This window comes from Molossus molossus, unplaced genomic scaffold (genome assembly GCF_014108415.1).
Source record: "Molossus molossus isolate mMolMol1 unplaced genomic scaffold, mMolMol1.p scaffold_m16_p_20, whole genome shotgun sequence".
In the NCBI taxonomy this organism is placed as follows: Eukaryota; Metazoa; Chordata; class Mammalia; order Chiroptera; family Molossidae; genus Molossus; species Molossus molossus.
The window spans coordinates 33727571-33799659 of NW_023425356.1; the positions used below are offsets into that span (position 1 = coordinate 33727571).

Here is a 72089-nt window from a genome sequence, read left to right on the forward strand (position 1 = left end):
GCATAACAAAGTACCCCCAAGTTTAGCAGCTTGTAACAGTACTGATTACCACATAGATTCTTAGGGCCAGGTCTTTGGGAGCAGTTCAGTTGGGCGGAGTTTGGGCTGGGTTTTCCTGCTCTGACTCTCATGAGATTGCGGTCGTATTCATCCATTCATTTATGAAGGTCTCCATCCAAGTGCTTTCAAGCTCCCTACATGGCTGTTGGCAGTAGGTTTCAGTGCCTCCCCACATGGACCTCTCCACAGGGCTGCTCAGGACATGACAGGTGGCTTCTCCCAAAGTGAGTGACCCAAGAAAAATGATGTATGTGGCCATGATGAAAGCCAGAGTGTCTTGTATAATCTAGTCTCAGGAGTGGCATTGTATCCCGTCTGCTCTTGTCACACAGACCAATGCCGATACGGTGTGGGAGAGGACTGCACAGGGTGTGAACACAGGGGCAGTACCGGGGCCATCCTGGAGGCCATCTACACGGCATCCCGTACCGGGGCCATCCTGGAGGCCATCTACACGGCATCCCGTACTGGGCCCATCCCGGAGGTTGTCTACACAACATCCCGTATGGGGTCATCCTGGAGGTTGTCTACACAGCATCCCGTATGGGGTCATCCTGGAGGTTGTCTACACAGCATCCCGTACCGGGGCCATCCCGGAGGCCATCTCCACGGCATCCCGTACTGGGGCCATCCCGGAGGTTGTCTACACAACATCCCGTATGGGGTCATCCTGGAGGTTGTCTACACAGCATCCCGTACTGGGGCCATCCCGGAGGTTGTCTACACAACATCCCGTATGGGGTCATCCTGGAGGTTGTCTACACAGCATCCCGTACTGGGCCATCCCGGAGGTTGTCTACACAGCATCCCGTATGGGGTCATCCTGGAGGTTGTCTACACAGCATCCCGTACTGGGGCCATCCCGGAGGCTGTCTACACAGCATCCCGTACGGGGCCATCCCGGAGGCTGTCTACACAGCATCCCGTACTGGGGCCATCCCGGAGGTTGTCTACACAGCATCCCATACGGGGCCATCCCGGAGGCTGTCTACACAGCATCCCGTACCGGGGCCATCCGGAGGCTGTCTACACAGCATCCCGTACCGGGGCCATCCCGGAGGCTGTCTACACTGCATCCAGTATGGGGCCATCCCGGAGGCTATCTACACTGCATCCCGTACCGGGGCCATCCCGGAGGCCGTCTACACAGCATCCCGTACTGGGGCCATCCCGGAGGTTGTCTACACAGCATCCCGTATGGGCCCATCCCGGAGGTTGTCTACACAGCATCCCGTACCGGGGCCATCCCGGAGGCTGTCTACACTGCACCCTTCTTTGCCTCCTCTCTTCTCATTTTCCACACACACCCTCAGCACCACAGCTCTCCAGGACCTTCCATTCCAATTACTAGATGCTAAAGGCACCCAACCTGCATCTCAAGCACAGTTCCCTATCGGAAGCTTCAGCTTGTACGCTGCCTACTGTATCCGGAAGACACCTCAAAGCCCACCTGTCCACGCGGAACTTATCCTCCGCCTCACGATCCTGTTTCTCCTCTGTGTTTCTGTCTCACCAAGAACAACACTGCTCACTCTGTTGTCGAGCAAGAGACCAGAAGACCATTCTTCCCTGCCCTTTCTTCTTTCTCTCCTAGCCAATCAGCGTGTTGAGGTTCTTTGTTTGCTCACTATTTTTCCCATCTTTGCTTCTGAAAAACTTGAAACGGAAAGGTTAAAAGAAGACTAAAAAGACCCCCTGTTTCCTAGACTACTTCACGTAGATTCACAAGTGCTGATTTTGTATGTCCCATTTGCTCTCTCTCCCCTCCTCTCTCCACATACGTATTGTTCTCATAACAATACAAAGACTATTTGTCTTTTTACTCTCCCTTTCTCACGTCTGGACACATGTGTGTAGAAAGTCTCTGTGTGAATATGCTGCATCTCAGTGGAAGTTGTGGATTTTATGACTCCATTCCTGACTATTTCACCTGCGTCTCCTATACAACCACAATGTTGCACCTAGTTGATGACAAAGCCACTGATTGTGTCTTCCCACTGGGTCCCGATTCAGCCCCTTTTCTTCAGGCCACAGGTTTCCCTTCTTGTCCACAGTGCAGCCGACTTGGAACTGGGTCCCTTTCATCCCACGCACCTCTGATCATGTCACTTCCTTGCTTCAGACTTTACGGTGGCTCCCCAGGACCATTTACTTCCTTCAAAGTAAAACACATACTTCACATGGTCTCTGAAGCTTTCCTCATTAGACCCACCTAGAGCAGCGCTGCCCAGGAGAAAAGCACTATGAGTTACACATGTAACTTGAAATTGGTAGTAGCCACATTTTACAAAGTAGCCCCCAAATAAAGGTGAAATCCATTTTATTTATTTATTTATTTTTATCCTCACCCGAGGACATTTTTCCATTTTTTGTTCAGGTAGAGTGGGAGGGAGAGAGAGGGACAGAGAGAGAGAGAGAAACATCTATGTGAAAGGGACACATCGAGTGGTTGTCATCCACACGACCCTGCGGGGACAAACTGCAACCGAGGTACGCGCCCTTAGCGGGAACCGAACCCGGGTCTCTCAGGACCGCAGGCCGACGCTCTAACTGCTGAGCCAAACCGGCCAGGGCTGAAATCCATTTTAAAAATACATTTTATTTAACCCAGTATATTTAAAATATTATCATAGCAACAGAAACCCAATAGAAAAATTACTAATTACATTCTTTTTTCTAAGTCCTCAAATTCTCGTCTGTAGTTACCACATACAGCACATATCAATTCAGCTGATGCATTTTTAAGGGCGAAAGTGAAATGTATGTTGACCAAAATGGCAAGGTTGTATTTAACAAAAACGTTGTTATACTGTTCCAGTTTTAAATTGGGAATTAATTAAAACAAAACCAAATGGGCCCAGCCGGTGTGGCTCAGTGGTTGAACATTGACCCATCCACCAAGAGGTGGCCAGTTCAATTCCTAATCAGGGCACATGTCCAGGTTGTGGTGGGCATGCAGGAGGCGGACAATCGATGTTCTCTCTCATCCATGTTTCCATCTCTCTCTCCCTTTCCCTTCTTCTCTCTCTAAAATCAATGAAGAAAACAAGTCAAACAGGAAGTTCTGTTTCTCATGCACACCGGCTACATTTCCTGTGCTCAGCAGTGACCTGTGACCCATGGCCCCTGCAACAGTGCAGTTCCAGAGCAGTGCTCCTCCGAGTGTGATCCGGGGTCTTCCGGGGGTCCTGGAAATGTTTCACAGAGTCTGTCAGGTCAAAACTACCTTCACAATAATCTGAAAGTGCCATTTGCTTTTTCCACTGTCATTCTCTTGCAAGAGGCTACATGACAGGTATTATGACAACCCATGGAACACAAAAACACGTAAGAGAATCCGCAGTCTTCTATTAAGCCAGATAGTATAGAGATTTGCCAAGACGTAAAACAATGCCACGCTTCCCCTCTCATTGATTTTGCTCTGGAAAATACCATTTTTAATTAAATAGGTGTTACTTATCTACTCACACAATGAGATAATATTATGTTTCGTGAATATTAGTTTTAATGAATAATTTAAATGTTTCTTTGTTTTAATTTCTGAGACAGTAATTATTAATAGATGTAACTCTCCAAATCAAAAGCTCCCCGAAGTCCTCAGTAAGTGTTCACAGTGTAAGAGGGCTTTGCGATCAGCTGGTCTAGAGCCTGCCTAACTCAGCCTCGGGGCTGGTATTCCCTCCCCCACCACGTATTTTTTGCACATACTTCCAGTTTCAGACAAGATGAAGTGGATGAATTTCTCCCTATTGCTCTGCCTGAGTACTTCTAAAAACCCTGGACATTACATATACGACAAATATAAGAAGTCACTGCAAGGTAAACAGAAGGCAGTTAGGGACCTCAGGACTCAGGGAATGACATGTCACTGGGGTGGTATCAGCAGAGACCTAGTGGGGAGCCTGAACTTCCACTCTGACCCAGAAATTATGAGGCACCCACCCCCAAACTGGTGTCAAGAGCTGAATGAGAAGCCTGGACTTCTACCCTAACCTGGTGGTAACCAGTGGCAACCCCCCAATGCAGTCTCAAGGAGGGGCTGCTAGAACAGAAGACCGAAATAAGCTCCAGAGTCTCATAACACGATGCCCCCAATGTCCCAGATACAATTTGAAACCACTCATAATACCAAGAATCATTTTGAATGAGAGAAGATCATTAACAGACACCAACACTGAGATGACAGAGATTTTGAAATGACCTGACAAGGATTTTAAAACAGCTATCAGAAAAATGCTTCAATGAGCAAGTAAAACATGCTTGAAATAAAAGAACGAATAGAAACTCTCAGCACAGAAATAGAAGCTATAAAGAAGAATCATGTGCTTTGCTTGTTTCACTCACATTTCTGGAATGACCATCCTCACTCTGCACCTGGGCCAAGGCTCCTTTCTCTCCCTGGAACACCCATCTCTATCCTCTTCTCCCTTTTAAACCCTGCTGGTCCCTCAGGGTAAGCCAAGATGTCACCTCTTCCGGGAAGGCTTCCATGGCTTCCATGCCCCTCCCACTTAAGGCTTCCTAAACCACAGTACTTACACTCAATGCTAATTGTTCTGTCATCTGTCCCTCCCACCACCAGCGTAAAGACTTGACAGAAGGGACTCTGTCTCATCCCAGGTGCCTGGCTTCTAATAAGCACTCAAAAATATTTGTTGAATAAATCCAGTGCATGAATGGAAACTCTTCAGTGGCTCTTTCTTTCCTGTTGAATAAAAGTAAACTCTGTAGTCTTCCACTAAATGCCCTACACAAACGGACACACATCTTTTTGGTACTCAGCTTTCCTTCACAAATTCTTCTCTGCCATACTGAAAACACACTGTTTTTCAAAAGTACCTTATCCTTCCCATCTCAACAGACCACGTGTGCTCTGCGATCAGCCTCAAATGTCCTCACCCATTTTTATCCCCCAAATCTGACCCATTGTTACAGCCCTACTTGGACACTTCTCCACGACCCAGCCCCCGTGAGGTCTTCCCCACGAGGAGTCCTGCCTGCCTCTGCCGGCACAGCAATTTCATCTTTTCTTGTGTTGTTTCTCACTTTCTGCCTCGCATTCTGCTTTTGTGGTTGGTTTTGTTTGTTCGTATTAATGCCCTTGTAGTATTCTGTGTTCAAATAAACCCCCACCTTTCTCATCTCTGCCTCTGCCACGGAGCCTCTAGCCCAGCCTCTTATTACTCTGAGTTTCAATTTCTTATTCTGAGAGAACAGTGCCTACTTCATAAGGTTTCTGTGAATATTAAATAAAACACACTCTTTAAATGTTAGTGTAGCATCTCAATGTTGATACAGTAAGTACTCAATAAATGTTAGCTATTATTATGGTTATGATGATGATTATCTGAAGAAGTAAATGGACAGAGCAAGTCCCTTTAAGCTCTACCTTCAAAACATCTTTTCAATTCTGCTTCATCTCACCGCTTCCATTATTATCACTCTGCCCCCAGCCATGCACATTGCTCTTGATATTATCACTGTGGTTTACCTGCTCGCCTTCCTTTCGCTCTCTTGCCTCTCAGCCTCTATTCTCCACTCAGCAGTCAGCATGATCTCTTAAAAACAATAAAGCAGATCATATTACTTCCCCGCTCAAAACCCTCCAATGGTTTCTTAATCTACTAATAAAACCCAAACTCCTCACCGAGGGCTGAAAGGTCTAATGTATCTGGCCGGTGACATGTTCACCCTCATTGCTGTTATGCAGCCACAACGGCTTTCTGGTCTACCGTCATCGGCTCTAGTTCTTGCACTTGCCAGACTTTGCATCACAGGGCTTTGAACGTGCTGTTTTCTCTGCGTAGTACAATGATCTCTTCCTCACTTCCTTCAAGTGATCTGTGCTCTCAATTCTTACCTCCTTGAGAGTAACCACTATGTGTAAAATGCTAACCATTGTTCTCAATCTATTTTATATTTCTCCTAGCTCTGAAAACTTATATGAATATTTTAAAAAATGCGTTGGTTTATTGTCTTTCTCTTCCACTAGAACTGTAAGCTCCATGAGAAGTTGTCCACTGCTCTGTCCCCAGCCTCTAGAAGTGTCTGGCACATAGCAGGTGTTCTCTAAGACCTGCTAAAGCTAGCTGTGAACTCCTCAGAGGGGGACTTTAGGAGCAGAAGCAGCAACCTGTTGCACACAACTGCTTACCAGCTCTGGGTCTCTGTGAAGAGGAAATGGGGTTGATCTACCTAAAGGGTAAGGGATAGAGAAGACCCATTTATCCAGACTTAGAAGACATTCCTCTTTATCCACTTAGATGAAAATCTGGCAGAAGATACTTCCAGGTATGCATAATGAACTGTGTAGCACTATAGAGTTAATTCGCAGGGGCTGGCGACAGGCACAGCAGGGGTAGCAGAGCCTCCCAACTTCCTCAGGTTCTCCTTTGTCCAAGGCCTTGGGTCCTGCTTGGCTGGCCAGGCCTCCAAGAGCACATGTTGATGAAATACTCCAGAGGTGCAGCCCCCAAAGTTTCTTAACACTGCCTTCACTAGCTTCATGACATCCACCTGGAGGAACCCTGAGGCCCCCGCAGAAGAGTGGGGTGAGATGATAAAGAGGAGAGCTTTGGATTCAGGAACGCTGTATTCTGGGGGATTTGGGGAAGCCACACGCCCTCTCGGGGCCTTACTTTGTCTTCACCACAAGGCAGTTGAGTTGACTGTATCTTTGAAGTCCTCTCCAGCAGTGACTTTCTGAAGGTATATGAGCTTCACATACACGATCAACTGGACTAGGTTGTTCAAGGGTGAGGCAGTGGGGAAGAGAGACCCAACATGGAGGCAACGGAACTGAAGCTGAGAGTTAGGAGCCAAGCAAGACCAGCAGGTGGAGCCATTGCTGCACTAGGATGCTTAGGCCAAAGGGGAAGCCTTGTCTAGAAAGCTGAGACTCTTCCGTGCAAGTAGTCCTGCCATCAGAGAGAACTGGTTGCCACCGCACCCCTTCAACACACACACACACACACACACACACACACACACACACGCATGCACGCATGCACGCACGCACTCCTTCCTCCCAAAGCTTGAGCACTCTGACAAACTCAGGGTAAAATACTATTTAGGTTGCTGGGGTTGAGGCTGGAGGCCTTTCAAAGACTCAGTTGCCTTTTCTCCTCCTCCTCCCATGGTTCCTGGGAGTTTGTACCCTGTACCCACCCCTTCTCCCTGCCACTCTAACTGGCCAGACCCTCATCTGGTCACTTTCAGGGCAGGGTGTGTGACTAGACAGATGAAGGCCCACCGGACTTGTCTTTTTCAGATTCCCCTCCTTCCCTTCTCCAACCCCCACAACCAGCCGTCCCCTTCTGGGGAAGTCTCCAGATCTCCCGCTCCATCTCGTGGGGAGGGACCTCTGGTTGAGCAGTTGGAGAAGCGAGGGGGATGTGGGGTGGGTAGTGCTGAAGGGAAAGGTCTGGCTTTCGTTAGATAAGAATGGAAGGATCCTTTGTTTGGCCCCAACTGCCTTTGCCGCTGTTGACACACTCGGGAGCGTTTCCTGAAGCTACTCAGTTGTGTCCGGCAGCTCGGCTTCCCCCACTTCCTATGGTCTGAGGTGGGGGCGGGGGTGCTCACAGAAGGTTTTGCAGTTAGGCTGCTGTCTCCATGCTGAGGGTGGGGGCCCCCCTCTCCTGGATCCGGCAGCCAGATCTTTAAAGCAAATGCTCCCCACTGTTCTGCTCCCGGCCAGGGGCAGGGGATGGTGTGATAATCGAGGGTGCACAGGCCATGTCTCCTCCCCTGCGTGTGGCGTATTTTGTATACAGTTACCAAAAGGCTTCTCTTACCTGAAAGGTATTCATGCAGGGCATGGCTCCTAAGTCCCCATCCTGAAGGCCCCAGCTGCACCCCCTCTGCCTTTTTTTCTATCACTAGAGGTATCCAGCTTCCCTGTGAGCCTTCCCTGTCTCCCCCCAGAGAGGGCAGTAGTTGGTAGACTTGTCCCAAGGGGCAGCATCCTGATGGGTACCCATGTCCCCCGAGATGGTCCTCCCTACCACATCACTGCAGAGTCCAGCCACATCCAATGGAGAGATCGCCCACTCTGGCATTCAGACACACTCAGCTGGGTCAGAACCACAGAAAAATGGGTTTCACTATCACTTTAATTACAGTATTTACACACCATTTTTTATTCAGAGAGAAAAAAAAAATCTACCCAATCATCCTATCTCTGGAAAGTTCTATTTCCAACCGTCATTGAAATCAGGATCCCTGCTCACCCCTCTGGAAAAATAGAAACAAGGACCTGGGTCACCCACAGAGGAGGTGGCTTGTGGTGAGGGTGCTTTGAAGATGTTCCTGGCCCTGGCCACAAGTGGTTGCAGAGCAGTGAAGGGGGTCAGGGTGGAGGAGGCAGGGACAGAAGGGAGTCTGCTGGGGAGTGAGGACATGGCTCACCCCAGGAATCAGGGGAGGAGGGGGAGGAAGCCACTGAGATCACAGGGTAAGGCCAGGACCTAGCCTAAGGGCGAGAGGCTTCCTGAGATGCGTATAGGGCAAGGGGTTTGGCTCAGTGATGTGGCCCTGTGTTCCTGTCCCCGCTGACCACTGAAAGGGGAGAGGAGCCCACGCAGAGGCTCTGCGAGCTTCCAGGACGACCAGGACTGAGCTATCTGCGCGCCTCCATCTGTCCCCATGAGCAGGAACATGTGTGCCCCTGCACCTCCACCCTGTCTCCCAAACACAGAGACATTGTTCTGAAACCCAGAGCCCCGTTCAGGCTCAGCCAGAAAGCGGCTTCTGCACACAGATGCAGGGGAATCTGGGGACTGGGGGCAACTTGGACAGCAGCGGGGAAGCTGGCAATGAATCCACAGTGACTTGGAGGGGCCTAAGGTACACGGTGTGAGATGAGTTTTTCTGGCTCTATCATTACAAAGGAGCAAGTGTAGCGGGTTGCTTTGGTTTCCCTTGAGTGGAAGAAAATATACGGAAGGAACAGTGAAAGGCAAAGACTCCTGGGAGGAAACTGTAGCTCAGAAAAGCCCCGGCTTTCTCCTGGGAGTTCCTACATGAGGCAGAGGAGGGAGACGAAAGGGGCCGTGTGTGAATGCTGAAGACCATCAACCCCAACTGGACGTTTCTCTGACTTCGGCTTTCCCCATCACATCCGTACTCGAAGACGACCAGAGGCTGGGTTCAGGGAGCTGAATGTATAAAGGGCAGGTTACCTGCCTCTCCCCAAGGTGGAGAGAACCCCTCTAGGGTGCAGCGCAGGGCCCCAGGAATGGCCTTGGAGGGTGTGTGCAGGGGCGAAGGCCAGAAGGCAAGGATGGCGCCTCCGGCGGGGGGCAGCGGGTGGCCAGACGCGGGGAAGGCCCGGTGCCCCAGACATCGCCCAGCCTTGCCCCACCCAGCCGAGTCACAATTCGGTATCAGCCACCACGTGTTGTCTCGCTGAATGGCCGTTTCTGGACGTGGCCTGGCCGGTCCCGTTCTCCTGAGCCCCTCGGTTCACACTGGCCTTCCCCTGAGCCTCAGGGGAGGCCCCAGGGCCTGAGCTATAGCCCTGGCCTCCACCGTTCTCCGTGTAATAAGGGTCTTCGCCCTAGACGGTGCATAAATAAAGGAGTATTATCCGGCAGCAGGGGAGCGAGACCCGGTGGGGAGGGGAGGGTGGGGGTTGCAGCTGCGCGTGCAGACTCCTGTCTTCCTGCAGAGCAGTCAGGGTTCCAGCTCCTAGGGAGAGAGGACAGAGGCGAGGCACCACCATGCCACCGAGCTCGCCAGGCCGTCCCCCGGGCGTGAGGACCTCCCCAGGCCCGAGGCCAAGAGCCAGGCCCCAGCCGGGCCTCCCTCCTCCAGAACCCTTCAAAATTAGGTTTTTCCACACAACAAAAAAATTGTTTTGAGTACGTTTTCCCTCCACATGCCCCCTTGTGAGCCAAGGGGTGCCCATGGCCACTGAATGTTTGCAAATAAGCGGCTGATGTAGCAGCCTGTTCTGGTCGTACCCAGATGAACTATCCCAGTGAGAATAACAAGTCGATGGCATGAACCATCTGCTACCACAGTGAGGTGGGCTGGTCCCAGTTCGTGCCCCTCCCCCATCCCCAGTGTGCTATACAGGGAGGGGCAAAAGTAGGTTTACAATTGTGAGTACGTGAAACCCAGAGTTTATTCTTATATTATTATTTATTCATTATTGTAATTATTTTATACACAAACAACTGAAAACCTGCTTTTACCCCACCCTCCCTGTATATGGTTTTGACTCATCCAAGGACACGGTAGGCATAGGCTCGCACATCCCTGCGTAAATGCACAAAAGTGCCTTTTCTGGTATTTCTCCTCCTACAACATGACATTCAGAGACCTCTCCAAAAGACCACTGTCTTCCTCATTTCCTTTGGCCCAGACCCCGGAACTAACCAGCCTTTCTCCTGTGGGGCTCCAGCTGCGGCGGTTCATCAGGAAGTAGCCAGTGGTGCCCAAGACAGCCAGCAGGATCCCTGAGGTGACCAGAGCAATCAGGGTCTTACGGGGGTAGCTCTGGTGTTTCCCAACACTTTCTTCAAAGACGTCTTGGATCCCCAGCTTAAAGAGGAGACACAGCAAAGACAGTCTAGTCACTTGTAGCATGTGGGTTTTAGAAAGGAGTCCAACTCACACTAGACCCCAGTGTGTGACCCAACAGTGAACACATACAAAAGACATCGGCCCCGGGAATTTTCTAAATAGGATTGAAGACTGACATCGCTTAATGAAGCTGCGCTGTGAAATTTTGGTTCAAGCGTAGGAAGATGAAGGCTGGTGCAAAAGGTTGGAGGGGAAGCCGGGGGGATAGGGGGTCTGGGGAGGGTTGTTATTTTCCCTGATCCAGTGAACACCCCTGACTCGTTATCTTACAGAACTTACCTTTTCCAGGTCAGACTGGTGAGATTTCAGAAACTGGATCTTGCTGGGAACGTCTAGAATTAGAAACAGGGTTGCTGAATCTAGAAGCTGAACCAGCGCATCTGCTCTGCCCTCCTAAGCTGTTTTAGAAGATGCTCTGATGGCCAAGATGGTGCATCTCAGGAGGGCCTCTCCAGGTCAGCCCAGCCCTGCTCCCCAGCACCTGCGTTCTCTGAGCTCAGGTGCCTGATTTCTACCCTGCATCCCTTACCCTCAGCCCCACCCCCTTCCTGGCCTCCGTACCTGTTCTGTTGGCCAAGACCAGGAGCAGGCAGAGAGGCTCCACCTCAGACTGGGCAAGGAGCAAGGAGCACACACCGGCCCCAGCCTCGGCCTGATCCTTCGTACACAGGATTCGGGTCAGGTCCTCTCCATTGTCCTTCTTAAAGTCCTCCTGGGAAGACAAACACAAATGATGAGCAGGAGACGAACTCAACAGTGTGCCCTGAACTGGATCCAGAGTCTCTACAGTAATTCTGGTTAAAGCTTCCACAAGAAGAATCCTTCTTTTCTAAAATTCCAACTGGAAAAGAGATACCGTGAACTATATGTGGGCGAGAACACAGTAAGAAAAAGCACTCAAAATTTTCTCAGTACCAAAATGTGTATCTATTAGTGTCTTTGGTGTAAGATGCCAGAGAACAAATTTACAAAATATCTTATCTAAGGATTGCCCGTGCCCATATCTACTATTCAAATTAAGTTAAAAAGGAATGGCCAATAACAAAAAAATATTAATATTGCAATACTGAGGAACATAGCCTTTGTTTCAAGGTTACATAGCCCCAAATGGTTGGAGAAAAGCCAAGAGAGGTGAGGAGGAGACCAAATCTATGACCACACACTCAGCAGGATCCTCAGTCCCGTCCCTCTTACTCCCCAGGGGGTCTCACAAAGATCATGGTGCAAATGGAAATGAACTTTTGGTCAAGTCTCCCACCCCCTTTCCCATTAAAAATATAGAATCCATGCTTTTGAGGTTCATAGGTCTTCCTCCAGGTTGCTGACTGGTCCGTACTAGGAACTGAGTCCTACTCAGCAACTCAGACTCAGAAGATAAACTCTGATGATTCGTCAACAGCGAGTTCCAGGAAAGGGCACTCTCTGTGCCATGCCAACGCCCTGCTCTTGAGCACCCCAGGATTTATTCCAGCAGCCTCCAATCAGAGTGGTCTCCCCGCGCAGGGAAGGAACGGAAACCAAGACTCTCTGCTCCGTCCAGATGGCAGATGGTGGAGGAGGAAATGCCTGAACAGATCTGACAACTTTCCTGTTGGGGGAAAGCTGCTGGGGCGCGTGAGGCCCATCAGCATGGAGCCTACGTGGAGGAGAAAGCTTCCTGTTTGCAGGCAGGCTGCTTCTGTGCAAGGCCAGAGGCCCCCCAGCTTGGACAGCAGCCTGGGTATTTTCCTACTGCTGTGGCCCAAGGCAGGAAACCCCAGGCTCCTTTGCTCTTGCACAAGGCAAGGTCAAGATTGGCCTCGGGCCCCAGCTTTCTTCCCTCAGCTGGAATTTGAGGGAGCTGAGTAAATCTCCCTGGGCTTGGATAAGGCCAGGAGAGCGGGACTAGCTAAGCTCCGAGTCAGAGAGACGAGTCCAGTGGTGGCCTCAGAACCCTCCAGGAGCCGAGGCCTCAGAGAAATGATTTATCGGGCCACTGCTGCGTCACCCCTCCGGAAAAGGGTGAATTCTGCACATCTCCCTTGTTTAGTCTTTGGGCAGAGGTCCTGCTTCTGGAAAAATCTGGCTCTTTAAAACAGCATTTGCTATAGGTAGTGTGGACACCACATTGGGTATAATCAGCAGTCTCCGTGGTCTTCTGAGCGCTGTGCATGGCTTCCCCTGAGCTGCCCGCTGAATGAGAAGGAGGAAGTCCTGCCTGGAGGGCTTCTCACATACCTCTGGCTGAAACGTGCTTCCTTCCCGAGAGGGCAGAGGGACAAGGCTCCTGCACGATAGAAACAAGCTAAACAAAATGGCACCTTCAACCTGCCGAGTCCAAGAAGCTGCTCCTCAACCAGACTCAGCCGTTCTGACCTTTATCAAGTCCTGAGGATAAGACACTGTGTGAAAACCTCTGTGGGTATGAGTGTGTGTCGTGAGTGTGTGTGTGTGTGTGGGGGGGGGGGCGCATGAATTCCACATGTCCAAGCTCTCAGTTTGAGTGCATGGCAATAAAAATAAATGAAGTTTACTAGGTCTTAGGCCCTGTTTTAAGTGTTTTGCACATATAGATTAATTTAGGCCTCACATACCCTATGAAATAGGTTCTATAATTCTCCCCATTTTATAGATGAAGGAACTGAGGCACAAAGAGACCAAGAGGTCACAGAGCTAATTTACGAAAGAAAGGTACAAGTAAGATGCTGTGAGCATTCAAAGGAGGGTGAGCACACATCTGGTGTGGGGTTATCAGAAGCATCTCAATACAGGCCTTGAAGAATGGGTAGAAAGTGTACAGGAGAAGCTGGTGGGGAGAGGCCTTTATTGGGGGGGCACCATGAGAAACCTTGGGGACGTGACAGCCTGTGACTGTCACAACCCTAGTTGCAGGAGAATGAACACTGCCTTCTCCCTTGGATTTCCCATCCTTCCAATTCCCACCTCCTCCCTGAAGCTGGTCCTACCCCCATCAGAATGGGCATCGACCTTTGCTCTGCTACTTACTAGATTCTATGCATGTCATGCGGTTTGTCTGAACGTCAGGTTCCTTAGCTGGAAACTGAGTCATTGAGGTGAGTAAGGGGGTGTTGTATGAAGAGCGCCCACAGGTGTTTGAAACCCCATAAGCACTGGGAAAATGGCAGCTATCACTAGTACTATTAATAATAGCAATGCCTTATATACTGTCATCTAGAATCCACATTTTGATGTTTAATTATATTAGACTCTGTCGTGTGGGGAGCAGGTGTACATTACATAAGCTGGAACCCAGACTGAACTAAGCATAGCACCAAATAAATAAAAGAACTCAGTGCATTGTTGTTCAAGCTAACATCCCAACTGGTTTGGCCTCCACACAGAGTCCCTCCACTCCTTGCTTAGTTTCTTGGACTAAATTCAAGGGAATAACAGCGGCCAGCCTCCCACTCTGGAATCCAACAGCATCAGTGAATTGTGTTTGGGCCTGGAGAGGAGCAGGTGGATCCTGAACAAAGCACAATGCTTCTCCGGATGCTTGAAATAAACATCCTCCCCCAAGAGAGGCTGTGGGCAGACATCATGGGAGCGTGGGCAGGGGGGAGCCACGGCCTCGCCATTTTGCTCATGAGAATCAGATTTGCGAGTCCTTAACCACATCTGCTCGCACACTTCACTTTGCAAAAATAATAACTGCAACAATAAAACCATCCAACCTTTCTAGAGCAGCACCCTCAAACTTTTCAAAGCCTCTTAACATGTTAAAGAAGCATTAAAGTAGGGAGAGAAGGACAGGTATTTTTCTAAACGACCTTTAAGGTATCTCCCAATTAATCTCTCTCTCTCTCTCTCTCTCTCTCTCTCTCTCTCTCTCTCTCTCTCTTTACTCCAATCTCTCTTTTAAAATAATTTTATGCCCTGGCCAGTTTGGCTCAGCGGTTAGAGCGTCGGCCTGCGGTCCGGAGAGACCCAGGTTCGGTTCCCGCTAAGGGCACGTACTTCGGTTGCAGTTTGTCCCCGGCCCTGGTTGGTCGTGCGGGTGGCAGCCACTCGATGTGTCCCTTTCACGTCGATGTTTCTCTCTCTCTCTCCCTTCCTCTCTCTCCCTCCCATTCTATCTGTACAAAAAATGGAAAAGTATCCTTGGGTGAGGATAAAAAAAAATAAAATAAAATAAAATAATTTTATCTACTTGGTGTGAATTTGACAACACAGGCAAAACCTCTATGTTCATATAGGAGCCGTTACAAGGCATACAAGTGGGCAGCTGACCAAGGGCGAGAAGTTAGGCCAGATTCAGGCTCTTTCCAAGGCGCACACTGTCTTCATCAGCCCTCCATCTGTAAGTGATTCTTCTGCATGGAAACTGACCTTTAGTGTTTGGGCATAGGGCAAGGAAGGCGTGGGCTGGGAGATATGATGTGGAGGCTGAAGGCAGTCGGCCTCAGATGGAGTCACTGTGACAGAATAAGGGTAATATGAGCTAGCTGAATACATGAAACCTCTGCATATAAACAGATATGGCTCGAAAGAAAGGTAGTTCTAAAAACAAAATTGATGGGTAAAGGATTTCAATAGAGATTTCTCCAATAAGATATACAAATGGCTAATAAACACATGAAAAGATGCTCAACATGATTAATCATTAAGAAATGCCAACTAAAACCATAATGAGACGCTTCATGCCCATTAGGATGGCTACTGAAAAAAACAAACAAACAAAAAAGAAAATAACAAGTGTTGGCAAGAATGTGGAGAAATCGGACCCCTTTTGCACTGTTAATGGGAATGTGAAATGGTGCAGCTGTGATGGAAAACATAAATTCTATTTAAAAATAGAATTACCATATGATCCAGCAATTCCACTTCTGGGTATATAACCAAAAGAAATGAACTCAGGGCATTGGCGAGAGATTTGTACATCCATGTTCATAACAGTATTATTCACAATAGCCAAAATGTGAAAGCAACGCAAGTGTCCATCAGTGGATGAATGGATAAACAAAATGTAGTATGTACATACAATGGAAAAATATTCAGTCTTAAAAAGTAAGGGAATTCTGACACATGCTACAACATGAATGGAACCTGAGGACACTATGCTAAGTGACATAAGCCAATCATAAAAAGACAAATACTGTATGATTCCACTCATATGACATGCCTAGAATAATCTAATTCATAGCAACAGAAAGTAGAATAGTGGTTGCCAGGGGCCAGGAGGAAGGGGGATGGGAAATTGTTAAATGGGTGTAGAGTTTTAGTTTTGGAAGATGAAAGAGTTCTGAAGATTGGCTACCCAACAGTGTGACTCTGCTTAACATGACTGAACAATACACTTAAAAATGGTTATGTCATGTGTATTTTACTGCCATGAAAAATGTTTTGTTTTTTTTTTTGGTGTGTGTGTGGATTTCCCTGGACAAATGGGTATGACATAAGAGAATAAAGTAATCCCACATTTTGGAAATAATTTGAGAAACCACAACCACAGAAGAGTAATTAACCTGATAAAGCAGCAGAGAAAATGAAAGTCAGACGTGGAGTGACATGTTCTGCTAACGAGGATTGTGAGATGCGGTACCAGGTGCGAGAGGGACCGCCCTTCCTCTCCTTGGATGATATGGGTGATGTGTGCCTACAGAAAAAGGATGGGGAGCAAAGGAGAGCGATTGAGACACAGATGTCTACAGAATGCACGTATGGAAGACAGGCCTGAAGAACCCACACCGCGCTCAGTAATCCCTGGGCAGAATGAGCGTCTGGAGAGCTGGAACCACGCATGTGCATTTCTGTTCTGGGAACATAGATTCAGGAGCTTGCCAACATTACGTAATTACTCAAGGGCGTGATGTTGGGGGAATCCAACCCCTCATGCTTCTCATTAGGCTGTGAGTGGGGCCTAAGTTTCTCATGGTTGGAACCAGTACCTGAAGGCCTTCTAACACCAAAAGTACAAAGCAACCTGAGGAAAACTAACACTGCACCACTCTGGGTTTGGAACAGGCTGATGATCAGACAATCATGGAGGACTCAAGGAAAAGGAATCTGGAACACAATCAGAAGCTGTTATTTTCCTTAGCTATAATTAGCAAAGGAGTTTTGTGTGTGTTTTAAATGAGTAAAGTTGAAAGTCAGCATCAGAAACACACAGAGTATTACTTGCGCATTTTACATCACGTCTAAGTTAACTATTTTGCAAATTGTACTTAGTTATTCCATGGTATGGACTTATGTCTTCACAATTTCTTTTCTTTTTAAAAGTCCTGAGTTAATTCTGTTAGGTATAATTTTAACCAATCAGTGAGTCAGAGCCACCCGATTAATAGTCACAGGTAGATATCAGTAGTTAGAATGAACAAAATGCCCTTTACAGAATAGTCTTTTCCTAGCCCCTTTCCAGTCTATACATGTCACACATCACATATATATGGTTCCCCTAAATAAATTCTCAACTTGTAAGAAAATGTTTTTTTTCTGTACGTAAATACCATTTTCCTATCATCCCATTCTTCACCCAGAGCCTTGTTACTGTCAGAAAATGGAATTTATTGCAACAAAGCAATGAGGTCTGCTATCATCATTAAAAATGAACATCATGCTGTACAATCTTACCAATGCAATAAGACATGAAACTGAAACAAGAAGCATAACTACTAAAAATGAGGAGAAAAACAATGCATTATAGAAGATAACATAGTAACTTACCTTAAAAACAGAAAAGAATAAATTAGAAAGCTCCTGGAATTAATAAGCAAGTTAAACAAAATGGCTAAACTCAAGATAAATATTCAAAATTCAATTAACTTTCTAATACAACAACAATAATTAATTGGAATACATAATGAGAAGTCTATATTATAAATAACCTTAAGAAATCTATAAAACCTATAGAAAAAAAATTTAAAAACTAAAAACAACAACCAAAATGCTGAACAATATAAGAAGAGACCAAAAAAAATGAAAGAATTTGAAGGAATTTTAAAGCAGTCTCAACTAAAATTTTAATTTTTTTTCTTCAAATTTTGACAAGATGTTCCGTAAGTTTTTCTAAAAGAATAAAAAAATACTTTTCATTTATAAAGGTATAATGAGCAAAGGACTGCCTGGCTAGATATTAAAAGTGCTATAATGTAAAAGTATAATAACTTTTAAAAATTTATAGCAGGCAAAAAAAGACAAACAGAATAAAATATCTGTCAAGAATATACCCTGTGACATATGAAAACTTAATGTAAGCTAAAAGAAGCATTCTAATCAGCAAAGAAAGAAATAATGTTAGGAAAATGGTTATATGGAAAATACAGCATTGTAGGTAAAAAAATTCTATATGAATTAAAGTTATATGTAAGTAAATATAATAAAGAAATATTTTAGGTGACTATTTTATATTTCATGAAGGACTTTCTTAATATAAAAACAAGCTGAAATCTGACTATATATATTACATGTACTAGTGAGGAGATAAAAAGTAACAACTAAATTGAAAGAAAATCCTCTTTGCCTTCTTTGTCCACCAGATGGGGCCTCTTCTCCCTAAACCCAAAGCTCAGGATTGGGGTACTAGAAGTAGCCTGACCTTGCTAAGACCCCACCAACATCCATCTAGTCCAAAATGGCCTAAGGAGGTTGAGTGGGGATCGTGGGAGGAGGGGGAGGGGAAGGAGCAGGGGTTGGGGAGTTTGACTTACACAGCTGTAGGTCTTACTGAGCTTCAGGCAGATAGCTTGGGTCAAGTTCACTTCTTTGACTTGGGAACATTTGATTTCTTCCTGTATGAAAACAAAAAGTAAATAAGCCTCTCCTTTCTTCCCCACCTCTTTCCCTGTTTGATTTTTGTGACGTACCCTGTTAGGAGATTTTAGAGAAAAGAAAATGTAAACATTTGTTAGGGGGCTAGAGCTTTATAATAGTCACTCTCTCCGTCCACCTTCCCCCCTCCCCCCAGCAGAGGCGAGCTATTTGCCAACTTGGTGAGCGCTGGCTTGCAGGCCCAGGGATAGAAGAAGGCAGGTCAGGCTGTATTTCCTCCAGTGAATGATTTACTTGCAGAAAGGCCACACAGGGTGGGCAAAAGTAGGTTTACAGTTGTTGTATGGCAAAGAATACGATAAATCATGATAGAAGAATCAACCCTGTGTTTTGAGCACTCACAACTGTAAACCTACTTTTGCCCTGCCCTGACTAGGCAAACAGGTAATGGGATGGCCGGGCAGATCCTGGTGGCACTCATTTTCCTTCTGGCCCCTAGGCCTCTCCAGATTCCTTTTCTCGTGCCATTAAAAACAGAAACCAGGCAGGGCCCCCAGTGCCTGCTTTCAGGTTCCATGGCCTTTCTTTTTTGCATTTATCATCAGATAGAGCGGGAGGGAGAGAGGGGGGAAGAGAGAGAGAGAAAAACATCCATGTGAGAGAGACACATCAAGTGGTTGCCACCCACACGACCCCAACCGGGGCCTGGACAAACTGCAACCGAGGTACGTGCCCTTAGCGGGAACCTAATCCGGGTCTCTCTGGTCTGCAGGCCAACACGCTAACCGCTGAGCCAAACTGGCCAGGGCTATGGCCTCATATTTTCTACCCTTTGTGCTGAAAGCTGTTGACAGCCACAGGGCTGAGAAGGGGACGTTGGGCTCACCAGCCCTGGTCTACTCAGCTCCTTACCGCCTCTCTATGCCTGGCATAACCGCCAAACCCTCTCACACAGAGGACATGGCATTTGTCCTTAGCATTTTGGGAAACACAGCCCCATTAAATGGAAGATGATTTCTAGATATGGCCAAAAGGGAATGGTGGCCTAATCAAAGCCCAGATCAAGAGGTACTAGAAAAATCCACCGAGGATCGGATGGATCTCAGAGAATTCCCTTTATGCTCTACTCCTAGAAATGCAGTTCCCATGGCACAGATCAGTCTTGCCCCCTGACCCCACCCGTGTTCCCCTTTCTACTTCTTCCAGCAATATTTAAGCTGCATATTTTCCGTGCTAATTTTTTTTTAATTGATTTTAGAGAGAGAGGAAAGGAGAGGGAGAGGGAGATAGAAACATCGATGAGAGAGAACATCAATTGGCCATCTCCTGCATGCCCCCCCCCCCCCCGGGGGTTTGGCCCACAACCTGGGCATGTGCCCTGACCGGGAGTTGAATTGGCGACCTGTTGGTGCATGGGTCGACGCTCAACCACTAAGCCACATTGGCCGGGCTATGTGCTAATTCTTAATGACCCAAATCTTATTGGAATGAGGAGAAGTTAAAGGGAGCATAGAGCTTGTGTACATATGAAGCGAGAGGGCACTCTGCCATTTTGACCCAATTCACCCACCTTGATGCTACTTGACGTAGGAGAAAGTGATGTATAAGGTTTAATGGAAAATGTCACAAGGCTGGTGCTATTGTATGGGGGCTCTGTGATATTTCCAAGTGACATGTTGGGCTTCAAGGTCATCTCTGAAGTTGAAAAGTTGGTTAGGGTGGAGGCCATAATGGTGGCTAATGAGGTCTGTGTCTCGACAGAAGAGTTCACAGTTCCAGGAACTGGGGTGATTCCGGAAGTGGATGTAAAGTTGACTGTCGGCTCTGAAAAAGACCAAAACACAAGTATGCATGTGGGCACATTCCCAAACACACACACACACACACACACACACACACACGCGCGCGCACACACACACACACACACAATCTCAGTTCACTGTCTTGAGTGAAGACTTTACAGATAATGACATAGGCATGGACTTCAACCCAGGAAAGGGAATTTGTGGATTTAAGAGTTACTTCATGTCCTAACCCTAACCAAACTCATTTCAAGCCAGCTGTTGGAACCATAGCTGTAATCTAGAATGTATCAGAGATGCCCTCAGGATTCTGAAATTTAACTGAATGCTGGTCTACCCTAGAGAAGTCAAAGACCCCCAACTTGAACCTGTGCACATCTCCCTTCACGTAGAAAAGATCAGAGATCTCTAGGGTGTTCTCATCTAATTCTTATTTTATCACCAAGCTGAACTCAGCATGAGAGCAGAGGGACGAGGAGCATTCCTGATCAGGGTCAGCCGCATGGTACTGGCCTGAGAAAGCTGTCACTACAGGAAGAATGATCAAGCATTTACTTCAGGGTATCCTAAACATGATGTCTAAGCCATTTTCACGAGGGGCTATGTTTCCATTTATGAGAGTCAGCAGGGGCAGGAAGAGTGGTCTGCAAATGTCCGAAGGCTTCACCCAGGCACCAGCAGCATCCGGCTGGGGCCCAAGACAAACACTTCTTACCTGAGATGGCTGCTGTGGTCCCATTGCTGTCCTGAGAGACAGGGGAGAACGTGGTGCTTTCACGAGTCCTTGGTGTTATGGTTTCCGGGCTGGATACATCTATCGGAACAGTTGGAGACATTCCTGTGGTAGATGACTCTGTGGTAACAGTAGTTGAGTTGTCTGTATTTGTGAATCCAGAGGCTGTAGGACAGCAAGGAGGAAAAGTGAGAACTTAAATTGTCCTGGAGGCTCATGACATCACCTAATTCAATTTCTCGACTTCAAGTAGAATCCATCTAGAGTATCTCGTGCTCACTTTGACAGCGCATATACTAACATTGGAATGTTACAGAGATTAGCGTGGCCCCTACAAGCAAATTCATGACACGTTAGAGCGTCTCCTGCCACCCCTGGCAAGGCAGCAGCAACAGCTATGGCTCCTCCTGGACAGGCAACTAATTTGTATGTACCAAGTGTCTAGTATAGTATTATCTACAGGAGGATCATCACAGGAGGGAAAAGTTGCAACTAAATGAATCACAGTAGGGTAAATGGCCTATGTTCCTAATATACTATAGTCATTACAAATAAAAAATTATGAAAAAACTACAGCAACGTGAGTGTATGAGGCTACATGTTCACAACATGTTAAGTACAATAGTAAAACATTGCTGGTGTGGCTCAGTGAATTGAGTGTTGTCCCAGGGACTGAGAGGTCCTGGTTTGATTCCCAGTCAGGGCACATGCCCTGGATGCAGGCTCAATCCCCAGCAGGGGGCGTGCAGGAGCAGCTGAATAATGTTTCTCACATTGATGTTTCTCTCTCTCCCTTCCTTTCTCTCGCTAAAAACAAAACAAAACAAAACAAAACAATAAATAAATAAGAACATATTTTTAAAACATTAAAATATCAAATTATACCTGAATAAATATCGCAAAGCTCTAAAATGTGAGGAGGATGTACCTCTATTCCCTTTTTAATGTATCCTTCTCTTTCCATCACTCTCCATCCACCATATTCATTCTTGAAATAATCACTGTGTTCACACCGTTCTCTATGCACTCCCCTGAAAAATCTTCTATTCTTCCTAGACTTTCCCATTCCCAACTCCCCTCATCCTTTCCCTCATGGCCTCTAAACCTATCCCGCGTTCCTTTGGTTGAAGAACTGCAACCCCAAGGTTTCTTTCAGGAGTCCCTGCCCTAGAGTCTAGCTGATGAACTGGACAACACCGGGCTGATTTCTCATCATGTAATGGCAAGACCCTGCCAGTAACTCTGCAATTTACGGTGTGCCTGTGCATGCCTGTATGTCTCAGTTTAGGAATCTCTTAAAGTGAGGGTTTTTTCTTAGATTTCATAGATTCTTGGGAGAATCAACGAGACAAATGCAAAATTGCTATAGGACAATGTTTCTGGATCTTGTTAGTCTCTGAAGTTCTTCATGAGGGTCCCTGCCCTTCCAGGTTTCCTGGGGTTCCCAGCAGCGGTGTCGTTAGACCCGGGGAGGGGAAGCTTCTTGCCCGGACCCTGAACTTTAGAGCCCACACTCTGTTCCTCCTCCTTCCCTGCCCTTTCGCAAACCATGGGGCCACTCATGAGATTAGCCCCTCTTCCAGATCACACGTCGGGGACCAGAAGTCCTAGAACATCTTGCTCACCTGAGGACCTGCGTGGGCCTTTTCTCCCAGCCCATCCTTCCGCGGATGAGCTGCAGCACCAGTGTGCACTCCAAGGCCCAAGGGCAACTGAGAGGTGGCTCTTTGCAGGGAGAAGGGTTGGAGCACAAGCATGTGGGTAGGGTGTCCCTTACATGAACGCAAGGTCCTCTACAGGGTGGGCCAGAGTTATGGTTAAGAAGAGAAGAGGGGCGGGTGAGGGCCAAGGGCCATCTCTTCTTGCTCAGCCACCCTGTGGAACTGAATTTCAGGACTCTGGGAGTCTGAAATTCAAACCCGGCCTTCCAAGTGGCCATAAAGGTATATTTTTCAAGGTCTGAGAAGAGAAGATATTTTATTTATCAGTCAGTTGGCCTGATTTAAAACTTTGAGGTCTTTGGCCATATAGGCCTCCCCTGTACTCTTGGCTGGGACCCTGTGAATGTTGGAGGTGGACTTGATATCCAGAGCCCACCCCCCACAGAACCATCCTCAAGGCTCCTGAGGGTCCCTAACACGTGTCTCTAAATTGTCCCGATGGAGAGCTAGGTGTGTTTCATCCCCGAGGTTTCCAGGTAAAAAGCAATGTAGAATGACACCCATTCTTTCCCTCAGCAACAAGAGGGAAGTGAGTCTTCAATGTCAGGCCAGTAACCTGGGGTCAAGGACATTTCCCCTAAAGGTGGTGACAAGTCTCACTGTACTGAATTTGCTCCCCGCCCCAACCTGCTTCAAGGAGATTGATGTTAAGGGTGAGGACAACAATCATCGTAATGTCGTGCGCCAGGTGAGCAGAAGGCCAAAGTGATGCTGCTATTTCCAGCGTGGAGATGGGAGCCTGAATCGCCAGGGTTTGGGCAGAGAGAAAGGGGCGTCGTTCATGCAGGGTGAGGCGCAATGGGCCCTGGAGGGGCGGAACTGCTAGGAAACAGCATGCATCCTCCCTACTCTGCAGAGAAAAGACGCTCCTGTCTGGCTTAGGCAGGGGGTGAGTTTAACAAAATAAAATAGACGGGGAAGCAGAGTCAGTCTTCTGGCCTTAAATAGGACCCTCTCAGCAATCTGACCCTAAGGTCTGGATTCACTGTAGGAACTGGAATGAAGGGTCATCCTCTCAAGGTGCCGTTCCAAGCATCCCTGGAACTCCCCCTTGATGTCACTCTTCCTGCCCGCCCTTTCCTCTTTTACCCCGAAACACATCAATTCCTGGGAATCCCATCTGGCCCAGCTTGGACCAGCCCTTTTCTCTTCCCAAAGGAAGCTGGCCCTGGCTGAGGTGATGTCATGCGTTTGAACCCCCTCCCCCGGGGCCTCCTTCACCCAGACAAACAGTTTTGAACTTTTCCAGATGTGTAGAGAGACCTGCTGCTCGTTCGGAGGACAGGGGTGCTGTGCCAGATGAGTGAAGCAACCCTGGGCTGGGGCCAGCTACCAGCCCGAAGGGTCGGGCTCGGGCTGCAGCAGCCTCCGCCCACCCACCACTCAGCCAAGCACGGAGGCACTCACAGCAGTACCCGTCTGTAAACAACAGCAGGACCCCAACCTCCCACCCGTGTTCCTGGGCCTAGGTGAGCAGGGAAGCCTCTGAGACTCGGGAGAAACTGGGCAGAGAGGGAGCGCAGACCGGCAAGGTGAGCGTGGGGTGTGTATAAGCTGGTGTAGGGCTAGGGGACACCTCGGCAGGGCCCTGGGAGACGATCCTCGTCTGGATGCTGTAATACAGGGACCATCAGTGAGGAAGTTTCTTGGTTGCACAGTCTCTAAGGCCCCCTTTGTAGAGTTTGTTCCCATGAAGAGACTGGGGTCTTGAAGAAATGACATTTATAAGAATCAAGACGGGCCACAGACCTCTTTTTAATCCTACCTCTCACACACATTCATAGCATTAAACCGTCACACCTGACTTTTCTTCATCTGTACTTCTGATCCCTTACGCTGCAGGGAGGAAGGGCAGCCTACCAGTCAGGTTCTTAGAAGTGAGGGATGAAAGCGGCTCCTATTCCATTCCAAACCGGAGGCACAACCCTTACCCCCAACCCACAGAAACGTGATAGCACAATTTAAAAACAGAAGAAAAGACTATCTTCTCTTGTCTACCCTCTAAAAAAAATTTTTTTTTCTCTTTTGATTTTAGAGAGAGAGGAAGGGAGAGGGAGAGAGAGATAGAAACATCGATGAGAGAATATTGATGAGAGAGAATATCGACTGGTCATCTCCTGCATGCCCCCCACCAGGGACTGGGCCCACAACCTGGGCATGTGCCCTGACCAGGAATTGAACCGGTGACCTTTTGGTGCTTGGGTCAGTGCTCAACCACTGAGCCACACCGGCCGGGCTCTTGTTTACCTCTCATTCCATCTTATTAACTGTGTCTCCCTAGGACCCCATTTGACCCTAGGTATCCTATTTGATCTCAACTCTTGAACTTGGAGCAAGGGAAGAAGACAAGGTCTCAGGAAGTTAGCAAAATGAGGATTCTAAGAAGCCAAAACAGATGTCACAAAGTTTATGTAGTAAAAGTCATCCATTTAACTTACAGGTACTCAGAAGAAATTATTCTTGTCTTACATGCAACACTATTAAGCTTGGTTATTTGATATTCTAGCTAAAGCTAAAAGTTAGAAAGAGACTTAGAAACAATAAGGAGACGCAGCAGCTAAAAATGAAGAAATAGCCCTGGCCAGTTTGCCTTAGCAGTTAGAGCGTTGGCCCTCGGACCAAGGAGTTGTGGGTTCAGTTCTGGTCAAGGGCAGGTACCTTGGTTGCGGTTCTGTCCCTGGCCCTGGTCGGGGTCATGTGGGAGGTAGCCGGTCGATGTGTCTCTCTCACATCGATATTTCTCCCCCCCCCTCCCTTCCTCCTACTCTATCTGAAAATAAATGGAAAAATGTCCTCGGGTGAGGATTTAAAAATAAATAAATAAATAAATAAATAAATAAATAAATAAATAATAAAATAAAAATGAAGAAACAGAAATAAATGCAGGAAAGACATGAGTATCAAAACCCATACTAGTCTGGCCCTGGCAGGTGTGGCTTTGTGGTTAGAGGGTCAGTCCTTGCACTGAAGGGTCACGGGTTCAATCCATGTGTGTGCGGGTGGCAACCAATCCATGTGTCTCACATTGATGTTTCTCTCTCTTTCTTCCTCCCTCCCTTCCACGCTCTCTAAAAATCAATGGAAAAAATACTCTCGGGTGAGGATTAACAACAACTAAAACACTAGAATCGTTTATGGTAGGAGTGAATAAGTACATACACCTAAGCATTACCATGTCACTGAGTTGCACCATGACCAAACTATTTTCATGATGTATCTGACTCATGCCGGTTAAAGTCCTCTTTTTTTTGATTCACTTAAGGAAGCAAAGGTGTGCCCTGGCCGGTTTTCTCAGTGGTTAGAGCATTGGCCTGGGGCCCAGAGAGACCCAGGTTCAGTTCCCGCTAAGGGCATGTACCTCTGTTGCGGTTTGTCCCCAGCCCTGGTTGGGTCGTGCGAATGGCAACCACTCAATATGTCCCTTTCACGTCGATGTTTCTCTCTCTCTCTCTCTCCCTCCCACTCTATCTGAACAAAATATCGAAAAATGTCCTTGGGTGAGGATAAAAAAAAAAGGAAGCAAAGGTGTAATAAATACCTTCTAATAAGATTTATATCTACAACTAATACATTGAAGATACTATTACTCTTTCAAGGTGGGTGGGGTCACAAATCCTCAACAATCTAGAAAGGTCTTCAACCTAAATAACTCAATTTCCATACTTCCAGAGACTGGGCTTTACTGTACTTGGTCTTGCTTTTCATAGACACTTCGTTTTATTTATTTTTTGCTGGTATTATTTTCTTATCTCCTAGCCAGTCAGCTCCGTTCTGCCCATCCTTTCAAATTCTAGCATCCAGTCCAACAGGACTTCCTTGGAAGAGTGCCTGAGTGTCTTAGCCCATAGAGATACAGTTCTAGGAAGAAGGAGCCCGTGGCCTGCGTTGACAAGAAGATGGCAGAGCTCGGGAACAAACAGCTTGGGCTCTGCTCTCAAACCCTGACAGAAGGGCGGCTTCTTTTTCTTTTTCTCCTTTATTGATTTTAGAGAGAGAGGAAGGGAGAGGGGGAGAGAGAGAGAGAAACATCGATAGGCTGCCTCCTGCATGGCCCTCACTGAGGATCGGGCCCACAACCTGGGCATGTGCCCTGACCCAGAATTGAACCAGCGACCTCTTGGTGCCTGGGTTGACGCTCAACCACCGAGCCACACCGGCTGGACAAGGACGGCTTCTTCACCATGCTCTGGCAGTGCGGCCTTGGGAAGCCTCTTCCCCTCTTTGAACCTCACCTATTAAATGGGGATAAAAACAGTCCCTACTTCCTAGTTGTTTTGAGGAGTAGCAGAGATAAGGGGTGTAAAGCAGTCAGTCCGTCTGGTAAACGCTCAAGAAACAGTGGTTTTCTTTAGTGTTGGCCCCTTTCTGTCTGTCTCTCCAAGACCTTAAGGCGTGTTCTCCATCACTTATCGAGCACAAATCATGCTCGCTGTTTCCCGAGTAGCGGTCTTGTCCCTTCAGTTCCATTATAAGTTTCTCGAGTGCCAGAACCATCGCTGCTACCCCTCTGTTTTGCTCAGGGCGCCTAGCACAGTCCTCTGGGTTCAGATAAACACCTGGACTGAACGGTGACGGCGTCAGGCACATTCACACCAACCACTTCTAGGCAGAGGGTTCTCATCTGATGCTATATTTTAAGAGGACATTTATTAAATTAGGGAGTGTCCGTGGGAGGTTAACCAAGTTATATGTTTGATGGCCTGGTGTTATTTCATCTAGATCAGGGTTGGTGACCACAGATCGTGGACCAAATCCAGCCCGTGGACTGCGAACCAAACATGGCTTTTGTATGTTTCAAGTGTTGTAAAGTAAAATAAAGTAGGGTATGTGTCAGAGGCCACTGTGCCTTGAGAGTCTAAAATATTTGCTATCTGGCTCTTTACTGCAAAAGTGCGCTGACCTCTGATCTAGAAAGGAAGGATTTGGGGAGGGAGAATACATCACTTTCTCCACTGATTTATTCATTCTTATTTTTCATACGCACCAGTAATGTGCAAAGGCCCATGCTCACTGCTGGGAGAAGATTCCTTCCCACTATACGGTGTGAGTGTCATTAGAATTTAAACATATCCCTGTCCTCAAGGAGTTTATAGTCTAGTGGGGTGACTACAAAGGGCCTTAAGAATTGTCACGAAGAAAGATCAGAGTAATTCTGTGAATTAATAGAAAGCATAGAATTGGAATGAATGACTAGAAGTTGCAGGAGGGCTAATTTCACTGCAATACCAAGGAAAGCTTAAAATGATGAGGTTATTCTTTTTTTAACAAAAAATGGAATGAACTACTCCGGGAGACCGTGAGCCACCCATCGTTCCTGGGAGCATTCAGGAGGCACCCTGGTTATAGGTCTTGGGGAGTTTGGACCTTGTTGGATCAAAACAAAGAACTGGGCTGACGCCTTCCAGAGGTGACTCTGAGGCTCCCCGTTCCCATTCAAATGATGTGTCTTGGACCCCCTCCAGCTACTGTGGGACCCCAGTAACCCAAGCTTTCTCTGGGGGCCTGCATTTCTCCCAGTTACCTCTTCCTCCAATTTCCTGGTTGCCACGGACTACTGGATGGAAGCCCTGTGCCTCCCGGTCCTCAGGCCACAGCAGCTCTTGGTCTGCACTCCCTCACCATGGGCTGGCCAAGCACCCATCCCTCTGTTCTCCCGGGAGGAGGCTAACACAGGGCTAGTGTGTGCTTACCGCAGGTCGGAAAGCCTGGAGCCCAGTTACAGTACAGCCCAGCAGAGACAACGGCTTGACTCTGAAATTCTGGACGCCCCTGTGCAAGATGGAAAACCCCATGCCGTACCATAGGGAAATTCTCTTAGCCAGATCTTTTCCACCCTCTACGCAACACCGTCCCTCTACTGTTCCAGGCACCTCCCCTCCTCTCTCCATCTTCTTGGACTCTGGAATCCTTCAGCCTTTTGCCTCTTGGGCTCATCAAATACAAAGTTCCATTTTCTTTTATCATGCTGAGCAATTAAATCTCTTGTTGAATCCCACATTCAGGTTGTCCAGGGGTCTAGGTTGTCTCATCCAAAGACTATTTAAGGAATTTTCTTAAGTAATGGAACTGGCTACCTAGAGAGGCTGCTCCCCTGGAAGGTATCCGTTATAGGCTCTTTGTGTTGTTGTTTTTTTTCCCCAGAACAACAAACAGCAGACTTTCCAATGAAGCCAAAAGGCCTTTTCCTAGTGATTCATTCCCAGATGGCCTCTGGCATGTAGGTCCGAGGACACATCCCCATTCATTTGTAGCTCATCCTCCCAAGATGCATGCATCTTTTTCTTTAGCAAAATTGGGGGCCCTGGGGACTTAAAGTCATAGATAATGTGCTTTTATTTCTTTGCTGAGGAGGGAAGAAAATGTTCTCATTAGAGAAGTCAAAGCCCAGAAAAATATGGAAATTCCGCCCTGGCGACTCCAAGCCTTTTCTTCTGAAGGGTGGTGCTTTTGTTCTGTTTCCATACCTCCACAGTTTCAGTTCTCCACGCTCAGTCCATTTCGTTAGATCAAGCGAAGTCAATGACTGAGGGAGGCCCGGCTCCCTGAGGGTGGAGCTGGGTAGCCATCCAACCCCGAAAGGCAGCCCGGGCTTGCCTGCCCAGGGTCTAAAGGAAATCAGGCAATGAGACCATCAGAAGTGGAAACTGGTCCTCCCTCTTATTTGTTTTTGTAAGACTGCACAGGAGTTTATCTGCTGCAGTTTGGCACCCTGCGCCCTGAGCTTTTGGAGACAAAGCATCAGAGAATGAAGAAGATGAGGGCAAGTGAAGGCGGCTCCCAGGAGGTGGGACCAAAGGGATAAGAGAAAGAGGCCCTGGTGCTGTTTTTATCAGTCAAACAGGAATGCTGCTGAAGACTTGCGTCTGCGGTGGTTGTGCCAGCAGGGTTGGCCCTCCGAGTGAGAGTACTAGGGGCCACTGAATTAGTCAGAGGTCCCCAAGGCTGCTCCTCCTCAGTCACCATGTGGCAGAAATTCAAAGGGTGGAGTCCTCTCTCTGGAAAATATCTGATAAAATTCTTTTCCCTTTTCTTTTTTCCCCTCTTACATGTAGTCCCAGACAGGATATGGGTGTGGGGTCTGCAGGCACAGAGAGACCCAAAGGAAGAAGAGGAATGTGAGGGGGTGGGACTGGGGGGTATCGTTAGGGAGATCAGAGCACAGGCCATGGAGGGCTTGGAGAAAACCCTGAACCTGACACTTGGGGTTCCCTAATGACCTGAAGTCTCCTCTTCCCAGCTGGTGGTGTGGCAATGGTTCCTGGTGGCCTCCCATCGCCACCCAAAGCCACCGATTTCCAACAAAGAAAGTCTACTTTTGGTTGGTTGCTATGCCCTTCCCCATGCCAACTTCTCACAGGGACAGAAAAAAGAACTTCCCAGAACAAAGCTCTGTGTCTAAGTGATGAGAAAACCACAGAACCTCGTTCTGCTCTAAATTTCACAGTAATAATAGCGCAGAATTTCCAAAATGTCCCTTCGTTCGCCTTTCAAGGTACAGTTGCTCATTTCATTTACTCCACAATACATCCCAGGACAGAAAACACACACCCCCTAGAAAGTTCTCAGGGAAGGTATAGTGCTAACAAACTAGCCAAGTCTAGCAAGACGGAGAATAGGGACCCCATACCCCACCTCCCACCCCCAAGCTGAGATACTGAAATTCTCAACATGTCAACTTGAGGTTTTGAAGAGGTTAAGTTGCTCCCCCCTCCTCCACTGCTGCAGGCGAGACTGAGACTGGCCAGCTGAGGAAATAAGCAAAGGGTGGGCCTCGCTGGGCCCAGGACCAGGTCATCATCACAAGCTGTGTAGTCAAAGCCGAGAGGAGCATCTGATCTGAATCACAGCCTCTGATCAACTCACCCCTGTTATGAAGGCACAGTCTAGCACCCAGGGGAGTTCCCCTTTCTAGGGTTCTGACACCTCCAAGATAGCTTTTTCCCTGCTCCAAAGGGCAAGTCTGGGGCTGCCAAACAGGTCAACCCAGAGCCTAACTTAGAGCTTCCTCCGGTGGGAACCAGTCGCTCTCCAAATGGGTGGACCCAAAGAGGGACAGCAGAAGAGGGTGAGAGCAAAGAGTCCTGGCCGGCTGGCCCAGACCACTGCGTGGGGTCATGCTGGCTGGCCTTTAGTAAGAGTAGGGAATTGGGAGCCCTACAGGGCTGAAGGCAGAATCTTGAGCAAAAGGGAGAACAACTTATAATGTTTAAAACCTTCTAAGTGCAATAAAATGAGATGGAGAATGTTATCCCCAAATGAAAGCAATAAGAGATAGATACGTACTGGGCGCCCCCCCCCCCTTTTTTTTTAACCGAAGTGAGAGCAAGACCTTAAGAAATAAGAGCACTGTGGATGAGGAGGGGCATCCGCTAGTTTTCTGACCTGTCCACTAGTTTTAGAACTTGGAGGGGCGCAGGGAAAGAAAACCCCCAATCCTAACAGTCTCGAGTTGGTGCCAGGGACAGGAGTCGTGGTGGGAGAGGGGGGCAGCCTGAGAACAACCTCCATCCACTGCCACCGTCCTTCCAGTGGACCGGGTGTGGGTGTCGAAAGAGCGAGCTGTAACTTAGCTTTGCGATCCTAAATGCAAGGATTTTTGCACGGATTGTTCTCCATTCCAAACTCCTCTGGCCACCTAACAGCCTGCCTCCTGGGCCTCCTGCGCGCTGCCCTGAGGCCTCGTCCCAGGTTGGCTTTGCTCCTTAAAATGTCCAGTTCTGGCTCCCCCTGTCCCGGCGGTGGGTGGGCGCCTGGCCCCCTGCCCCACAACGCGCCCAGTCCCCGGTTTCCAGAATCCACGATCAGCTGCAAAACGCTGCTGCTGCTCTCCTCCCCTCTCTCTCGGCTGTGGCTCCAACTTTGCGCTCCGCACCTTTGGTAACACGAAGAGACACTGGCACCTTCAAAGCGCTTTATATCAGAGGCAACTCCAGAGAGTCGCAGTTGTCCGATTCTGGGACCCTAGTTCACACTCACGGCGTGGTCGCTTTCCCTTCCCGTCCCAGCCCCGCCGATTCAGAGGTGAGGGGCTGGACCCGGTTCACAGGGCCCTCGTCCCCCCAAAGCCTGGAGCAGCCATGGGCGTGGGGGCGTGGGGGCGCGGGTTGAGGCGAGGGTCCCTTCCCTCGGTCTCGCTGGCTGAGCGCGCTCGGCCTCCAGAGGAGCAGCGACCCTCCCCGCCCAGCCCGGCGGGCCGCGCGCGCGGCGGGTACTCACGCAGCAGACTCAGCAGGCAGAGAGCGGTCCAGCCCCGCGGCATCCCGCGCTCCGCGCGCGCGCCCCTGCGGCCCAGCATCCTTCCCGCGCGGCTCCGGAGAGATGCACAGAGCCCAAGACGCTGCTTGCTCGGCCGGCCGGGGACCCGCTGCTCCCGCCCCTCCTCCCGGGAGCGGGGTGGGCGATTCTTGCTTTTCCCTTCCCCTCCCTCTTTAGTCCTGGCAAGGCCGGCCCCTCTCCTTGGCTGCCACTAACGTGAGCTTCCCTGCTCAGTCCCAAAGGCAGAGGACGTTAGGAAGGAGGCTGGGGTTGCCGCCTTCGAGGCCAAAAAAGGTGGAGGTTTGTGCAGGCCCCAGATGCCTTGCTCAACTTTATGTAGAGGCCCCATCTTACTTCTTCAAGCTCACATCCACTTAACTTTTAACCCCTTTGTGTCAGCCTTGCCGGTGGCCAGGGCAGGGGCAAGTTTCCTTTAATTTTTTTTTGGCTTCCCATTCTTTTTTTTTTTTTTTTTTTGCTTTTCTTCATTAAAGTTTTAAGTCAAGAACAATCTTGCAGAAGGAATCTACTGTGAGGACCTGAGTTTACAAGTGTGAGCGTTTTACTAATCAGGTAAAACATACCACGTGTCCAGTCTGATGCATGTAATGATAGTCGTCTGGAGGCTGTGCTGCATGTTAATGAAGCGTAATGAGTGAGAAGGACACACAAATGACTGTAATTATGCATTTTACCCGTCCAAACCATCCTTGTCGATTTTCTTTCCTTTTTTTCCCTGCGCAATCTGTCTATTTGTGTTCATTTAAAGCTCATTCCCTCCCACCCCCCAGACAAGCCCTATTCTCCCACATGGTTAGATCCTAAGTGTCACCATCAATATGAAGACAAAGGACTCCCTTAGTACCTGGATGTCTCTTTTTAGGCATCCCCCGTCCAGCCCTGGGTCCAGGACTCCAGGGCCTTCATCCAGTTCTCCCATCATAAATAGGACTTTCCCCGACTCCCTCCCATACTCTCTGGTTGATCCTGGAGCTCCCTATTGCTCACTAGTCATTCAGGATGGTGGTAAACTGAACTGCAGAAACTGAGCTGGGCAGGCAGCCTAGTCACAGATTGGACTGGGGAGGTAGAGACTGGAGGAGAGAGGAGCCAGGAGCAGATGACGGCAGCAGGGAGGAGACGAGATAAGGAGAAGTCTGGGAGAACATGCTCTGAGGTCCTGAGAGGATTCCCAGGAATACAAACACCCAGTCCAGCTTCTTTCATGATGTCTGCACCACATAGCCCGAAGGGTGAGAAAGGAAGCCAGACCAGAACCCTCTGATCCTTTTTGATGACTTCTCTGCAGACCCCCTGGCATTATGAAAGTGGGTTTATCTTTATGGTCCTTCTCTAGCCTACTATAAATTTGGTTTTCACAGAAGGGTGTCTAGGTACAAAAATAAACCCCCAAACTCCCTATTCTGACCTTGTTCTTCAACTTTCCTTTAAATAGGAAACAAAGACTTTAATTTCACAATAAAATCAAAGGCTAAAGATGCAAATTTGATAGAACACAATGGTATGGTATTTATCTGTTTCAAAGTGCAAATGGTGATTCCAATCTGACTGCATTGTGATCTCAAGGGCCTGCAGATGGGGCCAGAAGAGCTGCAAAATACATTTTAAAATGAGGCCTTTGTGCTTCGGACTCCCAATTTAGCTTCACCCCTCCACCCTGCACCACCCTCCAAACACACACACACACACACACACACACACACACACACACACCTCTTAGCTCCAGGAGCTGGGTCGACTTCATACTGACAACCACTTTGGTTCACTTGGCTCTTCCTCCATTCTCAGTAATTTCTTCTGATTACTTCAAATGCCAATAGTCTCCCCTAGCTGGACCAAGGGAAGCAGCAAAGAACTTGTCTCTAGCTCCTGATTTCTGAACTAGCTTTGGAAACAAAGGACAGAGAGAATGATCCTACCGAGCAGAGCTTCTCAAAGCATGGTGTGCACAGAACCAAGGGGACGTTCCGGGAATCTGCACTTTTAATAGGCACTCTCTGTGATTCTTATGCACACTGAAGTTTCATAAGCCCTGGCAAAGAAAGAAGACATGCTAAGTACAAAAAGAGAGAGAGAGAGATTAGAGAGGGAAGATACAAATGGAGGCATAAGAGACTGACAAATCCCTTCCTCTAAGAACTAGAGCTGTTTTTCACTGGCCTGCAAGGCTATGGATGACACCAGAACCATAACACTAACTAGCTATTCTGCCTATTTTCTAAGCACACACAATCTATTCCCAACTGAATCAGAAATAGTAAGAAGCCAGGAAAATTCTTTGGCAAATGGAATGGGGGAACAGAGACAGAGAGCTGATTGAAACTGGCCTCATCCAGCACCCTGACTCACTTGCCTCCTTCTCCCTTGTATGACCATCCCGTTAAGTATTAAGTCCTCAGGACAATGAGGTTCTGATCAGCATAAAATAATCTTAGGAACAAAGCCTCGGATCTGTTGACCACAGAGACAGAGTTTTGGTCAAACTAGGGATAACATCTAGGCCTCAGTTGTGTTTCAGCTCCAGGCCCAGAAAAGCAGCAAAATCAGATGAAGTGATTCCATGGCTGGCATAAGGACCAGAGGCAATGACTAATGACCCCTTATCCTAGCACCAACCAATTAGTGGAGACCAGAATCCTGAAAGGACACATCTGGAAACCTGATGAATATTCTATTGAGACCCTCCCCTGAGACCACCCCTAAAATTCTCACCTTTAGAAAACAGATAAAAACCCTTGAGACAAAGGACCCAGTGCATGCTCTCTCTTTCTCTCTAGAGCACACCCACACCTTCCTTCTTCAGGAGTGTATCTTTGCTTTCTTTCTCCTAAGCTTTAAGAGTCCTTCTTTTGCCTGTGTAACCTGTTTCCTGAGTACATGCAGCCCAGCTGGCTCACTTCTACCTCTGTGACTTTCTCTCTAAAAGGTCAAGGTAGCTCTCTGAGCAGTCCACTTGAATCTTTGAGTGTACTTTCATTTTGCATGCAAAATTCACTTCCTTTTGCACTAGAATTTCTGGCTCGGACTTATTTCTTTATTGTACTCGAGAACTGAGAGCCAACATTGCTGGTAACACAACCACCCATGAAATCAAGTTTTGGCCACTGGACATATATCCACCCTGGGACCCCAGCCTTATGTTTCTTCTTAGGCCATATAGAGTTGAATTAGCAAGTTTCTTCAAAGCTCCAGCCTTTCTTGGCTGATCCTCAAAGTCTCTGCTTTCCTACTTCATTACATAAGCTGTTGCCAGAATCAGATGTTAACTACACTGCACATAGTGAATGGTATAACAGAAATATATAGAGTGAGAGGCTCTTTCAGGCTCTTTATAGATCTCCAGGTCATGACCACCCTTACTTTTGAACATCTCCTCACCCCAGCCCCAGCCCCAGCCCCAAAACACACACACATCAAATGGATAAATTTTAAATAGACACTCATCCCAGGTTAAATACAACTCTTTGAAGTAAACAATCAAAAAAAAGAAAAGAAAAACTATAAAAAGAAAGGATTTCAATTTTTTTGTTCTATAATATATTTTTCATTTTGTTCTTATAATTCAAACTTTAGTACATTTATATAAAGCAGTTAAAGAGCTGAATTGTAGTTTACGAGTTGGCTAGATTTACCTTTTGTAAGCATTTAATAAAACTTTTGTTCATTTTGATTTTTAAAGTTCATATTTTGGAACCAAGACTTTCCTCCCATGTTGCAAACTTGTTTTGGGTCTTTGAAAGCTCACGGGGTTGGATCCCAGTTTTGGCAGGGGGCGTCTTTGGCGGCAGAGATATTCAGATGCTAGAGGGAGCAAGGAGAACTCGAAGTCAGAAGTGAGTCCCTTCTTTCCTCTTCCTGCCTTCCAGTCTCTCTCCAGTGCCTCCTCTTTCCAGAACCTACCTGGAAACCAGCTAAGAAAAGAGTCTGGAAAATGCAGTGTGTAGATTCCCAGCCCCAGTGTCCTGTGGGAAATTAGCACCATGTAGTGGTAGACTCCAAGTACACTTAGGCAGGCTATAGAGACCACAGACCAAGAAGGCTCAGACCAAAACATGCTGATTAAATCATAAAGGTTACTGAGTCTTTTTAAAACACACAGCCAGGCCCAGCCAGTGTGGCTCAGTGGTTGAGTGTCAACACATGCACCAGGAGTTCGCCGGTTAGATTCTCAGTCAGGGCACATGCCCGGGTTGTGGGCCAAATCCCCATTGGAGGGCATGCAGGAGGCAGCCAATCGATGTTATGATATATATATATATATGAAACCCACAGCCAGAACCAAGAGGAAAGAGTTGGGGAGTTGGGGTAGATTAACCCCTTGCGAAGGATGCAAACAAGGTGAAAGGACCACACTACATGAATCTTGTGTCATGCTCCAATAGTGTAGTCATGAGGACAGAACTGAGGTTATATACTTGGAATCAATGTATACTTGGTATACTGGGAGACATGAGGACAAGTCCTGGCCATAGATAGGTCTGCTCACACAGCTAGCTCATCGGTGTTCTGGGCAGCCATCCCTTTTGTCAGCATTCCTGGGACTGAGCACTCAGAGGCCAGAATGGTGTCACCAACAGGTAAAAATTTGGGGATGAACTGGCTGTCAGCCCTGAGGTGGCATGTACTATACCTTATGACTTGATTTCCCCATTCTTTCCTACCTGTCAGGAACACTCTTGTTTGCTCTGTTCTTTTAATAATACCTTCCATTTCCTGTATTCTTACATCTTACAGATTATAAATGTACCACCTATTTTTAGCACACCTGAATTCTGCCTGTGTCTCACAAGCGACCTGCTTACTTATCTACAGTTACTACATCTGATGCATTTCTTCTGTCCTCTTTGCGTTTCTTATCCTCTGTAGCAGAATTGAACAGAAGGTGAGCAAACACACCTTATTTCCAGCATTATAGAGAAGAGTATGGAAGTTGTGGGGTTGGGACTGAGAGATGCTATTTATTTATAACTAGACCTGATCCAATTCCATGTATTTTTCATACAGATATAACTATTTTCTCAGCTCTGTTTAGTCAGTAGTCTATCTCTTCCCTACTGATCTGAAATACCATGTTTGCCATGTACCAATATTTCATACCCATGAGTGACCACTTCTGGGCTGTCTGTTTCTCACCATGTGTACGCCAGTGCCTTGTTTACTGCAGCTCCAAATAAATCCTGATATGAGTAGGGCAGGTAAAGACTCTCATCACCTCCAGGAAAGTGGCTTAGATATTCTTGACTCTTTACTCTTCCATATATGTTAGAATCTGCTTATCATGTTCCTCCCCAAAATATCCTTTTAGATTTTGATAAACATCTTTCTGTAGATTAATTTGGAGAGAATTGAATCTTTCATCCAGTCACCCTGGCATAGTTTTCCATTGTTTGGGTCTTCTTTAAAGTTTATGATTTTCCCTGTGGTGGTTTTAATTCATGTTTGTTAGAATCATTTCTAGGTAATTAATGTCCTATAATGCAATTGTAAATAGTATCTTCTTTTTAATTATTTTTGTTGCTGGTGTATGAAAATACAGTTTATTGTTTTATCTAATCTTATTGAGCTGCCTTGTTAAATTATATTATTTCTAAGTATTTATAGATTCTTTGGGGTTTTCTATGTAAATGATCATAACAACTGCAAATAGTGATAGTTTTATTTTTTTCTTTCCAATCCTTCTCCCTCTGAATTATTATTATTTTTTAAAGTTAATGTACTGGCAACATCCAGTACAAGGAGGAAAAGTGTGATGATCCTATACATCCTCGCCTCATTCCAGATTTTAAAGATTAATATTTTATTTTATTTATTTAGTTTTGAAATATTTTTTCTTTATTGATTTTAGAGAGAGAGGAAGGGAAAGGGAGAGAGATAGAGTTAGAAGCATCGATGAGAGAGAACATGGATTGGCTGCCTCCTGCATGCCCCCCACTGGGGATCAGGCCCACAACATGGGCATGTGCCCTGACTGAGAATTGAACCTGTGACCTCTTGGTGTATGGGTCAACGTTCAACCAGTGAGCCACACCGGCTGGGCAAAGGTTAATATTTTAATGTTTCTGTACTTAGGACTACATTTGCTTAATTTTTGTATGTGCTTTTTATCATCCTAAAGAAAGTCCCTTCTCCTCCTACTGTACTAAAAGATTTCTTTCTTTAATAATAAACATGATTTTTAAAGGTCGTATCTATATTTATTGAAATGATATATATATCTTTTAATATGATAGTATAGTGAATTGCATTTATAGATTTTGTGAATATTAAACCAACTTTGCATTAAACTCAATTCTGTCAAGATTTATTCCCATTTTTATACACTGTAGAATTGAATTTGGGAATACACTCTTCTACCTATGATTACTGCTTCTATATTCATAAATGAAATGGGCCTGCATTTTTTTCTTCATTATTGTGCTATTGTCTGAGGTGGGTATTGGGTTATCAAGTTCTTATAAAATGAGTTGGAGAGTTACCCCCCTTAGGAAGAGCCCCCCTTAGGAAGAGCCCCCCTTAGGAAGAGTCTTTATAAGATTGGGATGAGCACTTCCTTAAAGTTTTGTTAGAACTTGCCTGTGAAGCCATTTGAGCCTGGTATTTAGTGTGGGACTATTTAAAAATATTGTTTCCATTTATTGTAATTGTTCTAATACTTCTTGGTTTTAAAAAGTGTCCTCTTGAGTAAATTTTGTTATTTTTCTAGGATGTGATGTGATTATAAAATTGTTGTTGATAAAATTCTTTTTATCTCATTAGTCTATACTTTATATAGTCTGCCCCCTTTTTCATCCATATCATTACTTGCTTGTGAATAATTTGTCTTAATATGTTACAAATATTTAAGTTACAAAAGTTTTCAAATTATAGATGCGTGTGTGTATATATGTATATTAAATATGCATGTATATAACATCAAGTGGGTTGGAGATTATTATGGTGAGATAACATTCTTCTCTTGCCCTTGAGCGAGTGGGGCTGTTTCTTAGAAGGGAGTGAGCTTGGGCTGATCATCAGTGTAGGCGCCCGTAATAATCTGCTGGCATCTTTCACAGGCCCCCTGGGATGTCATTAAAGACAAAAATGTAATGATGTTCAGAAAAGAGGCAGAACATGCAATGCCTCATTTCCCCTCCCCTCAAGCACTGGCCCAGGTCTACCATCCCAGTTTTGCCTCCTGAGGGACAGGCTTCTGAGTGAGAAACATGTGGCATTTCAGCTAGACTTGAACATCATCCACAGCTTTTCTGTGCATTGCTGTAGCTATTAAGAACTGCTGACATGATACATGAGTGGGAAAAAGCATGTCACGGTATGATGCAGTTTTATTGTGGGAAGGGGGAAAAGTCCACATGCGATGTGGTAATAAGCATCACATATACTCACAATGGTTATCTTCGGGTGGTGGAGGAATGAGTCCATTTTTCTTCCTTCTTCACTTCTATGTATGGCATGTCCCTCCCCCCCCCTTTTTTTAAACAGTAACTGTATTTTTTAAAATTATTTTTATTAATTTATTTTTGCTACAGATGCTTCTTCTTTTTCCCCCATTGACACCCTCCTCCCAATCCTCCCCCCACCCTGCCTTGTTCCCAGCTTTGCTGTCTATGTCCATAGGTTATGCATACATGCATATAAGTTATGTGGTTTATCTCCCCCCACACACACCTCCTCTTCTGAGGTTTGTTAGTCTGTACCATACTTCTATGTCTCTGGGTCTATTTTGTTCATCAGCTTGTTTTGTTCATTATATTCCACGAATAAGTGAGATCATGTGATATTTGTCTTTCTCTGCTTGGCTTGCTTTGCTTAGTATAATACTCTCCAAGTCCTTCCATGTCGTCTCAAAGGATAAGAGATCTTTCTTTCTTATGGCTGCATAGAATTCCATTGTGTGTATGTGTGTGTATTACTTTTACAAACAAAAAGAAAAAATAATGCTATTTTCATTCTGAAAAGGGGAGAGATATGGCGACTGTTAGTTATTGTAGTTCTTTTCTTTAGATGTGTCAGAGCCTGGGGTGTCTGTGGGAGCAATGGTGTGATGGCTGAAAACAACTTGGCTAAAGGGTGAAGGACTCGGTGACAAGGGCAACTTGGGTAAAGACCCATTGAGGCTCGGGAAGAAACTCTAAGAATGGGTCAGAACTGCACTGTTTGCGAATGTGCGTCTGTATTTCTGATATTGTCCCTGCCCATTTCCCTGGTGTCTTTTCTAGGCTTTCAATAAATCTTCCTGACAGCACGGGCCTATCTTGTCATTGCTCATGAGTGCTACCAGACAGCGTTTAGATTTCCATTAAAGCTGGAACATCAAAGTGGGTCCAGGCTGCCCTGGAGGAATAATTGATTCAAGAAAATTCCAAGATGAAGGATTTATTCAGAGAAACAGAAGTGGACCTACCTGGCAACTTGTCCTTCCTCACTTGGAAACTCTCTCTCTGGCGCTACCTGAAGATAGGTATAGGAAAACAATTTCCCTCACTAGAGGGTCCAGGAATCCACCTCAAGGGCTGGATCATCTTGTACCTGGTCCTGCATCTAACTCTTGGGCCAACAAGCTGTAAAATCCAGGGACCTATCTGTCTTTGTCTCTGGAAATCCAAAAGCGGAGCTTTATGACATACATTTTATGGAAGTCAAAGCAAAGAGAGAGGCTATTTTTAACTTGGGGCAGGAAAACGTGGCTAGAAAGGAAACATCTGTCCCAAACTATTGACTCTTGTGCTTTATGTAAAGGTCTTCTTTGTCTTGAAACCATCAAAAATAAAATAAGGAGGTTGGTCCCAGCCTGATTCTGGAAGAAAAAGGCAGTGTTTTTCACTTTTGGTTTCTCCCACTTCTTATCTCCCGAGTTGGACCTGTGGCCTGGGAGAGACCACCTAGGGAGGCCCAGGGTGGGGGCATGGCTCAAGGACAGCCAACTCCTGGGAAGTTTTTGAATCCCTCCTAGTTTAGCATCTTTATCCAAGATGGCACCACCCCTTAGGGTTTACATTTTGCAGATTCCCCAGTTGGGGAGGGGGGTGGTCACCAGAGACCTCATGCAGGGACGAGAGGATCTTTGAGTTCCAGACACTTCCCTTGGCTGCTGGTCTCTGAGCAGTCATTCTTTCTTCAGGGGCAGAAGAAAGTGTCCTTTCCTCCAAGACATGCCAGCCTCCTGTGTGTCTGGCTGGGAGGAAAGGGAACACGTGCGAGCCTGCAGTGTTTCTGAGACATCTTTTTGCCTCGGCAGCAGCATTTCCCATCATTTCTGAGCACACAGAGAAAGGCTGAACTTGCCCATCCGAGGCTCAGGATGGAGTCCCGAAGGAAGAGGCCGGGCTGCTGCAGACACAGCCCAGGCTGTGCACAGATCCACACAGGCGCCGGGTGTGAACGGCTCCCTCTCAAGTGGCTGGAGGTGGAGAAGAGGAGGAGAAGGAGGAAGACGGAGTGTGATGGTGGTTGAGGGGCTCCCGTCTTTGTCTTGGAAAACTGACCCGAATACTTCTGTGTTCTTTCTTACTCTTATCCCCACCTCCTCCCCTTCCTGTTTTCAGCCGAAGACTGGGCCAGAGAGAAATGATTTTTGTTTTCCAGATTGAGTGAGAGTTGCCAGGAGAAATGACAAGGGAAGAGAAGAAGAAAAGAGCCCACTCCTTCCCACTCCCAGCAAAGCGGTGTCGGAGCAGCGGGACTGAGGGTGTGAAACAGGGCTGCCAAGTTGCATGAGTCTCTAAAAGGATCCATATGTCTGGGCCGCACCAAACTTCTGAGCTCAGGGAGGTGGCCGATAACATCATCTGCTGGATGGGAGTACAGCTCTCTTCCTTTGGGAACGATTACATATCAGCTTGACTAGAGGCTGTCAGACTCAGGATGACCCAGGTTGGGAACTCAGGGTGCATGTGTTTGGGGTGTGGAGGAAGGAAGATGGGCAGGGCGTAGAGTAAATAGGACAGATGATGTTTCTGACCTAGAGTCTGTGAGACATTTAGTGGGGAAGGACTGCGGAAGCTTCAGAATATTGAGTTTTCTTTGAGAATTCTTTCCATGCCAGGAGAGTTTCGGGGGAGCCACGCACTGTGCAGACAGATGCCAGGCCATTGGCCTACTTCGTGGGAAGTCTAGACTCCTTATACCCACAACTCGCCCTCCAGAGCCAAGGAAGAGTCTCATCCCCTCCTCCACTCCTTTAACCTCCAAACTGTAGCTTCCTCCGGGGTGGAGGGTAGCAGATGGCACACAGCTGTGGGGCACATCTGGTCTTGCAGGGATCAGAGGCCAGTTGAAATCCCAATGGCCATCCTGGAGGCATGTCTCCAAAGATTTAGGGTGGTGCCCAGCGCTCTACCAGATCCCATCTTGGACAGGCTTTATGTTTTTCCTCTGTTTTCCACGCCTCCTCTCCATTCCAGCTTCAACTGGATTAGACGGAGAGGATTTTGTGAGAGTGGCCAGGCAGCTGCTTCCCAGATGTGTGTTTCTCCAGAGATGGTCCTATCTAAACTCAGGAGCTTTGGTAGGACTGGCTGGGGACAGTGGAGACAGGACCTGGAGGGTCCTCTGAGCACGTATTGACCTAGGGAAGCAAGCACAACAGCTAGCTGAAGACCCCGCAGTAAAGCCAGAGGATTAGAACTGGAGAGAGTGTGGGAGGGTCCTGGAGTATTCTCAGCTCTTCTCTCCGAAAATCGGTCCAAACATATGACATTACAACATTTGCCAGAAAACTTGATTCATGTAGTATGTGTGCATGTGTGTGTGAGCATGCATGTGTATGTATGTGTGCATGTGTGTGCCTGCATGTATCGATGTGTGTGTGTCTTGTGTGAATGTGTGTGTATACGTGTGTGTGTGCTTAACAAGTAGAACACGGTCTTCCCTAGGAAAGTCTTGAGTCTCCATTGGTTCTGCATTTCTCACCGGAAATATCAGTGGCCCCCGTGACCATTCTTGAGTTTCTCTTTTTCATTCTTCATACAGCAGGCAGAGACGATGATGTGTTTGAAATGAAAACCGGGCCATTTCATTCCCTTGCTGAGAACCCTTCAGTGACTTCTCTTGGCTCTAAAATAAAATCCAAAGCCTTCACCATGGCCAGTGAGACCTGGAGGTGCTGGACTCTAACTCGCTTCTCAATATCCTCTTCTAGACTCACCTCCTTACCCAGTCTTTCTACCGTGTTGCTATTTCCAGTTCCTCAGACTTGCCAAAACTTTTGCCAACCTCGTCTTTACCAAGCTGTCTCTTTGCATGACTCCTCCTCTTCCCTGTTCACTTTCTGTAAACTGGCTCCTCGTCCTGTGCCCTTCCCTGACCACCCAATTGAAAAAGAAGTCCTCACACGGGTCCCTTCAATTCTGTCTCATGGTGTGAATCACATTTTACAGTCATATGTTTACTTGTTTGTAACTTGTCATCCCTGTGTGAGTATGAGCAACATGACAGCAGAAACCACGTGTATTCTGTGCCCTGTGATAATAGGCACACTGAATACTTACTGAATGAATGAACTGTATCGTTATTTCCTTTTGCAGATTCTCAACTCTGTTAGTTCCTTTTTTTTTTCCCACACGCATCAGCAAAAGAAAATGTTTTAATGTTAGGGACTTACATAGGATTATCATCTACTATTATAGTCATTTGGTAAAAACTAGGTCATTTTTACAACCTCAAGGTAAGAAGAGTGTAAGCTCAAAAGAAAAGTCCTTCCCCCCAGAGCAAAGTTGGTGGTCTTACCCTAATTTTTTTTCATTTTATTGAAGACTTGTGAAAATGTTGTCACAAGGTAGCCCCTGCGCCCTGACTGGCATTTGGAAACCTGAGCCCGGTCTTACAGCACCTACAACCCTGATCCCCATGTGGCGGTGGTCAGAGCTCTGAGTCAGACCCTGAACATCCCGGTGGACCTGCACAGAGCAGTTTCCCTCTCTGGGGCCCAGTCCTGGCATCTGGAGAACGAGAGCATTCCGTGAAGGAACCGAGATGGTTGCTAAGGTGCCTCCCAGCTCTAACTGTACCCACAACCTGACCTCTAAGAGGGAGGCTGAGCCATGTTTGCAGCTGAGGGGACGGAAGGGGTGGTCAGTGTCTGAGCCCTAGGCTGCTGCTGGGTGAGGGGCATGTGGTGGTCATTTCCTTGTGTGAGGGGCAGCCAAGGGAGACAAGGGAAGCAGCCAGAGTGGGTGGCCCTTGGGGCACTGCCCGTGGCTCCTGCCAGGCTCCCACACCTTGGCTAAGAATAGCTCAGCTCCTTCCTGCTGGCCTGCGGTCCTCCGGAGCCTGGAGGGAAGCGAGCTGGACTGTGTAACCTCAGGCTGGGCTGTCCCTTCCGGCGATTCTCTCCTCCGCTCCGGGGATCAAAGGGCCGCCAGGGACTGCTGCTCTAGTTCTGATGCTACCACCTAATAATAGTGCCGTGGTGTACATTCAGGCCGCCCTGAATGGTGGTGGGAAGCTGGGCCCTGAAACTGACACCGGCTGATTCTAGGTGCCAAGGGTGAGGAGGATGTGTGTTTGGGGTAAGAGAGGGTTATGAGGGGTCTTCCAGGGAAGCTAAATGACAGCAGAGAGTGTCAAACTAAGGCCCCGAGGAAACAGAAGTCCCTGGTTCTGACAGAGTGGACCAAGATGGCACCTGGACACCTGCACAATGCCCGGCTCCAAGCCGCCTGAAGAAACAGCCAACCATGGACGGTCACCAGTTCAGACAGCGGATTGCCGTGTGAGGGGCGGGCCACATTCTGGCTCCAGAGGTGACTTTAGGACAATCACTCGGCCCCAGTGACTAAGGGAGCGTATAATTTATCATCCAAACAGGGACATTTTTTGACAGCGAAAGAGGACATTGTTAATAACTCTGCCGGGGCAGCAAGAATAAACAGAGACTGTCCCGGAAAATCAGAACGTCTGGCTGCTCCAACCGCTCGGAAGCCCTATTTCCCTCTCCCTAGACTTCTCTGCTAGAAGAGATGAGATGTAATAAGCAAGAAAGAGCTTGAGAAATGGAGGGACCACAGAAACCAGGGGACCATGATCAAGCTTCTCTTCATGTCACAGGTCCCGATTTTTATAAACCGAGTGCAGGGTAATATAACCTGGCAGGGGCTGTGCTCCAACCCTGGGGAAGAAGGGACAACCTTTCCCAGGACTTCCCATTGCTGGGTTGGGGTGGAGGCTGCCTGGGCGGATGGATAAGCAGTACTGATAAGCCAAGAGCAGCCTATGCATTGGTTTTCTGCAGCTGGAATCCTGAGTTGGTAGCAAACCTCAGAAAGAACCCCTGCACCTTCTTCTATTCCAAAATAATGTCAGCTCCCACTAAGCTGTCTACATCTCTACCACTCCGTTGAACAAACAGGTTCATTGTTAACTCGTTAATGAGCATGTCAGGAATGAATCCTGTTATGCGCCAGTGTCTGTGTTAATTTTTGGAGAGGTCCAAACAACAAGGTGCTAGTCCTGCCTCTTAAGGAACTCTCGATCTAGCAGGGAAACGGGACCAGGCGAGTTTGGAGCCATGCCCCATGCTACTTCGCTGGATTAACCTGTTCCAGAGTCTGTTTTTCAGAATCACTGAGGAATTACACATCCTCCTTTTAAACAGACTACAGTTGTCCATACAGCAAAGATGATGATAATATAATGCTGATAGGATGATGGAATTTACTAAGAGGCATTTTGGAGTATGTGTTAGGAGGGTAGGTTTTGGAGTGAGTCAGACCTGCTAACTCACAAACTGTGCACTCTTCAGCAAGTTTTTTTGTTTTTTTCTTTATTGATTATAGAAAGAGAGAGGAAGGGAGAGGGAGAGAGAGATAGAAACATTGATGAGAGAGAACATCGATTGGCCGCCTCCTGCATGCCCCTCACTGAGGATCGGGCCCACAACCTGGGCATGTGCCCTGACTGGGTATTGAACCAGCCACCTCTTGGTGCATAGATCAGCACTCAATCACTGAGCCACACCGGCTGGACTTCAGCAAGTTTTTTTTTTTTGGTATGTGATCCTAGTGGGAACCAAATCGGGGACTCTCTGGTCCCCAGGCCGACGCTCCAACTGTTGAACCAAACCGGCCAGGGCTTCAGCAAGTTTTTTAAAGCAGGGAGTTATAGCACTGACTTCATAATGCAGGGTATCTGAAACTTTAATGTGTGCAAAATTGTCTGGGGACCTTGTTAGAATGTAGATTCTGATTCAAGAGGTCTGGGCCGGGGCCCCAAATTCTGCATTTTTAACAGGCTCCCAGGTGGTGTCGATGCTGCTGGTCTGAGGACCACAGTCTGAGTAGAAGGGCATAGAATGTTAAAAGGTCAAATATAAGTGCTGACACCTATAAGTCAAGTGCTCAATAAATGTACTGTTATTATTCAAAGGAAATAGTAAAATTTTCACTTATTTTCATTTTAATCGTCTCTCCATAAATTACTTATTATCATAACTTAAAAGAAAATCGCATCCTCCGTGGAAACACTCCTTGTTTCATTTCTTGGGTACCAGAGGAGGCAGGCCAGCCCTTTTCACAGTGATGAAAGAAAGTCACATGACAACACAAACATGGAGAAGTGGAAGACTGAGAATTTGTGTCTAAACAACCCCCGATTCTCCTGAGGTGAGGGGTTGAAATGTCACATCTCTCCTGTAGAATACGGATACTATGAAGGCGTCGCTTTCAGACCCGGTAAAGAGAGGAACAAGGGTGAAGACACCAAACATGATTAGAGCCTAGATATTTTTTGTTACCTTTGATGGTTTTCAGATATGGCCCCAAATTCACCGATACCCTAACCACTGAGAGGCGGGCTCCACGTCCCCTCCCCTTAAATCTAGCTCCTGACCACCTTGACCAAAGGGCCTTCATGTGACGTCTGAGACCAGATCAGAAAATGCTCTGCAACTTTTTCCTTTTTCCCTTGGAATGTCTGCTCTTCTGACACACTCCTTCCCTTGGAACACGGCTGCCACATGGAGGGCCCCATTCAGACTCTGGCTGACCGCTCAGCGGAGCCCAGGCGTTCAGTCATTCTGGACCAGGCACCAGGCATGTAAATGAGGGAGCCTCCAGCCATTCCTGTTTCCCGGCTGAGGCCCCAGACACCGTGGAGCAGAGCCGAGCCCTCCCTGCTGTGCCCTGACCCGCAGAGTTCATGAATATCATAAAACGCTAGTGGTTTTAAGCCAATTTGTTCTGGGGTGATTTGTTGCTCAGCAATAAATAATTCAAACGAGGGCAACATTTAAAAAAAAAATTAAAATAAGAAAATATAGATATGGTGTTTACAAATTAAAGTTTATCTTGAGACTTTATTTACAGACGCTACATGTTATTTGCTGTAAAGTTAACAATTTGTTAGGTTTTGAAAAGTAAACATCAAGTCTGCAACACATTAAATTTTAATTCTGTGATTAAATATTATGTCATTAGAAGAGGAGTGAATAGTGAAAAAAACATGAGGCTCTGGAATCAGACAGACCTGGATTTGAATTCTGATTTTACAACTTACCACGCGTATGAAAGGCTGGAGGGCTTACTTTCCTCTGTCTCGGTTGTCTAATCTATTAAATGAGATAATATTATCTACTGACTAGGGGTTGTGAAAGATATTGAATAACAATAATTATAGCACATAAATAATAGTCCCCAAAAGATCTCTGGAGAAAAAATGTACTCTGGGAATTACAAGTGCATGTAAAATGAGAACCTTGTCCTAGCCAGTTTTGCTCAGTGGTTAGAGCGGCGGCCCGTGGACCAAAGAGTTGCAGGTTCAGTTCCAGTCAAGGGCATGGTACCTCGGTGGCAGTTCGGTACCTGGTCTTGGGCAGAGTCTTGTAGGAGGCAACCGGTCGATGTGTCTCTCTCACATCGATGTTTCTCTCTCTCCCTCACTTTCTCTCTCTCTCCCTCCTTCCCACTCTATCTGAAGATAAATGGAAAAATATCTTCAGGTAAGAATTTAAAAATAAAATAAAATAAGTAAGTAATAAAATGGGAACCTACGCAACTTGTGGTGAGAGAGAGAGGAAGTTTTCTGAACAAGCTGTCCCCTAACTCAATCCTTAAAATGAGTAGAGTAACTAGGTTAGATATTCTCAAACTTCAGAATTTCAAAAATTTAAAGAAAACGTCAAAAAAAGCAATTTTCTAAAATGTATATGCAAGTTCAAAGAGTCAATAATAGCCAAGACAATCTGGAAGAAAAAGGAAGCTGGAGCTCTTATATTACTTTATATCAAAATCAATTATACAGATAAGAGTATTGAAGATCCTGTGGTTTGGGAACAAGAAGAGGTCAAGGGATGAATGAAACAGAAGAGAGAGTTCAGAGATACACCCACACGCATGTGATCACCTGGTATGTAATGAAGGTGACCACTCAGAGGTTATGAAGAACACAGAAGAGGAAGGGAGAGGTGTCAGGAGAACGGAAAAGAAGACCATCACAGAACCAAGGGACGAAAGAGCTTTAGGGAGGAGGAAGGCAGTGTCAAGTACAGCAGACGTCCATTCAACTAAACTGAAAAGTTACTTTGAATTTGACTTTCAAGTGATTGTTGTAACTCAAGTGTGAGCTCTTCCGGCAACGTGGACATGAACCAGATTGTGGCCGTTTACAGAGCAAGTGGAAATGATGGGTGAGAGGGAGGAAGCATTCTGCTGCTCCTCTGAGAACTCGGGGTGGGAGGGAACACAGGGAACTCGCAGCAGGTATCCCTGTTTCCTTACCAAGGGCAGTAGAGGCTTGTGTATGTCTGAACGCTGAGGACACAGTGAAAGTTGACAGGAAAAAGGAGAACATACATGCCACGGAGATATATTATATTGCTAGTGCAGCGGAAATTCACTGGATTCCAGGGGAGAAAGGAAGATTAACTGTCAAGAATAACACGAGGTTAAACTGTATTTCATGAATCTTTAAATGTCTCCAGGAACTGTTAACATTTCAGTTAAAATAGCCCCAATTATTAGACATCCCCAGTTATATCTCAAAGGACTTTTATCTGCTTAAAAATATATTTTGAAATATTTCAGGCATAAAAGGGCTAGAAAGAGTCACACAAGTGTCTTGTGAGTCTTCCATTCACCCTAAAAAATAAAACATTATCAATACAACTGTACACCCCTTTGAACCCCATTTCTGATCATAACTCCTCCTCTCCCCACTTCCTCCAAAGAAAATCACCATCCTGAGTCTGGTGTTTATTATTCCTGAGCATTTCTTTGTACTTACAATGCATTTGTATTGATCTTTAAGTCATCAATATTGTTTTACATGTTTGTAAATTTTATTTTACTTTTTAAAGATGTTTTTAATTACAGTTGACATTCAATATTATTTTATATTAGTTTAATGTGCAGAGCATGATGATTAGACAATTATATAGTTTATAAGGTGATTCCCCCTCCCCCAGTAGTCCTAGTACCAACTGATACCATACATAGTTATTATAGTATCATTGACAATATTTCCTAGGCTGTACTTTACATCCCCGTGACTCTTCTGGAACTACTAATTTGTACCTCTTGATCCCTTCACCTCTTTCACACAGTCCCCAACCCTCAGTTCGTATATTTTAAATAAATGGCATTGTACTAGATGTACTCTGTAACTTGGTTTTCTCCCTCAATATTTTTGTGACATTTATTTGTGTTGATACATATCGCTCTAGTTTATTAAATTTTAGAAATATAATGTATTCCATTCTATGGGTATATCATTATTTATGTTTTCTCCTACTGAATATTTCCAGTATTTTTCAATGACAAACACTGACATAATGAACATTCTTACGCGTTACCTTTTACACATGTGCAGGGAATTATTTATGGGAAATACATAACTAGGGGTGAGATTGCTGGTTTATTGAGAAGTGAACATGCTCTACTTTAGTCAAGATTAGCACAGTTTTCTCCAATGTGATTGTTCTCATCTAACAGTTTTTTGTTTTTTTTTTTTATCCTCACCCAAGGACATTTTTCCATCTTTTGCACAGATAGAGTAGGAGGGAGAGAGAGGAAGAGAGAGAAACATCGACGTGAAAGGGACACATCGAGTGGCTGCCACCCGCACGACCAACCAGGGCCGGGGACAAACTGCAACCGAGGTACGCGCCCTTAGCGGGGATTGAACCCGGGTCTCTCCGGACCGCAGGCCGATGCTCTAACCGCTGAGCCAAACCGGCCAGGGCTCATCTAACAGTTTTGAGAAAGTCACAGCTATTCTCTCTAAATATTTCCTCTGCCCCACATGTTCAGTCCTTTCTTTCTAAAGCTCTGAATGGGTACTTATCAGAACTTCCTAATCTACTTCTTTTATATTTTCTACCTCTTTGAGTATCTGATCATGTCTTCATTTTTATTTTATCATTCAACTAGTTTCATTAATTTTCTCTTGAGCTGTATGTTATTTTATTTTTTAAACTTCCAAAAAATGTGTTGGGGCAACATTGGTTAATAAGATTATATAGGTTTCAAGTGTATGATTCTATGATATATCATCTGTTTATTGCTTTGTGTGCCCACCACCCAGAGTCAAATCTTCTTCTGTCACCATATATTTGACCCCTTTTGCCCTTTACCACCCCCACCCCCTTCCCTCTGGTAACCACCATACAGTTGTTTGTGTCTGTGAGTTTTTGTTTGTTTCTTGCAGTTTTCTAGTCCACATAAAGAACTCATACAATTCAATACCAAACAAACAAACAAAAAATCCAATTAAAAATGAACAGAGGACCTGAACAGATACTTCTCCCAAGAAGACTTCCAAAGGATCAACAGATCCATAAAAAGATGCTCAACTTCACTAGCTATTAGGGAAATGCAAATCAAAACTACAATGAGATGCCACCTTACACCTGTTAGAATGGCTATTTATCAACAAGAGAAGTGATAAGAAGTCTTGAAGAGGTTGTGGAAAAAAAAGAAACCCTCATTTACTGCTGGTGGGAATGTAAACTGGCACAGTCACTATGAAAGGCAGTAAGTAGACCCTTCAAAAAATTAGGAATAGAGTTACCATTATGACCAAGTCACCCTCTTCTGAGCATCTACTTGAAAAATTTGAAAATATTTATTTGCAAAGATATAGCTGCATCTTATTTTTAATCCCTATAAATATAGATTTACATATTTAACAATTCCAATCTTTAATTTTTATGTTGTAAAATACATCAACACATAGAACAATTGGGTTGCTTCAAGAGAATATTTTTAGAATATTAATTTTTATTAGTTATATGTTCTAATATCTCTTCCAGTCTATGGCTTGTCTTTTTTTAAATTAATGGTTTCTTTTGCATAAAATTTCTAATTTGTTAAGTAGTTGAACTTATTGATCTTTTCTTTTAACATCTGTACTTTTTGTGTCTTGTATAAAAAATTCTTCCCTATGTTTTAGTCTTTAAGACACCTTCCTATAATTTTGTCCAAGCATCTTAAATTTTGATTTTCACATTGAGTCATTAATCCAGTTGGAGTTGATATTGGTAGTGTATTGATGTTGAGACCCAGTATTATTATTTTGCATGAGGCTAATTGACCCAGCACTAATTAATAGTTTATGTCCAATCTTAGATACATATTCCACATATATATGTGTACTTCTGGGTTATCTATTCCATCATTTATATTTTTAGCCTTGTGCCAGTACCTCACTATCTTAATTACTACAGCTTTAAAATAAATTTTGATACAGAAATGGTAGGGCTAATCCCCTCCACTTTGTTCTTTTTCTTCAAAAACATCTTGACTATTATTGAACATTTTACTCTTTCATATAAATTTTAGAATCAGCTTACCCAGAAAAATCATTTTGGGGTTTTAATTATATATACTTTTTTAAAAAAATATTCTTTTTTTAAAAAAATATTTGTTTTCTTTATTGATTTTAGAGAGAGAGGAGGAGAGAGGGAGAGAGAGAGAGAAAAATCGATGAGAGAGAACATTGACTGGCTGCCTCCTGCACACCCACCACCAGGGGTTGGGTCCACAACCTGGGCATGTGTCCTGAACTGGCGACCTCCTGCTCTTTTCCTGATTTATTTACACACACACACACACACACACACACACCCCGAGTCGTCTCTCGTCACTTCGCACTTTGACTTTCGCGGCTTCACTCTTTTGCTTTTTTTTCCAAATATATTCATTAAAAACTTGATCGAGACAGTGAAAATGATCCAGCACATGCTCGGTTGTCTGAGTCAATTATACATGCATGTATTACAATTAGAATTAAAATTACTGTACGCATGGACTGGAGGCCTATGTATTCGAGCACCGCAGGAGTCCCTCTTGGTGCAGGGGGTGATGCTCAATCCGCTGAGCCACACCAGCCGGGCTGTTCCGAATTTTAAAAGAAATACTTCTGACTTTACACAGGGAAGAATCATTTCCTCTGCATTTAAACCAATGGTTCGCAAACTTTAATGTGCTTCCGAACTACCTGAAGCAATCACAGCAATCACATGGCTGGGCCCAACCCCAGCGTTTCTGAGTTAGTAGGTCTCGGGTGGAAGCTGAGAAATTGCATTTCTAACAAGTTTCCAGGTGATACTGATGCCGCTGTCCTGAGATCACATTTCATGCCTCGCTGGTTTGGAACATAATTTTTGTCAGAGAATACTATTTGAGATCCTGGCATCTATTCTTCCCTTCCTCCTTTGTAATAGAACTCCAATTTTTAGCTGGGGACATTGTCGCCCAAGGAAAAGACTCTAATGCCCAGACTTCTCTACACCTAAGTGTTATCACGTGACTAAATTTGGGACACAAAATATAAAGCCAAGTGTTGTGTGAGATGTGTGGGAAAGCTCCTTCAAAGAGACGTGTTCGGAGAATATGTTGCCGTGAAACAAACCACATAGGCATGGTGGGTTAAAGTAAACATTTCACCTTGCTCACAGTTTTGTGGGTCAGGAATTCAGGAAGGGTTTGGCTCTGGCCAGATCTGAAGTGTCCACTCGAAGATGATGTCTCACTCATGTGTCTGGAAGTTCTGTGCTCCGTGGGCTCTCTTCACGTGGCATCTCTTCCTCCAGGGCGGGTACATGCTTGGGCTGGTCACACCATGGTGGTCTTCGAATAGTCACATTTATTAGGTCAAGGAAATTCACATATCTTTTATCACGGGCCTTTGTTGACCTTTATTAAATTCTTGCCAGCTTCTATTGAGGTGATCATACTGTTGGTTTTTTTTTTCTTTAATGAGTTAACATAAAAAATTGATGTTAATAGATTTTTTTTCAATGTGTGGGTGTGTATATGTGTGAGTGCAAGTTTTAATACATTGCTAGCTTTGATTTGCTAGTATTTTTGTCTTGAGTTTTATACCTCTTTTTTAATTAATAGATTGATATATTATTTTTCTTTCTCTTACTGTCCTAATATACTTCTGCTTTAAAGTTATATTAAGAAATATATAATAAGTTGGTTAGTATTTCCTCTTTGTCTATTATCTGGAAGTATTTGTAAAAAATTGGAATAACTTATTCCTTGACTTTTTTATAAAAATCACCACTAAAATGTCTAAATCTTGGGAAGAGTATGTGTGTGGGTCAATTTTTACCTATTCATTCAAATTATTTAATAGTAATATGTGGACTTTCTATTCTTGTGTCAGTTTTGGTATTTAATGTTTTTTTTTTAAGTTTTTAAATGTAAAGGTATACACTTGTTCATACTATTCTCTTAATATTTTTAAATATGCCCTATATTTGTTGTTATAAATGATTTTTAAATCTTAAAATTAATATTTTTCTTTTTTTCTTTTTATTTATTTATTTATTTATTTATTTATTTATTTTTTTTTTTTTGTGGTACATGCCCCTAGCAGGAACCGAACCCGGGACTCTCTAGTCTGCAGGCTGACACTCAACCACTGAGCCAAACCGGCCAGGGCTATTTTTCTTCTTTTTAAAAAATCAATCTAAGTTTTAATATTTTCACAAACATCAACTTTGATTTTGTTCTTTGTGTGCATTCTGTGTGTGTGTGTTTCAATTTCTTACACTGCTCATTAAGTTTCATTTTTTCTTTCCTTTTTAAAAAAATATTCTAATATAAATAAGTTTGTAGAATTCCCACTAATTTTGCCTTTGCTCTTTACACATATTTTGACATGTTATTACCTTTCGAATTTATGTATTTTTTAATTTCTACCGTGATTTATCTTTTGACCCAAAGTTGAGGAGAAATAGAAAATTTCTTGCCCTGGCTGGTTTTGCTCAGTGGTTAGAGCATTGGCCTGTGGACCAGAGAGACCCAGGTTCAGTTCCCACTAAGGGCACATACCTCGGTTGTGGTTTGTCCCCGGCCTCAGTTGGGGTCATGTGGGTGGCAGCTACTTGATTGTCTCTCTCACATCGATGTTTCTCTCCCTCTCTTTCTCCTTCTCCTTCTCTCCCTCCCGCTCTATCTAAAGCTAACTGCAAAAATGTCCTTAGGTGAGGATAAAAAAAAAAAAAAGAAAATTCCCTTGTAATTTATCTTTTTATATAAGCAGATAAAAATAGAAGTTGAAATAGCTCCATGAAACTGCACATACATACACATTTACAAATATATGTACATACCTATATGTATATATAAATACAAATACAAAAAGATTTTATCGAAGTATATCTCTACATAGTTTGAAGATTCCTGATATTCCATAGGGCTCATTGACAAACAAACAAACAAACAAACAAAAAAGAACCAAAAGGGGGAGAAAAGCATACATTTTCTCCTCTTCGGATCAGGCACTTTCCTCTCTTTTAGTGAATACATTTGGTATTAATTCCCTATTTCTAAACAGCATGCTTACATTACTACTTCCAGATTTTTCATTTTAGTCATTACACATAAATTCCCTCGGCTGGCAGAAGAGACCTAGTCGTCATTCACTCCACTTCCTCCCAGTCACTCCTCTTGTCCCACAAAGTTAATTCCAGGAAAGACAATAAGCGGTGTCTTGTTTATAGTTATACCCTGATATTGGCCTATATGATCTGTATCCTGTATTAATCATTTTATAACTAACTATACAAGCTTTATCTATAGGTGAGCCGAGCAACTTTACATTTTTTTCCTTTCCTGAACTATTTTTTTCTATCTTCCCAGGAAATAACCACCGTCTTGAGTTTTTATTTGGTTGGTTTCCTGTGCATTCGTCATTGATGAAGTCCTAAACCTTCTGCCATTGCTAAATGCTCCTCTCAAGGCGTTCAGATGCACCAGCCATCCTATCAATTTCATGTGTTTAAAGAAATGTAATTAGAGCCTTTGCATCTGCTGCACTGTGGACCGGCTGCCCTGTGCCTGGCACACCTCTTCCCTTCACCCTCGTCCCAGGATTCTCTTCGTTTCTCTCCTCGGTTGCTTTCAGTTTCCGGCAGCCAATCCTCCCCTTTCTTAGCTTACTTACCCCCTGACTTGTGACAAGCACATCCTTCACCCACTCTTTGAGAATCAATGTGCTGGAAGCAAACATTTTCATACCTTATTTTTGAAACTGTCTTTATGCCATTCTCACACTTAATTTAGTTAAGAATAGAATTCTTGATTAGAAATTGCTTCCTTTCATAATTTTGAACAAGTGTTGCTGTTAAGAGGTTCAAAGCTATTCCAATGTCTGCTGTTTAGCTGAGACATGTTCTCTTCTCTCTGGAAACTCATAGGATATACTCCTTGTTCCTCAGCGTTCTGAGAAGCCGTGATGTGCCTTGGTGTGGTTCATGTTTGTCTACACAGCAAGGTGCTCAGTAAATCCTTTCTCTCTGACACACGTATCGTCCAGTAGAGGGAAAACACCTTGCATTATTTTATTATTTGAATGTTGAACTTTCTGAGCTAGTCCTCTGACTTTATCTTTTCAGTACTATTTTCCATCTTGTACTCTTACTTTATTCTGGTGATTTTCAACTTTTTATTACATTTTCAATCTTTACTAGAATTTTTTGTTTGATTTCGGTTGCTTTTTAATTTTTTCTAAATATTAGTTTCTTTTTTTATTTTAATTTTGTTTGCTTTCTATTTTTCTTTTATGGACATAGATTTTTATATCTTCTCTTATTTCTCTAAGGATTTTGGTGCCTGGGTTGTGGGCTCAATCCCCAGAAGGGGGCGTGCAGGAGGCAGCCAATCAATGTTTCTCTCTTGAATCAGTTTCTATCTCTCCCTTCTTCTCTCTGAAAAATCAATAAAAAAGCATATAAATATCAAGAGCCATAAGATATAAGCGAAAGCCTCTGTCATGAGAGAAATTGACAAAAATAGAAAAGAAAAGAAGCAAACAGGGGAGAAAAAGAACTTGGAGGAAACAGAGACTCTGCAGGAAGAAAAAAATTAAAAATAAATCAGATGATTGAAGTGTGAGTGACTGAGGAACATAAAACAGTTTCTAGGCTGTCAGACACCAACCCTTGTTTAGAACTGGCACATCATCATTCTGAAAATAGGGGCACAAGTTGAAAGCTGGGATTTCCAGGCCACCTCTCCCACTAGGTCCCAGGTAACAGGCATGTAGGACTAAACACTCTAAAGCAGGAGAATGGAAAAGCTCTGGGGTCTCTGGCAAGCACAAAAGAATAGATCTAAAGCTCCTGATGCCATGGGTTCCCCAAAGATACATCCAGCCAGAACACCCCCACAGTGGAGACCACAGTTAAATGAATCTGGGACCTCTCAGTCCATGGTATGTTGCTCAGTCCACTGAGCCACACCGACCAGGCGATGTTTACAAATGGGACACTAGCAAGAGTGAGGGTTTGCCTGGTCAACTGTGGTCTCCATATGGGGGTGCACAGCTGATCCTCCACAGTGGTCATAGCCAGTCCTTGCAGCTGGTGGACCTCGGGCTAAATCTCTTCAATTGACATGCCTACAGCAATCAAGGCTCAACTACAACAGAAATGTGTACACCACCCACACAGGGGAGTTGCACCTGGAGTGCCCAGCTCAGGTGAATGGTGAGGCTGTGCCCTGGACCCTACAGGACACCTACTACATTAGGGCACTCCACCAAGCCCAGGAGACATAGTAGCTCTACCTAATACATAGAAATAAACACAGGGAGGCTGCCAAAATAGGGAGACAAAATAGGGAGATAAAAGAACAGAACAAAACTCATGACAAAGAATTAAACAAAATGGAGACAAGCGATCTACTAGATGTGGAGTTCAAAACACTGGTTATAAAGATAAGAATGCTCAATGAACACAGGGGAAGAGTAGATGAACTTAGAGAGAACTTCAACAGTATAAAAAAGAACATGGAAACCATAAAAAAGAACTTGTCAGAAATGAAGGATACACTAGATGAAATAAAGACCAATTTATAGGAAATCAACAGTAGAGTAGATGAAGCCGAGAATCAAAACAGTGATTTGGAATATAAGGAAGTAAGAAACACCCAATCAGAACAGCAAAAAGAAAGAAGAATCCCCCGCAAAAATGAGGATAGTATAAGGAGCCTTTGGGACAATATCAAATGCACCAACATTCACATCATGAGGGTGCTAGAAGGAGGAGAGACAGGACAAGAAATTGAAAACCTATTTAAAAAAATAAAAGGAGAAACATCTGTAACACAAATAAATTAATAAAAAAATAAATTTAAAAAAAAATGATGAAAAACTTTCATAACCTGGTGAAGAAAATAGACATACAAGCCCAGGAAATGCTGAGACTCCTAAACAAGATGAACCAAAAGAGGCCCACACCAAGACACATCATAATTAAAATGCAAAAGGTTAAAGACAAAAAGAGAATCTTAAAAGCAGCAAGAGAAAAACAGTTATCTACCAGCCAGTTCCTATAATACTGTTAGCTGATTTCTCAACAGAAACTTTGCAGACCAGAAAAGATTGGCAAAAAATATTCAAGGTGAGGAAAAGCAAGGACCTACAACCAAGATTACTCCACCCAGCAAAGATATCCTTTAAAATCAAAGGATATATAAAAAGCTTCCCAGACAAGGTAAAGCTAAGAGTTCATCACCATCAAACCAGTATTACAATAAATGTTAAAGGGTCTTCTTGAATAATGATAATTTTAAGAAGAAGAAGAAAAAGAAGAGAAAAATATAAATATTAATAATAAAATGACAATAAATATATAGCTATCAACAATTGAATCTAAAAAACAAAGTAAATAAATAAGCAAAACAGAAACAGACTCATAGATACAGAGACCATTTTGATGGGAAGGGTTTGGGGGCTGGGTGGAAAAAGGTGAAGGGATTAAGAGGTACAAATGGAAGTCTCCTTTAGAGCCTTCATCCATTCATTCAATAAACATTATCCTGTGCTTGGGACTGTGCTTGAAGCTACATGGAGATGTGTCCCTGTTAAGCATATGCTCAAGAGGACTAGAGAACTGAACAGAAAAGAGCAGTTTTGAAGAGTGTCCTTAACTGAGCACAAGAAGGTTGGCCAACCTGGAGGTTTGAAAGGACCACAAAGTAACATACAAAAGAGGGCAACTACATAGAGGGATGGTGATCATTAAAGGTAACTTGTTAATGTAGTGGGACATTGATCATTGGAAAGAGACATTTCACTTTGACACAAAAAGAAATGGGAAGTTGATATTTTCCAACCAGAAGCTATTATGATTAGTGTTTCACCAGAAACTGCTGAGAACTTTGTGCTGACCACTAGGATCGGGGTGACTAGAGATAGAGAGACTGGCTAAGAACAACCACAACAGTCCAATAACTTCCACTCTCAATTTATTTTTCTCTTTTGGGGAAAGAAGAGTTTATAAAGACCTCAAAATTTTCAAATGTATTTTTTTAAATTGTGATTTAGGATTCCAACTTTATTTCAACATCATAGGACTGCTTTGAAGTTCTGTTTTTGAACATTATCTAGAGTCATTTCTTTGCCAAATATCTCTAAGTAACATAAAAATATTTAGCTCTTTGTAGTTTAAAATGTTTTCTAGATATGGAAATGCTAAAACAGACTTGTTCATAACACCATCTAATTCTGCCTTCGCTCTGTAACCTCAGGTATCCTGTATTGTACAAATCCAATTTATTCCTGAAAATATTTTTGATATTGAAATTTCAAATAGCCTGAGCTCATATTTGATCATATTAAGTGAGAAAATTAAAAAAAAAAAACCTGTTTCTTAAAATCCCAACTGATCTCTTCATATGGAACTAAAACACTCTTTAAAATCTCTGTAGTAAAAGGCATAAAGGATTTAAACCACCTGTTACATTTAATGAACTCAGTGAGTAGAGACAAATACTCTGTGCAATCATGTTGTTCAACATCCAGTACAAATTATGTTGTCCTCTCTACCTCTTTACGCTTTTTTCTTCCTTCTCTCGCAAAAATGCTTTTTCACTCTTGACTCTCTTTTTGGTGATTGAGTTCTTCCAGGCCTCCTTGGTTCATGTAATTTTTTCATAGACCTTTTCACTTTCTTAGAAGGCATTTTCTCTTAACAATGTGGGGACGTAGATGGTGATAACACACAAGTTCCAATGATACAAGCGAAAGAGAAGCCATCTTACAGAGAAGACAGCTAAGATAGATTGCAGGGCACCCCACATGCTCTTGCCCAGACTTGTGATCAAGTGACGAGTTTTCACCGGTCTTGGTGTGCAAACGTTTTATAGCAGGATGTCCATTAGGATCAAAAATGGTTTCAAGTCATTACAGGGAATATCTGGAGAGTGAGATTCAGGTATTAAATTCAACGTCTATCATATATCCTGTGTACCCATCGTCTTTTCTAAAACAAACAAACAAACAAACAAATGCTAGAAAAAGATTTTTATAATTAACAAAATAAATGCAAACAAAATACTAAAAATAAAACCGATTGTATTTATTTCATTTTTTATGGCACTCTGTCTTCTGATTAGACAAGAAACTTTTTAGTAGAAATGACCTCATTTTACAACTCAATCCAACAAATTAGGCAGACGCTGGCTGCCTAAATGGTGGCAGAGAGCTGTCTGTGACATGGACAGAGAGACTCTGCAGAGTTTGTAAGCTTGCTCCAGAAAGTGTTTGTCTCCTCCCAGTTTCAGATCAGGATCCCATGTGTCTGCCTCTGGGTAAAGGGGTTATTTCTCCATAGCCCCCACCTTCTTAAACAAACCAAATCTTTCCCCAATCATGACCAGCAAGCCAGAGTAGAAAACAATCTGATCATTAATACTGATATCCCTCCAAAATATGATTATCCAAATAGGATCATGAATTATTAAGTCATGACTAATCATTCATCATTGTGTGTGATTTGTGTATCTTTTAGAGAAAAATAGAAAAAAAAATACATAAGGGTGAATTAAATATCCTTCTCCCATTAAACTTCAATTTTTAGCCCTAATTACTTCTTCACCTAATCCCACTTTTATTATTTTGCAAAAACAACCTTTTACTTTCTGAGGCCCTTTTTCTGCTTCAGGGCTTCTGATAGTTCTGAGGTCACAAGCCTGTCACTATTTACTTACGCTTACCAGAGAAAGGGCATTCTATTTCATTCCTTGGTTCTTTGAATAGACTCTGACGTATTTTAACTGGCCAGCTAGACTTCCAGAGGAAATCTGGCTTTAAGCTTCCAAAAGTGACCTTCCTCTTTCTTTTCTTTTTGTGCTTAGAAGAGGAAAGAGCAAGAAGACAATGGCAAGCCCTGACAAACACTTACATACCAGACAGGGCGAAAAGTTCTCCCTTTAGTCAGGGCACCTGTCACTCACCCAGACTGACTTCCTGCCCTCCCTGCCCCTTGGAGCACCCAAGGGCAGTATTTATTGAGGAGGCAGTTTGCACAAATTTCCCCAGGCCAGCACTACCTGATAGAATTATATTGTAAATCACATATGCTATGTACAACTTTCTTGTAGCAACATTGAAAAAGTAAAAATCAACAGGTAAATTAATTTTAATGCTATATTTTATATAACATAATACATTCAAAATATTCTTTCAATATATTATCAATATAAAAATATTAATGAGCTATTTTAGATTTTTTCTTCTTACTAAGCATATTTTACATTTACAACACACCAAATGTATGTATGTATTTATTTATTTATTTATTTTCCTTTATTGATATTTAGAGAGGGAGGAAGGGGGGGAGAGAGAGAGAGAGAGAGAGAAACATCGATGAGAGAGAACATCAATTGGCCGCCTCCTGCACGCCTACCACTGGGGATCAGGCCCACAACCTGGGCATGTGCCCTGAGCAGGAATTGAGCCGGTGACCTCTTGGTGCATGGGTCAATGCTCAACCATTGAGCCACACTGGCCGAGCTACAACACATCAAATTTAGATGCTCAGTTTTAATGGGGAGTAGTTGAAGTGTATGAACTTAATATAATTTACAGTTGGAACAGTATATTTACATACCAAGGGGGTTCCAAATGCACTTAAAAGTTTTCCCGAAACTGAAAAATCATTCTCCTTCAATGTCTGCATCCACATTGACAAAATTGGTTCATCTTTTCAAACAATTGCTTTGACTTTAAAGCAAAAGATACCAGTTTCAAATCTATGTCTGTCTAAGTAAAATTTATTAAGTCTTGTGTTAACTCAATATTATTAACATCAAACTCAAAATGGTATTGCCAGGTTGAAAAGCAACTCGTTATCAGTATTGAATTCTTCACATTTTTCTTATAGTTTTGCAGCCAGTTTACATATGCTATCAATTATAATAGAAATCTTCTGCGTATTGACTCACTTAAGAAAAGTGTAAAAATCATTATTATTGATTATATTATGAAAAGTTTCCATTTCAACTTAACAATCTTATATCTCTCTAGCTAAGTCACAGATGTGTTTTTCCTTTCCTTGGGCCTTCAGATTTAGCTTATTGTTATGCAGTGTGATATTGATGTGAAAATGTAAATCACATTGTAATTTTTTCTTTGATTATTGGATATTTGGCAAATATTCCTTTATTTTCAAAGAAAAGCTTGAATTGGAGTTAACAGTGTAGTAAATCTTTGTAAAACGGTTCCATGATTCAACCAGAGAGCATTGCTGCAGAAACCATGAAGCCATTATATTCCCTGTCTTCTATTTCTTTTAATACTTGTAATAATTCATTACATTTGCATGTATACACTGAGTGATTTTAACAACTGTATCCAGGACACATTTCATGGAGTCTGCTTCAGAAAACAGAAGAAATATTTGTAAGATGTATCACAGAGTGAAACAAAGACATAAAGGAAACATTACTTTGTTTTGAAAAATTCCAATAAATCCAGGTTTTTTAATTAACATAGCTAAAAAGCTATTTATTGTGTTAGAAATTAATTTTTAATGTTTAGCCAAAATTTTTCTTTGACAGATGTAAAATATTGAAAAATACCTATGTCATGAGTTTGATATTTTAGGGCATGAATGGACAATATTTCTTTGGAATTCAAAATGTCCATGGAGACAAAACAAACCCAAAGTGCTAACTGGGTATCTTTTATATCTTGTGACTCACTTAAAGCTAAAACAAAACAAAACAAAAACCTTGCAATTCTTTACAGTTTGAATCATTTGATCTCTGATATTGTTAAAAAGATCTTGTATTCTATAAGCAATTGTTTGGTGGCTTAATAGAATTTCTTTTTGTGATGTGTCTGCTTTTAAATTTTGTTATAATTTTATAACAAAATTTCTATAAATGAGATAATGATTTCTTTCATCATCCCTTCATCTAAACATGTATGTGTATGTGTGTATGTGTGAGAATCAAAGCTATCTTATGTGGCCAGAGTTACAAGCTTAGATCCTACTGAAAGTCTTAAAAAGTTGTGACAACATGGACAGACCTGGGAGATATTTTGTTAAGTGAAATAAGTCAGTCACAGAAGGGAAAATACTGCATGATTTCACTTATATAAGATAATCTAAACTAGTGAAACATATAGAAACAGAAAATAGAATGCTGGTTGCCAGAGGATGGGGAGGGCAAATGGGGAGTTGTTCAGTGGATATGAAGTTACAGTTACACCAGATGAATAAGTCCTGGAGACATGCTGTACAACGCAGTGCCTATATTTAACAATATGATACAGATGCTCTTCCACTTAAGGTGAGGTCACATCCTGATAAACCCATCCTAAATTGAAAATGCACTTCCCTAACCTAGAGAGCGTCAGAGGGGACTTAGCCTAGCCTACCTTAAATGTGCTCAGAACACTTATGTTAGCTTACAGTTGGGCAATTATCTTGAGTTTCATCTCAAGATATTTCATCTCAAGAGTAACTGGCTTCCACTTCTCACCAGAAGCAGAAGACACAGATGGGTGTTTTGTAGACATGATAGAATGCGAAAACACAAAATACAGTATCCAAAAAAATGCTGGTAACACAGTATAGTGTCGAGTATGGGTTGTAGATGCTCACGGTTGCGTGGCTGACTGGGAACTAGGCTGGTTGCCACAGCCCAGCGTCATGAGAAAATATTCTATGCATATTGCTAGCCTACGAGAGGCTCAACATTGAAAGTCCAAAGTAGGGTTTCAACAGAAGGTGTATCAATCACTTTTGCACCATTGGAAGTAAAAAAAAAAATCATAAGTGGAACCATGCTAAGTTGCAGACTGCCTGTGTTATGTACTTCAAATTTTGGTTAAGAGGGTAGATTTCATGTTAAGTGTTTTTAACAAACACACACACACACACAGGGACACAAGAAAACTTTTGGAGGTGATAGTTATGTTTATTATCTTTATTATAGTGAGGGTATCACAGGTATCTGCATATGTCCAAACTCATAAAATTGTATGTACAATTTTTAAAATTTCAATTATACCTCAATAAAGCAGTAAAATAAAATAATAAGAAAATAGACTGTCTACAAAGATGAACTAAATTTTTCTTGGATATTTAATTCCGACCTGAGGTAACTAATCTCATCATTTCTTTTTTGAACATTGAGAGGAAATACATCAAATTTAGTATGTAGTTGCTGAAAATATCTCTTAATATTGTGCACTTTATCTTTTTAAAAAATTTATACAATTGGTTTTCTCATTTTGCTCCACTTCAACAATTTGCAGTTGCCATTCATTATGAAGTCACAACATGTCTTTTCCAACATCCCTCCTTTTTCTGTGTGTGTTTTCATCATACCAGCTTTTGCATCTCGCCTCTATGCAATTCTGTCTCAGTAGAATGAAAAATTCATTTGAATTTTAAAGTTTGTCCGTGCTTATTTTTTAAACTAGACAGATAATTTAGTTGTTACAACTAAAATATTTTTATTTAATTATCAAGTATGATTCATATAGCTATCACTGCAACTTTCTCTGGCTGCATAAAATATCTAAATAAACATGTCACATTGGTGTATAGAAAAAGAAATATTCGAAAGGAACCAGTACATGGGCATGAGCTGGATCAGTGATGTGCTTAGGAGTAATACCACAAACAATGCATGGGCTGGACATGTACACCCCAATACAATAACATCTTATGTGAGAAATGGTCCAAATGAAGTGCAGTCCTAGCCAAATGAACAAGTTGTGTTATTGGAAAAAATATTTTACATTGCTTCATTTTTAATATAAATTATTATAATTAAGTAAAATTAAAAATTTATAGTACCCCAGTAGCACTAGCCACATTTCAAGTGCTCAGTGGCCACATGTGGCTGATGGTTCCCATACTGGACAGTGCAGCCCGCAAGCGTGTGGCCACTAGACCTGTGGACTCCTAGCTGAATCTAAAAGCCCTGTGTAAGGGTTTTTTATTCCATTTTTCTAAATGAATATTTAAAAACACACGTGGCCCTGGCCGGTTTGGCTCAACGGTTAGAGTGTCGGCCTGCGGACCGAAGAGTCCCGGGTTCGGTTCCCGCTAAGGGCACGTGCCTCAGTTGCAGTTTGTCCCCGGCCCCTGTTGGGGTCATGTGGGTGGCAGCCACTTGATGTGTCTCTTTCATGTTGATGTATCTCTCTCTCTCTTCCTCTCTCCCTCTCTCCCGCTCTATCTGAAGATAAATGCAAAAATGTCCTCGGGTGAAGATAAAAATAAATAAAAAAATAAAAAATAAAAATAAAAGCACATATGGACAGATATTTTAAAAATATGCTTATGCTATAATTCATTGTGACTCCTCTAAATAAGGATATAATAAAATAACAATATAAATTAAGAATAAGAATAAAAATGTCTTAACTTTCAGAAATCTAGATTTCACAAATTCCACATATTTCTTTATTACCTATTATATTAAACAGATACTGCATGTAAACCATTTAACACAATGTCTAGAGCATAGTAAACCGCACAATTGCTTGTTTTTTCCCCTCTGTCATCTAATTGCTGATAATTACAAGCTAAAAGAGTTTGGTGCTAGCGTCCAGTTGCTGCTATTGCTGGGAGAAGGAGCGCAGCCCAGGGTGATAGCAGGTAGCAGGTGTCCTCAACACCACCCTCTCCCAAACCCATGACCCCACCCCTGCCTGCCACCGTTTGGAGCTTGGTCAGGACATGAGGTCATCATCTCAAGCTGGCACCTTCTTGCTAGCCCCTCCCCCACTCTGACCACATGTACAGGGAAAGTTGGCCACTGAGTGGAGGACCTTACTAAACGGTGAGCTTGGAGGAAACAAAACATCAAGCCTTCATGTAGCAGTTGTTTTGGAAGCAAGGAAAGAGATCTCCTTCCCCTGACCTTGATCCGTGGGTACCCCAGAATGTGCTGCAGAGGGATCAAGAGGGGGGCTGCATGGCTTCGACTTTACTTCCTTGGTCCTATGGGTTATCAAGCCCTCAGCCCCTCTCCCATGATCGCAGCTGCTTCTTCCTTGGCCTGTTCTATGTATTCATATCTTTTAGATTCTTGGGGTTTGAGTGAGGCAATGCTTATGAAAAGCAAAATTAAGGATTTTCCAATCTTTAGCATTTTGGGAAGAAACTCCATCCACTTTAAGACATGTAAGCCTATGGTTCAACTTCTGCAAACTGGATTGTCAAATGTTGTCAGGAACATTATTATCATAAATGAGAAAAGGGGAGTTGTAAAGCTAGTATTTATCCAGAGTTTGCCTTATACTAAGTATCTCATTAATCCTCAAAGCAACATTGGTTGGGATTGATTTTATCTATAGTTTTGAGACAATAACCTGAGGGTATGAGATAATAAATAACTTACACAAGAAGGACATAAAGCTGGTAAAAGATGTAGCTAGGATTCAAACCTAGAGAATGTAAGTCTAGAATTTGATACCTTTGCAAATTCATGTAAATATATATATCATATATATGACATATATAACATGTATTTATATATATGATGTGTCTGTACATATATGACGTCTATCTAAAACATTTGTATTTTTTAACTTACTACTTCTATTAAACCTTTGTGAACAGAAATCTTAAATATCTGTCCAGTGACTTATTCATGTTTGCTTATAATACTCAGTATTTTTGCTATGATTGCTATTGCTCAATTGAATGAACTATTACTTACCTACTTCAGAAGGAACTCCAGAATAAAATGTATCACAAGGTAAGATAATTAGCGGTAAAGTCCTGCAGAGTGCAGTTATCTAAAGAGAGTAGACGTCACTTAAATTGTACTGATTGCCACACATGGACAGTAAGCTGGTTATAAGCTTTTTGGTAGCAGAAGCGAAAGCCAAACACATCAGATTGCATAGTTCTTGTCTCCTGACCAGAAGAGTAATACAAATCAGCTGCAGACAGCTCAAGTAGGAATTAACGTATGAGTCTTTAAGTAAAGGACATGAGGCAACAACATAGAAAATACCTAACTCTGGTTTGATAAGACACAGAAGAATCATTCAGATAGTTGGTTGTCATAGTGTTTTTAAATAAGAGCAGATGCCCTTGCATACTAACCTGCTACTTGTTAAAGCAGCTCCACAGACTGAAAAATGTGATGCTGTGCTTCCTTCAGGGCAAAAATGACATGATTAGAACTTGGAGACTCTCTGATGGATGATTTATATGCGTCGACTCTCTCGAATACCAAATGCCTAAACAATCTCTCAAATACCAAATGCCTAAACAATCTCTCAAATACCAAATGCCTAAACTATAACTACATACGTGCTATGTACCTATAAATAATAACCAAATCCTCTGAACAATATAGATTTCTCTCAACTGTTTATTAAAATGAGATCTATAACCTTTAGATACAAGATGGAAAAGAAATAGACATATCATTCTATGTTGAAATATGAAGAGCTGGACTTGTAATCCTTCTTGGGCAGACTGCCCACTCCGGGAGAGGCAGAGCCACAGAGGGTGGGCCGGGGGAAGAAGTGGGAATAAGAGGCAGATGATGATGTGCTAAGCACTGTTCTACATAACTCTGTGAGGGAAATATTGTTATTTTCTACATTTCTCGGATGAGGAACTGAAGCTCAGAGAACTCAAAAGTCATATATAATCATGGACTGCAGAGATTCTACTCTTACTAGAGGGAGAACAGATCCAAAAAGACTTAAGAACTTTTAGCCCACACTACTTAGGGGGAAAAAAGACTTTAGCTTGACAAGCAAGAAGGCTGGATGTCACCACCTGTCTGCACCTTCTCCAGGCAAACTCGTTGTTATTCTGTACTTTCTTCTGACGAGGGCATCTACTGGGTGCCATGTCTAAGTAACAGTGTGAAAAAGCAACTTAAAAAAGCAGAATGATTCAATTTGACCAGTTGGAGAAGATTATATAAAGTCGCCCTTTTAAATTTTGATGAATGCTTACTTATTTCTATGATTTAATTGTGGTGTCATTAATGTGAATGAATGTTCCTTCTGGCAATAGCTAAACTGCAAATTCAATTGCTTCTTAAGACGTCTCCTAGTCAAAGACAATAAAACAATACCAGTGGTTCAAAGGAGTCAGGCTAGCCTTCCTGTTTCATGGGGAAAGAGATATGCCCCTAATTTTCCTAGTATTATAAAGATTTAAAAAGGAGCCGTACTAGGCCGTTGCCCCGTTTGACACCCCTTAGAGCTGGTACTGTACCCGCCATGAGAATCTAAATGCTTCGGTGGTGGTGTTTTCCTGCGGGTGCTACAGAAACCCAGCCTGGCCTGAAGTCTGTGTTAGGTACTCAATGACTTTGAGTTGCCCAGGTGTCCTCGATAATCTCACAATGCAGAGGAAAACATATTCTTTAATAGAGCTTTGTTCTTACACAAAGCACTTTTAAATAGGAATAATAGAAATAGAAGGGTGAGTGTAAATGGCAGGCCAGCTCAGTGGGCTGAGAAATTGTAGAGATTGGAGGGGCTATGGGAGAGTAAAAGATGCAGGGATTTTACATTTTTGTGGCTCAGAAGCAGGAAGGTTAGGCACGAGATAAGCTTAAATGATAGAGGACCAGGAACCATGCCTAGAAGTCTATTTGAAGATGGGTGGTTGGGGCCAGTGAACATTCTAAAAATCCAATAGTCATCTTACCTCCCTTGTTTGGGACCTGTGCTCTCACTTAGTAAACCATTAATGTTGGCACAATGTCAATAACATTAACATAACAGCCTGATAAAGATCTGAAAGAGGCAAAAGATGTATAGGAGCTGATGTTGCCATCTCACAACCTGATGCAATTTATAAGACCAATGCCAGGCCATCTATTTTTCCACCCATTCAAGTTCATTCATCCACTAAACCAGGATGAATGACCATGTGTTTCTATGAGTCAGGCACTGTGGCACTGTGCTAGGTACTGGCAATGAAGTGGTTAATAGCACAAGGAGCTTATAGTCTTATTGGAAGATGATGAGAAAACAGTCCATAACACCAGAATGAGTACGCAATGGTAGGATAGAGGAGAGAGCACTCTGGGATCTCATAGGAGAAGCATCTAACTCAGCCTTAGAGAATCAGAGCAACCTGCCCAGGTGAGGTGATGTCCAAATGTAGACCAGAAGGATGGGGAGAAGGCCAGGTGAGGTGGTGAGGTAGGAGGGCTGTGAACAGATCAGCATAGTTGGAGCATAAAGAGACGGTGAGATGTGGTGAGAGTTGAGAGTTGAGAAGGAAGAATGAAATCTGCTGGATTGTGAGGTGTCTTTCAAGGTGCTATTACTGAAGGAAGGATTAGAATGATCTCTCTGCCTAAAGTGGGAAGGATGGAGTGAGCTTGAAGAAAAGCTTCAAGGAGTGCTTTGTTGTCCTCTGGTCATCTGTGGATGAAAGCCGACAGCAATGATCCCTGGGCTCCCACCTCAGTGGGGGAGCATCTTGGGAAATCAGACTTGAAGGTGTAAGAACTGTGGCCTCGGCACCGATGGGCACTCCGCCCTCTGACTCCTTAGCAGAGCTTATCAAGGAATAATAAGAACCTACTTTGGGGAAGATTTTTCTTCATACCACCTCCATTTTACAGAGGAGAAAACTGAAACTCAAACAATGTAATACTTTGCCCCAGATGGCACTTGTAGTAAGAGACGGAGGATTTGAATGTTGGCAAACTAACTAGAACTCACTCTCACAACTGTAGAGAATATGAAAATACATGGGACATGCATTTCTCTCGTTTAGATGTGCCATAGCACAGGAGAAGAGTCTGAAAGACAGAGGTGCACTTTTTTTGTGTGGTAAAAATATTTACATAACATAAAATAAGCCATTATAACCATTTTTAAGTGTACAATTCAGCGGCATCAATTACAGCCATACCGTTGTGTAACCATCACCACGATCTGTTTCCAAAAATGTTTCCATCATCCCAAATAAAAACTAGTAATCCATTAAGTAGTACCTCCCCCTTCTGTCTTCCTCCAGCCCATGGTAATCTCTACTGTCTGTACCTATGAATTTCTATTTATATATTTCATGTACATGGAATCACACAATATTTGTCCTTTCGTCTCTGGCTTATTTCACCTAACATAAAGTCTTCAAGATTCATCCATATAGTAGCATTTAAGAGAACTTCATTCCTTTTTGGGGTTGAATAATATTCTGCTCTACATGTGTACCACATCTGTTTATTCATTCATCTGCTGATGGATACTGTTTCCAGCTTTTGGCTACTGTAAATAGTGCTTTAGTGGGCATTGGTGTATGAGTACTGAGGTCCCCACTTTCAATTCTTTTGGGTATATACCTAGGAGTGGAATTGCTGGCTGTCTAAGGGTCCTATGTTTAGCTTTTTGAGAAACTGCCCAACTATTTTCCACAAGGACTGCACCATTTTACCTCCCCGTCAGCAATGTACAAGGGTAGAACCATAAACTCCAAACCTGGAGTGTATTTAGTTAGTTCCCTTACTTTACAGCTGGGAGACATTAGTCGTTTAAAAATTAGTTATCATTTTTTTTTTTTTTTTATCCTCACCCGAGGATATTTTTCCATTTTTTGTACAGACAGAGTGGGAGGGAGAGAGAGGAAAGGAGAGAGAGAGAGAAACATCGACGTGAAGGGACACATCGAGTGGCTGCCACCCGCACGACCAACCAGGGCCGGGGACAAACTGCAACCGAGGTACATGCCCTTAGCGGGAACCGAACCCGGGTCTCTCCGGACCGCAGGCCAACGCTTTAACCGCTGAGCCAAACTGGCCAGGGCAGTTATCATTTTTGATCATTGACTATATGCCACCATTTTATTCTTTATTTTTATGTATTTATTTTTTGTTAATCCTCACCTGAGGATATTTCTCCATAGATTTTTCTAGAGAGAATGGAAGGGTGGGGAAGGGGGGGGAGAGGGAGAGAAATATTGATGTGAGAGAGACGCATTGATTTGTTGCCTCCTGCATGACTCCGATCGGGGCTGGGGATCAAAACTGCAACCCAGGCCCTGGCCTGTTTGGCTCAGCAATTAGAGCATCGGCCAGCAGACCAGAGAGTCCCGGGTTTGGTTCGCGCTAAGGGCACGTACCTCGGTTGCAGTTTGTCCCCGGACCTGGTTGGGGTCATGTTGGTGGCAATCACTCGATGTGTGTCTCGCACATCGATATTTCTCTCTCGCTTTCCCTCCTGGCTCTATCTGAAGATAAATGCAAAAATGTCCTTGGGTGAGGATTAAAAAACAAAACACAAAAAAAACCCTGCAACCCAAGTACGTGCCCTTGACCAAGAATCGAACCTGTGACCCTTCCGTTTGTAGGCTGACACTCTAACCACTGAGCCAAACTGGCCAGGGCAATATGCCACCATTTTATAGGCATTATTTCACTTAGTCCTCTCCAAAACCCTACACAATGTTTATTATTTCAGTTTTACAGATCAAGAAATTGATGCACAGAGAGACTAATTAACATGCTGAGCAGGTCACAAAATATAAATGTTAGAGCTGAGCTTTGAACTCAAGACTAATTCAATTCTCAAGTTAACCAGGATCCTAAACATAGACCTTCTCTGCAGCATGGGTCTACCTGGTCTCACTTCCTGGGGTTGGGTCTCAGTTTCGTCCATCTCTAGAATAAACACAAAATTTTGTGGGCTTGTAAAAGCTTTTAATTACGCTGTAAATTTATCTGGAATTACTTTTATCTCTGTGGGTTTTTTTTTCTTTTTTTAATTACTTCACTTCACTGTTTTAAATGCAGCTTCATTGTCAATGAACAATGGAACAGGCAGGAAACAAAACCCTTTGTTGTTATTGTTGGGTAAATATAGCAATGTGCTGGGGTTTTTTTTGTTTGTTTTTTTTCTTTTCTGAATCTTCTCCAAAATATGTCTGTATAGCTACTGTAATCTGATCCTTAACAAACATTCTGCTCATTTGGTTGCTGTTAGTAGTTGGAGAACTCATCTGATTTTCACATCTGTCTTTTTGTCCGTCTTGGGTGTGCTTATCATCCATGTCTTGTCGGATTTTCTTTGTTATTGATTGAATTTCCATATGCAGTGCCTGCAGCCTTTCTTTCTAAGGACTTCTTTCCTGTGTAAGACGGTTCACACGCCATTGTTTAACAGGGTGTGTTCTGTCTTTAGCCAATGATAACATTTCCTCCAAGAATTTCCTTCTGCTTCTCTGCTTTATGGGTGTTTGATTTCATTCATTGGTTCTGTTTAATATCCTCATTACATAATGTATTGTAACGTGGCTTTCTTTTTGTCTTTGGCTCTCTAAGCAATTTAGTTGGCCATTTTGGGGGTCATATTACTTTTTTTTCCACCTAAGATTTTAAACCCTGTTTTTGATGATACTGAGAATTAGTCTAGCATGTTTCCCAATCTGCTCTCTTTACATGCAGAATGAAAGCACACTCCAGAGGAGAAACAGCTCTTGCTACTATTCCCCAGCGACTTGTCCAAGGGGCTCTT

General features: G+C 43.9%; 1 protein-coding gene across 1 annotated transcript; it reads right to left on the minus strand.

Annotated features, from left to right (window-relative positions):
- Positions 1 to 8197: 8197 nt before the first annotated feature.
- CD34 (CD34 molecule) lies at positions 8198 to 31912 on the minus strand. The gene is made up of 8 exons (XM_036272952.1): positions 31833 to 31912; positions 20878 to 21060; positions 19931 to 20184; positions 18300 to 18380; positions 11212 to 11362; positions 10930 to 10982; positions 10444 to 10608; positions 8198 to 9619 (listed from the first exon to the last, which is right to left on the minus strand). The coding sequence occupies exons 1-8, from the start codon at positions 31909 to 31911 to the stop codon at positions 9434 to 9436; spliced, it is 1152 nt and encodes a 383-aa protein (XP_036128845.1). The 5' UTR covers position 31912; the 3' UTR covers positions 8198 to 9433.
- Between the last annotated feature and the right edge of the window lie 40177 nt (positions 31913 to 72089).

Coding starts and splice junctions, on each gene's coding strand:
- CD34 (XM_036272952.1), bottom strand. CDS start 31,911: ATGCTGGGCCGCAGGGGCGCGCGCGCGGAGCGCGGGATGCCGCGGGGC. Junction 20,185..20,877: donor GACCACAGCAGCCATCTCAG/GTAAGAAGTGTT, acceptor GGTCTTTTTCAG/AGCCGACAGTCAACTTTACA. Junction 18,381..19,930: donor CTACGTCAAGTAGCATCAAG/GTGGGTGAATTG, acceptor GTTTTCATACAG/GAAGAAATCAAATGTTCCCA.